Genomic DNA, 72,089 nt, shown 5'->3' with positions numbered 1-72,089 from the left:
ATGAAATATTGGCAAGAATTAGGACTCATACACCTTATTAATCATGTTACCAACTATTCATCCACACAAACTTGGGTACGTAAACTAATTACTTATAAGAACATCAAATTACCTTTTAACATAAACCCTAAAACCTACTTACCAATTAGTTTACGGAATATTTTGACTACATGAAACAATAATCTTTATAATATGACTAGGGATAGCATTCTCCTTAAATCTAAAACTCAATAAGCAGCAGAATACACATACTTGGATGCTTCTGCACCTATAATCATAAAACAACATTGATTAAAAATGTTAAATGGAATCCACCAAATACACACTTCTATAAACTTAATACAGATGGAGCATATTCAAACAACACTGCAGGGGGACTAATTAGAAATTCCAAAGTGGAATGGATATTGGGTTTCGCATAATCTGCACCACATGAATCATCCACCTTTGCAGAGCTATATGCATTGATGCAGGGTTTGAAATTGGCATATGAAAATAACATAAGACCACTGGAAGTGGAGGTGGATGCAAAGGAAATTACCATACTATTACATACTGACAATATTGCATTCTATAATATGATTAATGATTGCAGGTACTGTTGATACCCAATTTTTCCCTATGTATTTCTTTTACATGCAAATACTTTCAAATATCATATACATACATATATAAGTATGCCCAAGTGTTTTAGTATTTTTTCAATTTTTTAAAAGATTTTTAAATTGATTTATTGCTCAATAATTATTCCCAAAATTATCACTTTGGTGAATAACTTATTTTATTCTCATATTTATACCAAAATATAGGTAGGTTACTTTTCATATATTTTTACAAATTAATTTGGTATTTTAAAAGCTAAATTGCATATAATTGCAATTTTAGCCTGCTTTAAGATTTAATAGCATTTTATAATTATGAAACTGGTTCCAATATTTTTAAATTAATATTTATATACTATTAACGGATCCAGTGCTTTTAATTTGCTTTCAAAATCATTTTTTACTATTTTTATAAAATAAAAAGGGAAAACTGGCTATTTAAATTTTGGCCTCAGTTCGTTTCAATTGTAGCCCCATTACATTTCGATTTTAGCCTAAAATTAACCCAATTTCAAACTCAAATTCGGACCAACTCAATTCCTTTTGACCCAACCCCTAACCCAACTCAAACGACCCAACCCGGTTCCACATCTACCTTCTTAAATCTAGGTCGTTGATCATTCGGATCAACGGCCACTATTCGCCCTACCATAATTAAACACAGGTGACTACCCTAATCCTTCATTCTCACCTGGCCCGCAACCATTGAATCCCAAACCCTCTCAAATCCTCTCAAAAACTCTCTGAAACCCTAGCCTCCTCCTACCCCCTTTTCAACCACCGGTCACCGGAATCCATGGTTTCTCAGGCCATGGATAGTTGGTACTCACCTATCTTCACCAGTAAGCCAGGGTTGTTCGAAGCTTCGAGGCCTGACCTCGACGATTCCCTCTCCGATCTTCTCAGACCATTGATTTCATGTTTCCTCCGGTCATGCTCCGGCATATTCAAGACTCAAGAGCCTGATTCTTGACCTCTCCGACTCAAGATCGGACCTATTTCCAAGCCTTTCTCATTTCTAGGGTTTCTCCGAAACCCTAAGCTATTCAAGGTCCTTTCACCGTTATTTGCTTAGATCTATACTGTATCTATGCTTTTCTTGCCATCTAAAGTGTTTTCCCCAAAAGTTTCTTTTCAAAATCGTTTCTCTTCGATTTTAGGGTTTCTGAAAGGATTTTTTGGGAAAGGTCTTTCTAATTTTTCTTCTTCTTTACTTTATGTGTGTTTGTCCATACCCTACTGGTGTGATTACTCTTTATTATGCATGTACTGTCTTCTACCTTTTATTTTCTGCTATGCATGTTAATCCCTGCTTAGTTTTCTTTACTTTTTTACTATGTGTGTTTACCGTTAAGTTATTTGATCTTGTTTACTGGACTATGTTCATGTTCTTACATGCTTCATCTACTTGTGTTCACATTTGTATTATCTCCTTCTTCTGAACTTGTTTATCTTCCGAGTTTTCTCAAATATGTTCTTCATGATTTGTCTTCCTTTGTCATTCAAACATGCTATCATATATGTTTTGTTGAGACTCTAAAACAAATGACTTGCTTTCTCACTTCCATGTATGATTCAATTTTGAAACCATAGGATTTGGGGGGTTTCGTTTGACCATTTTGATTTTTGTGTTCAAGTTAAGGCTCCACTTTGGGACCCTGAACTCTCAGACTCACTATGAGTCTGCAAATTGAAACTGTATCTTTTTGCTAATTGATTCTGAACTTCTCTTCGATTAAACTTTCTTCTAAATAATTTGACAGTCTCTTCTTGATTCACATATTTGTGTGCTTTATATATGAGAACTCTTCATTCAAAAGGTTTTGCCAACTACTAATTGATTCTGAATTCCTTTAATAGTGTTTACTTGATTGTTACTGATTTTCCCTAATTGAACCTTTCTTTTCCCTTTTTCTGACTTGGTTCATTCGAACAAAGCTTGCATCTTTGATTTTACTAGCTGTTTGATTGATTCACTTTCCTTATTTTTCACAAACCATGTACCATTGGACTTTTGCCTTAAATAAACCCTGTGTATTTACCCTTATTATGTTACCTTGGAAAAGGTTTTAATCAAATTCTTTCCTTAATTGTCTTATGCCCGTTCGAAATCAGAATCCCTTAAACAAAGGGAGACTTTATGTGATTGACTGCAAACTATTTTCTTACCTTTTCTTACTTGTTTTCTGCACTATAAAAGGGGACTACCCTTCTGCACTTGAACACACTTTGAATTGCATACTCTTACACACACACTCTCAATTACAATGCTCTTTCAATTCTCTACTCTCTTCTGAGATCTTTTGTACTGCTTGCTTGCAACTTGGCTTACAAGACTTTTGTTTTCACTTATTTGTTTCTCTGAAACTGGTATGTCCTAATTTTGATTCCAGCATCATCACTATGTGTTTACTTTACAGTTGCTACACTCTTGGCTACTTTCCTGTTCATGTTCTGTATTGAATATGCTTCTCTCTCTTTTCATCTGCTGTTTGTTGTGAATTCCCCATACCCCTACTCCCTTCTATGTGTTTGAGTTAAGGTTTATGGCCTGGCAGTATCCAAATTGCTGCTCAGCTCTAAACCTGATCCTCAATGAATCTTAACTCCCAAAATGTGGCCTAGTAGACTGGTTAGGGTGTGCCAACACTCCTTATTGTTGGGTATGACCACCAGTTTACGCTGGACTTCCCCTAATTCCCCTCTATTTCACTTGCACTTACTCCTAGCCTCTAAGTTCTGCACCCCTCCTATGAGCCTTGCCTTGGGACTTTGAGTTCCCTCTGAGCTTGGACATTTGAGGGCTGGCCCTTCCACACTACACTATAATCTGATTCTGCAATGATATTTGGGGGTGTAAGCATTGCCTGGAGTTCTTGAAGCTCCTTGGAACTTTGACACATCCCAAATAAGAGAAAGGCTTTGGAAATCTGATCTTTGGAAGTTGGTTTATTTCATATTTTAGACCTGGGGTCTGAATTAGGCTCTCCTTGGTTGGTATCTTTAATTTCTGATATATTTTTTTATCTTTTTCTTATTCATTCTGGTCTGTAATAATCTTGTAATAAACTTCTGGGTGTTAGTGAAAAAAGCAGGGTCAGTCCTGCATGCAAAGGGGTAGATACCATGTTCCTAGGGAATTACTATACTTCTGAATTTCTGCATCTCATGTAGATACCATGTTCATAGGGAATTCCTATACTTCTGAAATTCTGCATTTCATGTAGATACCATATTCATAGGGAATTACTATACTTCTGAAATTCTGCATCTCATGTAGATACCATGTTCATAGGGAATTCCTATACTTTTGAAATTCTGCATTTCATGTAGATACCATGTTCATAGGTTTTTCTGCACTTCATATAGATACCATGTCTATAATTCGTTTTTGAAATTCTGCATATCATATAGATAATATGCCTATAGGACTTCCTGCATTTTGCATATGCATCTGTCACTAGGCAAACATGTTCATAAGATTTAAATAACTAACTGCATATAGATGACCTGCCTATAGGATTTCTGCATGACAATAACAGCGCTTAAAATTAGTAACGCCTAGAAAGCATGCCTATAGGAGCTGTCAACCAAACCTTAATCGTCAACTCGCTTATAAGCCTAAAATCAGTAGCAACAATGTTTAACGCCTGTAGATCTTATGTCCTTGTAATTGACAATTCTTTTTTCTGCAATCAGTTTACTTCTTTATTTCTGAAACTAATAGATATCAATCCTATAGGTTCCGTTTAACACCTAGGCAAGCTTTAGGGTAAAAACTATAATTGCATCAGTCTTTGATAATTACTACCAGCAGGCAGGCCTAATTCGGACTTCTTATCTGAAAATATGTGATAAATCAGCCTGCCTTAATGTTTAAGTTTAATTCAGACCTAATCAGTACGTGTAAGACATGCTAAACTAAATGATTTTCTCTGATTTAAGGAGGTTTATTTGAGCCATATCTGCTTACTTGCTTTCCCAATACTTGCTGTATATGTTTTGAATGTCACCTTAGAATTTTATCTTTTTAAAAAAATTGCAAAATCCCCAGCTCCCTCCCCTTTAGGATTAGTAGTCCCATATGCCTCCAGGACTGATATGATTGGGACGGGTAATAGCATGCAATAAGTAATGATACTATTCCATGCTTTAATACCTTAACGGGGTGGGAAGGGTAGCTATGGAGATGATGACCGATGCTCTAATATCACGTGCGACCCCTCTTTTTTGAGGAGTGATTGCTGGGTATTGCATTGAAGTGATCCATATTAATCGTAAACCTAGGACCCCCTCCCCTTATTTGCTTTCATCTCTTCTCGTGAAACCATTCAAATCTTTTTTTCATAAATTTCTGTCCTCTCTACTTACCTTCAAAAGTTTTCAACCTAATTGCAATGTTGTATGCAAGTCCTTATTTGAGCCTTGATTGTTTACTTGTAAAGTCACAATTGTAACATAGTCAGGACCACACTAGTGGATCTTGAGGGGTGCCTAACACCTTCCCCTCGAGATAATTTCTATCCCTTACCCGAACTCTGGTTTTTTCAAACTCAAACCTTTCTTAAAGTTTCCTAATGCACTATAATCATTAGGTGGCGACTCTTCAAAATTCCAAAACCCAATTCTCGAAAGGGAATAGAGTTGTCCTCCCAATGTCGTATACCCGATTTCGACCGGTAGAAAAAGGGGGCATCAATAGCATGACGACTCTGCTGGGGAACTTCTTTAGGCTTTTACCATTGAATGTTGCTTGTGACTTTACTATCTCATTAATTGCTTTATTTAATGTCTTTTATTCTTTCACTACGAAACTGACTTGGCTCTTCATGTCTTTTCTTTCCTTTAACTGCTTTCCTTTACTGCTTTATTTCAATACTGTTATGATTACTGCAATTATTCTAATCATTTATGAACGTGGAAATACATGTCAATTTGTTTCATTCTTGTAAACTGCATCTTCAACATCATATTCCACTCGTGCCAAATAAATACTATAGCAACGCTTATAATGAGCGGTTACGCTCTTCCAATATTATCACCCTTTAAATTCGACAAAGGCGTATTTGCGGTAAAACCAGTCGATTAGCGGTGCAGTCAACGGTTCTGTGCCTTTCCCTCTTGAGTTGTCCGCTCAAGGGTACCTGTCTAATACCCCAATAGAAACCTTACTCTATTTAATTATACATGAATCATGGTCAAACCTAGCCGAGTCAGTTATGTTGTCCGCATAATGACTCATTAAGATAACCTTGTCCAAAGTCCATCGGGTTTCCCTGAAACCCAAATGGCCACCTACATATTCTGTGCATTTATTTGGAGAACTAAATGCTTGCTATGCTAATTATTGGTTTAAATAGTCGAGTCTGGTGGGGTAAGGGTCTAACACTCTGTTTTGCAGAAAATGAGGCACAAAGTCCCCAGATTTGGCATGGTAACCAACATTCATCCAACGCTGCTAAATTGGTGGAAAGACCTCCACTCCAGTAATCAGACGCTCGTCCGCAAATACTTAGGGAATCTGCCTTCTCTTCTAGAAATCCAGCCTGACAACAAAATCATAGAGGCTGCAACTCTGTTCTGGGATAGTGACAGGTCCGTGTTCTACTTCGGGGACCTTGAAATGACTCATTTGCTCGAAGAAATAGAAGGTTTAGCTGGTATTCCTTGGGAGACTCCGGGTTTGCTTATGCCAGAGAATCGCAAGGGTAGGGGTTTCCTTAAGATGATGGGACTGAAGAAGAATCCAGACTTGACCTGTTTAAAAGACTCCTACATCCCATTAGACTATCTGTACGAGAGGTATGACCATAGCAAGTCATACCGCACCTACTCAGATGAATTTGCCCTCACCTCACTAGGGCATATTCACATAAGGTTCTTCGTATTCATGTTTCGTTTCCTGGGGATGATAGTGTTCCCTATGAAGAAGGCTAGGATCCACACCAGACTGCCCATGGTAACCAAGACTCTGATGGAAGGAATTGGCGGATAGCCTTTCAGTATAGTGCCCATAATCGTTGCTGAGATATACCGAGCCCTGGACAACTGTCAGTGAAAGGCCAATCATTTTGAGGGATGCAACTTATTACTTCAGCTCTGTCTCATGGAGCACCTCCAGAAAGGAAAATACCGGCAAGAGATCCTACGCAGAGACTGGGATGATCACATTGCCTTCCACCAGCCAAGGCGTATGAATTACATGCCTAACATGTTCGCTCAGCCAGAGGACGCTGGAGGATGTGTGGAGCTATTTGAGAATCTGAAGGAAGACCAGGTACAGTGGATGGTCGAATGGTTCCCTACGGAAGAATTCATTGTTCAATCCCGAGACGCACCATTTCTCATACTCATTGGTCTAAGAGGAACTTATCCCTACGTTCCCCTCTGGGCCATGAGGCAGGCTGGAAGAAAGCAAATCATACCAAGGGTCGAGAAAATGAGTCACTCTAGGGCTGATTTCCAGGACGATGATAGCCCTCACAAATGCCAAGCTCAACACATGTGGCATTGCAAGCTCGTTTTGGTGAAAGAATCTACTAAGCCAGATAGGTATCATGCCGGTTGTGTGCCGCACTATTCGGGTTGGTTGGAAGATAATCAAAATGGTATGGGTCAGCCCGGGTTCATTTGAGGACACAGAATTATCGATGAGAAAGCTGAAGCGCGGGTTAAGTACAATCAACTACGCAAGAGAATTCGAGAGTGTGAAAGTGAGCATCGGGAAATACAAGAAGCCCATCAGAAGTTGATCGAGGAATGGAAGGATATGGCTGTCAGCGCCAACAAGCGACTAGGGTATTTGGAGCGGGGTCTAGTGGAGCTAGAAGGAGAGTTCATCAAGAGGATTGAAGACTGTCAAAATGCTGAAGGGAATGCAGGGGAATATTTGGCCCAAGCTTATCTGCTGTTAGGACTGTGCGAGCTGGTGAAGCTGTTCGAGGGAGACAAAGATGTTGAATCTGGGGAAGGTCCTTCTAGGACCAAGTAGTTAGGAGTCTTTTATTTTGCTTTAACGATGTAATAAGGGCGATGGCCACTAGTGACATTTTACTTTCTGTTATTTAGCGTCGTTTTGGATTCGTCTTATTTTTATCAATAAAATGAGGCATTTAGCATTATAAGTTCTCCAAATTAATTTGTCACTAGGCCTACCTCGGGCACAACGAGGCACCCAAATTAGGACACGATTTACATCCTTACACAATATGTTTAAATACTGTGACATTTTTCTTCATAATCCGCACTAACTTGTTACCTTTTTTGTTTTTCTTTTCTTTTATTATTCCCCTCCCCAAAGGTTAGTTCGTGCATTTTGGCACCATCATCATACAGTACAAGATCCAAGGTCCCTCCACCTCCTCCTCCTCCAAGTCCTATCCGGAACAAGAACAAAGGTAGAATGGGAGATTCAAGCGCCAGAAAGGAAATTGAAAGAATTGAGATTCCTCAGGGTACCCCGATTTCTAAGGAAACTACTGCCCAACTTGAGCAGAAATTATTGAAGTTTCGAGAAGAACTGGACCAAGTTCGGAACTTGGCAAATTTATCATTCTCTCTCACCGCTCCTGATGTCAACTTTCCAAATGCTCAAAATCCCGCACCTCCACAGAACACCCCACAACCACAGATGCAACCCACTCATGCTCAACACTGCAACACATGCCACACTCCAAACAACACTCCACTACTTATTCATGAACCACTGAACACCACAAACGACCATTTCCACAACACTCTCATCTACGCAGATACCGTACCCCACTACACTCAACCAATCTCAAGTGCACCTGAGTCTGATGACAAGGACTCTATTATCAGAAACTTGGCAGCAGAACTCAAGAAGTTGACCAGCCGAGTCCAGGGCATGGAATGAAACAAAGGTATAGAGGGGATGAATTTTGAGAACCTCCGCATTCAGCCAGATGTTGAACTTCCGGAGGGGTACAAACCTCCCAAGTTCGAAATGTTCAATGGAACGGGAGATCCCAGAGTCCATTTGAAGACATATTGTGATAAGCTGGCCGGAGTCGGAAGGAATGAGAAAATCTGTATGAAACTCTTCATGAGAAGTCTGAAGGGGGATGCTTTATCCTAGTACATCAGTCAGGACCCCAAGAAATGGACAAGCTGGGTAGGTATGGCATCGGATTTCATGGATAGGTTTCGATTCAATACAGAGAATGCACCGGATGTATTCTACATCCAGAATTTGAAGAAGAAGCCTACCGAGACATTCCGCGAGTATGCTACTCGTTGGAGATCAGAGGCTGCTAAGGTCAGGCCGGCCTTAGAAGAGGAACAGATGAACAGATTCTTCGTCCGGGATCAGGATCCACAATATTATGAGAGGTTGATGTTGATCGAGGGCCAGAAATTCTCCGATATCATCAAGCTGGGAGAAAGAATTGAGGAAGGCATTAAGAATTGTATGGTTACTAATCTTGAAGCATTGCAGGCCACCAACAAGGCTTTACAGTCTGGTGGCACGTCCAAGAAGAAGGATGTGAGTGTCGTGATGGTCGCACAGGGAGCCAAATCACCACTAAAATACCACACTTAGTCGTCACCTCCACTTACATATCAGCCTATCCCGAACTACCAAGCACCCGCACCCTCTTACCAAAATCCACCACCCATTTACCAATCATCTCCACCTCCCACATATCAACCCACTTCACCCAGATACTCTCAACTTGCACCTGTTTACCAAGATTATAATGCCCAACCCTCTCACTACCAATCACCTTCCACTCGCCAAAATTTCCCTAGACCCAGACCAAATTTTGACCGCAGACCTCCCAGATAATATACAGCCATCACTGATCCAATTGACCAGCTGTATGAGAAACTTAAAGCTGCTGGTTACGTCTCCCCTATCCCTGCCATAACATTAGAAAATCCTTCTCAGTGGGTCAACCCTAATAAGACCTGTACGTACCACTCCGGAATGAAGGGACATACCATTGACGAGTGCCGCTCGTTGAAGGACAAGATTCAAACTCTGATCGACAATAAGGTTATCGTAGCAAAGGAGCCTGATCCTAATGTCCACAACAACCCTCTGCCTGATCACAAAGGTGGAGACATTCACATGATCAAGATCAAAGATGACTGGGACCTCAAGGGGTCGATAGGATTGATTGCTGAGGGCGATGAGCCAAAGAAACCGGCGGTCACGCTTAACCCAATTGTTGTGCAAAATCATCCCTCCAAGGGCGATGAAGTAAATATGTCTATACCTCCCAAATTTGAAGCACCTTCTTCTGCAAAGGTGCCCAGACCAATTAAGGTTGAGTTTGGAGTCCTGAAGGCACCTGCACCTTTCGAAGTTGCTGTGTTACCACCAAGGGTACCTATTCCTGTAGCAATGTCAGACATAACACCATTCCACTCAAATGCCATACCATGGGATTACACAACTGAAGCAAGGAGGAAAGGGAAGACCAAAATGGGAGAAGCAATTGTTGCGCAGGGTATGACCAGAACAAGCAGGGTTTACACTCCAGAGCACCTAGCTGAGTCCAGTAAGCAAGCCTCTGGACGGACTACTGAAACTGGGCCCGATGATCTTTGGAGGAAAATACAAGCTAAGGAGTATTCAATCGTTGAGCTGTTGAACAAAACACCAGCGCAGATCTCCATCCTAGCTCTTCTGCAGAGCTCTAACGCACACAAAAATTCCTTGATAAAGATATTGAGCGAAGCTTATGTGCCCAGCAACATAACTGGAGGCAAAATGGCAAATATGGTAGGGCAAATACTAGAAAGCCGCAAAATCACCTTCCACGAAGATGAGCTGCCACCGGAAGGACTGAGTCACAACAAGGCCCTGCACATTACCGTGTAATGCGAGGATTACTTCATCACTAGAGTCCTGATCGACAGAGGATCCAGCCTTAACATCTGTCCACTGATCACTCTCAAAACATTTGGAAAGAGCCTGCACGAGATCAAAGATGGAGCCATCAATGTCAAAGCCTTCGATGGGTCCCAAAGGTCTACTATTGGAGAGATTAGCCTATGCCTGCAAATGGGACCAACTTGGTTCGACGTTGACTTTCAAGTGATAAATGTCCCAGCATCCTACAACTTGTTGTTGGGACGACCATGGATCCACGCCGCTGGAGCTGTAGCATCGACCCTGCATCAGGAAGTGAAGTTCGAATGGAATCGCCAAGAGGTGATTATTCATGGCGATGGTAGCAACCTCATATATAGTCGTCAGACCATCCCGATGATTGGAGGTAGAAGGAGAATATGCGGAAAAACATACCACCACATTGAAAGGGTCAACGCTGTAGACAAGGATAAATGGTGGGATAACAAGATTGAAAGTATCTTGAATTGGTGTGGGTACGAACCTGGAAAGGGACTCGACAAAAACCTCCAGGGAATCACCAAACCCATCAAGTTGAAGAAATATGGTACTACATTTGGTTTGGGGTATAAATACACTTGGAAGGAGTTCAATGACTGGTCGCCACCATGGCGTGGTCCCTACTATCCACTGGAGCATCCGATACCTCATCTGGAGCAGACTTTCCAGCCGGCAGACATCATATATGGATCAGAGGAAGATGAAGCATTGGCAGCCATGAAGAATCGGTTTCTAGAAGATGATGATATGGACTGCTGTGTTATTTTCGAGGAGGAAGGGGAGGAAGACCCTTCTATACAAGCTGTGAACCGAGGAGAATGCCTCAGCTATTGGACAATCAGAACCACCAGGGCCCGCAAAGCTTTGGGGTTGCAAGGCTAAATAAAAGCACCATGCATCACATCTTTACTTTTTACTAGCTGATTTTATTTCTGCATTGTCTTTAATTTTGAAAAGAGCTCCGATATTCAAAACAATTATGAATTCAATCGAAGCATTTCAGTTTATTATATATCTCGCTCTTATTATTTTTTCTATCATTCACTTTATTTTACACATCATTACTATTACTTGCCTTGACAATGAACCAACGATTGTGACTTGCAACGAGACAACGTAACAAACGGATATGGATTCAGAAGAGGATGATATACCAGAAGAGGTTGTCAGAGAGGTTGAGAATTTTGAGAATAAGCCTAAGTCTAACTTGGACGAAACTGAGGTCGTTAATCTGGGAGATACAAAGAATATCACAGAAACGCGCATCAGTGTTCACCTATCACCATCAGAAAAGAAAGAGTACACGGAATTCCTAAAGGAATATGAAGACATATTCGCCTGGTCGTATGATGATATGACTGGTCTCAGTACATTCATTGTAGCTCACAAACTGCCAACAGATCCAACATGTCCGCCGGTAAAGCAGAAGCTCAGGAAATTCAAACCCGACATGAGTTTGAAAATCAAAGAAGAGGTTACCAAGCAAGTCAAAGCCAAGGTTCTCAGGGTAGTAGAGTATCCGACATGGTTAGCCAACATCGTGCCAGTGCCAAAAAAGGATGGGAAAGTTAGAGTTTGTGTTGACTACCGGGATCTTAACCGGGCCAGTCCTAAAGACGACTTCCCCTTGCCGAACATACACATTCTAATTGACAATTGCGCCACGCGTGAGTTACAGTCTATCATTGATTGTTTCGCTGGGTATCATCAGATATTGATAGACGAGGAAGATGCAGAGAAAATGGCTTTCATCACGCCATGGGGAATGTACTATTACAAAATGATGCCATTCGGTTTGAAGAATGTTGGTTCCACCTACATGAGAGCCATGGCTACCATCTTTCATGACACTATACACAAGGAGATTGAGGTATATGTGGATGACGTCATCATCAAATCCAAGAAAGCCAGGGATCACATGGAAGACCTAAGAAAGTTCTTCAACAAACTGAGGAGGTACAATCTGAAACTGAATCCCACCAAGTGTGCATTCGGGGTTTCTGCTGGTAAATTATTAGGTTTCATCGTGAGTCGTCGAGGAATAGAATTGGATCCGTCAAAGATCAAAGCTATCCAAGAATTGCCACCGCCAAAGAACAAGAAGGACGTGATGCATTTCCTGGGGAGACTCAACTATATCAACCAGTTCATAGCTCAGTCCACGGTCATTTGTGAACCTATCTTTAAAATGTTGAAAAAGGACGTTGCCACCAAGTGGACTGATGATTGTCAGAAATCTTTTGATAGAATTAAGGAATACCTGTCAACGCCGCCGGTCTTGGTTCCGCCTGAGCCAGGAAGACCCCTATTGCTTTACCTTCCGGTATTGGATGGAGAATTCGATTGTGTTCTAGGACAACATGATAAAACAGGGAGAAAGGAGCAAGCCATCTACTATCTCAGTAAGAAGTTCACATTGTACGAGGCCCGGTATTCTCTTTTAGAACGCACTTGTTGTGCTCTGACTTGGGTCGCGCAGAAATTGAGGCATTACTTTTGTGCTTAAACTACTTATCTCATATCCAGGATGGACCCTTTGAAGTATATCTTCCAAAACCCATGCCCACGGCCAAGCTCGCCAAGTGGCAAATCCTGCTAAGTGAATTCGACATTATTTATGTGATCCAGAAAGCAATCAAAGGGCAAGCCTTGGCGGATCATCTCGTCGAGAATCCCGTGGACGGAGAATACGAGCCCCTAAAAACGTATTTTCCCGATGAAGAGGTATCTTTCATAGGAGAAGATATTGCAGAATCCTATGATGGTTGGAGGTTGTTTTTCGACGGAGCTGCAAATTTCAAAGGAGTTGGCATAGGAGCAGTCCTAGTATCAGAAATCGGCCAGCACTACCCGGTATCCGCCAAGCTCAGGTTCCCTTGCACCAATAATATGGCCGAGTATGAAGCCTGCATCTTGGGGCTCAAAATGGCCATTGACATGAACGTTCAGAAGTTGCTAGTGATCGGGGATTCAGACTTGCTCATACATCAGGTTCGAGAAGAGTTGGAAACCAAGACTCTATGATACTTCCCTACTTGCATCACATACAGGAGTTGAGGAAAAGGTTCATAAAGACAGAATTTCAGCACGACCCTAGAGTCCAGAACGAGTTTGTTGATGCATTAGCTACTTTATCGTCCATGATCCAACATCCAGATACAAATTTCATTGATCCCATACCAGTAAAGATTCATGATCATCCAGCTTATTGCGCCCATGTTGAGGAAGAAGCGGATGGAAAACCATGGTTCCATGACATCAAGGAGTACCTGACAACAGGGGAATATCCAGAACTTGCCAACACTACTCAGAAGAGCACACTTCGTAGGTTATCCAACAACTTGTTTCACAGTGGAGGAATCTTGTACAGGAGGACTCCCGATTTGGGTTTACTAAGGTGTGTCGAAGCAAAATAAGCATCCAGGCTATTGGACGAAGTGCATGCAGAGACCTGCGGGCCGCACATGAATGGTTTTGTCTTAGCAAAGAAGATACTCCGAGCAGGGTATTTTTGGATGACTATGGAAATAGACTGTATCCGGTATGTTTGCAAATTCCATCGCTGTCAGATACATGCAGATATGATAAAGGTGCCTCCAAACGAGCTTACTACAACAAGCTCACTATGGCTATTCGCCGCTTGGGGAATGGATGTTATCGGACCTATCGAGCCTACCGCATCAAATGGGCACAGGTTCATCTTAGTGGCAATCGATTATTTTACCAAATGGGTCAAAGCAGCATCATACAAGGCGGTCACTAAGAAGGTTGTGGTAGATTTCGTCCGCGACCGCATTGTTTGTCGGTTCGGAATTCCAGAATAAATCATCACTGATAATGGTTCCAATCTCAATAGTGACTTGATGAAAGCAATATGTGAAACATTCAAGATCAAACACAATAACTCTACAGCCTACAGGCCTCAGATGAATGGAGCTGTGGAGGCAGCCAACAAGAATATCAAGAAGATACTAAGGAAGATGGTCGAAAGGCACAAACAATGGCATGAGAAATTATCATTCGCCTTATTGGGATACCGCACCACAGTCCGCACATCGACCGGAGCAACTCCCTACATGCTGGTTTATGGTACAGAGGCGGTCATCCCCGCCGAGGTAGAAATTCCCTCCTTAAGGATCATACAAGAAGCATAGTTGGATGATGCAGAACGGGTAAAAGGTCGCTACGAGTAGTTAGCCCTTATAGATGGGAAAAAGATGAATGCAGTTTGCCACGGTCAGTTGTATCATAACAGAATGTCCAGAGCCTTCAACAAAAGAGTTAAGCCAAGGAAGTTTACACCGGGGCAGCTGGTGTTGAAGAAAATATTCCCACATCAAGATCAAGCCAAGGGGAAGTTCTTTCCCAATTGGCAGGGTCCGTACATGGTTCACCGGGTTCTAACTGGAGGAGCCCTTATTCTTGTAGAAATGGACGGAGAAGTCTGGCCAAAGCCGATCAATTCAGATGCAGTAAAACGATATTATGTGTAACCACTTATGATTCCCTCTTTGATGTAATTTGAACTGCGCCTGACCTGATTCCCGTTTAAGAGGGGATACGTAGGCAGCCTTATGGGTTCGGTCACAATTTAATAAAAATTCCATTTATCCCCGCTATTGGAACTGGGGCAGAATTTTGAGGAGGACCCTCAAAATTCCGAAGTTGATTTTAGTCCATGCATCGCCAGAAGCACCAGCCCAGTAAACTGGGGCAGAATTTTGAGGAGGATCCTCAAAATTCCAAAGACGATTTTTTTTAGTCATTCAGCACAGCCGTCAGAAATGTCCGCTCAACAAACTGGGGTAGAATTTGGAGGAGGACCCTCAAAATTCCGGAGCGAAAGAGGTTGCAATGTCTTGAACCACGTCGCAGTCGTTGGTTCATCTAAAGAAAACTATTTTTGATTATATACTTACGTTATATTTACTAAATCATGCATAACTATTATCCAAATTATTGTTGTTTAGCGACGCTACCCCAATGACACACAGTGTCAAGAGCCCGGGGAAGACGAACTAACCTTTTCCCCTTACAGAACTCACGATTTTTCTTTGGATGCAGGCACTCGACTTGCAGTATCGTTAAGTATATTTATGTACACATACTTTCCCAAGAATACAACTTCTCAAAATCATCACTTGCCCGCAATTGCTATCCGTACACAATCTCCCCAGCAGTCATATTGTCATAATCGGCTATCAGCTAAGAGATCTTACTACTAATCGTACTTTTACATTCTTGCACTGCATAAGACTACTTATCTGCCTTTCGAGACTAAGCTCTGTCTCCATCTGCATTTTGCATAAGGCTACTTTTCTGCCTTCCGAGGTTAAGCTCTACCTCCCTCATCATCTGCATAAGGCTACTTATCTGCCTTTCGAGACTAAGCCCTGTCTCCATCTGCATTTTGCATAAGGCTACTTTTCTGCCTTCCGAGGTTAAGCTCTACCTACATCATCATCTGCATAAGGTTACTCTTTTGCCTTTCGAGACTAAGCCCTGTCTCCATCTACATTTTGCATAAGGCTACTTTTCTGCCTTTCGAGGTTTAGCTCTACCTCCATCATCATCTGCATAAGGCTACTTATCTGCCTTACGAGACAAAGCCATGTCTCCATCTGCATAAGGCTACTCTATATGCCATTCGATACTAAGGATTGTCTCCATCCTGCATGGCTGAAATATCTCCTCTTTACTTTTATCACACAGCTGCAACATCGCCACTTTCATTTAAATTCTGTACCGGCTGAAAGATCGCCACCTTTTGCATTTCATGGGCTGAAAGATCGCCAACCTATTCAGAGGCATCATAGTTTAGAGGCACCATCTACATGGCCTGAGAACATCATTTCATGGCCTGCGAATTTTTATTTACGCTCTTCATAGCCCGGGATGTCATGGTCCAAGGACGTCATCCTAACCGTCCAAAGACAGCATTCATGGTCCAATGGGAACTTGCATCACGTTTAAATTTATGTACAATCTATGTTGTATTGCCCACTTGCAGGTACACCGGCTAGCAAACGGTCATCTCAGTAGTAGCGATCCCGCTCCGGTTCTCGCAGCCTATCAGACTTCAACTATCCTTCTCAACTTAGGCATCACGTCCGTTCCTTTCAATAACTCTATCAGCATATTTCGTCGATGGATCCTGAACTACATATGGCCTGATTCCTATAAGACCAGGGATATGTAGGCAGCTCAAGAGCCAGAGCTCGGTCAGAATTCTTTGCAAATCGTCTCGTTCGGTCAAAATTGGCCATCATATCTTTACCCGACAACTCTTTCATCCTTCCCGGATAAAGAGGGGCAGCTGTTGATACCCAATTTTTCCCTATGTATTTCTTTTACATGAAAATACTTTCAAATATCATATACATACATATATAAGTATGCCCAAATGTTTTAGTATTTTTTAAAATTGATTTATTGCTCAATAATTATTCCCAAAATTATCACTTTGGTGAATAACTTATTTTATTCTCATATTTATACCAAAATATAGGTAGGTTATTTTTCATATATTTTTACAAATTAATTTCGTATTTTAAAAGATAAATTGCATATAATTGCAATTTTAGCCTGCTTTAAGATTTAATAGCATTTTATAATTATGAAACTGGTTCCAATATTTTTAAATTAATATTTATATACTATTAACAGATACAGTGCTTTTAATTTGCTTTCAACATCATTCTTTACTATTTTTATAAAATAAAAAGGGAAAACTGGCTATTTAAATTTTGGCCTCAGTTCGTTTCAATTGTAGCCCCATTACATTTCAATTTTAGCCTAAAGTTGACCCAATTTCAAACTCAAATTCAGACCAGCCCAATTCCTTTTGGCCCAACCCCTAACCCAACTCAAACGACCCAACCCGGTTCCCCATCTACCTTCTTAAATCTAGGTCGTTGATCATTCGGATCAACGACCACTATTCTCTCTACCATAATTAAACACAGGTGACTACCCTAATCCCTCATTCTCACCTGGCCCGCCGCCTTGGCATCCCAAACCCTCTAAAATCCTCTCAAAAACTCTCCAAAACCCTAGCCTCCTCCTACCCCCTTTTCAACCACCGGTCACCGGAATCCATGGCTTCTTAGGCCATGGATAGTTGGTACTCACCTATCTTCACTAGTAAGCCAGGGTTGTTCGAAGCTTCGAGGCCTGACCTCGATGATTCCCTCTCCGATCTTCTCATACCTTTGATTTCATGGTTCCTCCGGCCATGCTCCGGCATATTCAAGACTCAGGAGCCTGATTCTTGACCTCTCCGACTCAAGATCGGACTTGATTCCAAGCCTTTCTCATTTCTAGGGTTTCTCCGAAACCCTAAGCTATTCAAGGTCCTTTCACCGTTATTTGCTTAGATCTATACTGTATCTATGCTTTTCTTGCCATCTAAAGTGTTTTCCCCAAAAGTTTCTTTTCAAAATCGTTTCTCTTTGATTTTAGGGTTTCTGAAAGGATTTTTTGGGAAAAATCTTTCTGATTTTTCTTCTTCTTTACTTTATGTGTGTTTGTCCATACCCTGCTGGTGTGATTACTCTTTATTACGCATGTACTGTCTTCTACCTTTTCTTTTCTGCTATGCATGTTAATCCCTGCTTAGTTTTCTTTACTCTTTTACTATGTGTGTTTACCGTTAAGTTATTTGATCTTGTTTACTGGACTCTGTTCATGTTCTTACATGCTTCATCTACTTGTGTTCACGTTTGTATTATCTCTTTCTTCTGAACTTGTTTAGCTTCCGAGTTTTCTCAAATATGTTCTTCATGATTTTTCTTCCTTTGTCATTCAAACATGCTATCATATCTGTTTTGTTGAGACTCTAAAACAAATGACTTGCTTTCTCACTTCCATGTCTGATTCAATTTTGAAACCCTAGGATTTGGGGGGTTTCCTTTGACGATTTTGATTTTTGTGTTCGAGTTAAGGCTCCACTTTGGGACCCTGAACTCTCAGACTCACTATGAGTCTGCAAATTGAACCTGTATCTTTTTGCTTATGATTCTGAACTTCTCTTCGATTAAACTCTCTTCTAAATAATTTGACAGCCTCTTCTTGATTCACATATTTGTGTTCTTTATATATGAGAACTCTTCTTTCAAAAGGTTTTGCCAACTACTAATTGATTCTGAATTCCTTTAATGGTGTTTACTTTATTGTTACTGATTTTCCCTAATTGAACTTTTCTTAACCCTTTTTCTGACTTGGTTCATTTGAACAAATCTTGCAACTTTGATTTTACTGCCTGTTTGATTAATTCCCTTTCCTTATTTTTCACAAATCATGTACCATTGGACTTTTGCCTTAAATAAACCCTGTGTATTTACCCTTATTATGTTACTTTGGAAAAGGTTTTAATCAAATTCTTTCCTTAATTGTCTTATGCCCGTTCGAAATCAGAATCCCTTAACCAAAGGGAGACTTTATGTGATTGATTGCAAACTATTTCCTTACCTTTTCTTACTTGTTTTCTGCACTATAAAAGGGGACAACCCTTCTGCACTTGAACACACTTTGAATTGCATACTCTTACACACACACTCTCAATTACAATGCTCTTTCAATTCTCTACTCTCTTCTTAGATCTTTTGTACTGCTTGCTTGCAATTTAGCTTACAAGACTTCTGCTTTCACTTATTTGTTTCCCTAAAACTGGTATGTCCTAATTTTGATTCCAGCATCATCCCTATGTGTTTACTTTATAGTTGCTACACTCTTGGCTACTTTCATGTTTATGTTCTGTATTGAATATGCTACTCTCTCTTTGCATCTGCTGTTTGTTGTGAATTCCCCATACCCCTACTCCCTTCTATGTGTTTGAGTTAAGGTTTATGGCCTGACAGTATCCAAATTGCTGCTCAGCTCTGAACCTGATCCTCAATGGATCTTAACTCCCAAAATGTGGCCTAGTAGACTGGTTAGGGTGTGCCAGCACTCCTTATTGTTGGGTATGACCACCAGTTTACGCTGGACTTCCCCTAATTCCCCTCTATTACACTTGCACTTACTCCTAGCCTCTAAGTTCTGCCCCCTCCTATGAGCCTTGCCTTGGGACTTTGAGTTCCCTCTGAGCTTGGACATTTGAGGGCTGGCCCTTTAACACTACACTATAATTTGATTCTGCAATGATATTTGGGGGTGTAAGCATTGCCTGGAGTTCTTGAAGCTCCTTTGAACTTTGACACATCCCAAATAAGAGAAAGGCTTTGGAAATCTGATCTTTAGAAGTTGGTTTATTTCATATTTCAGACCTGGGGTCTGAATTAGGCTCTCCTTGGTTGGAATCTTTAATTTCTGATATATTTTTTATCTTTTTCTTATTCATTTTGGTCTATAATAATCTTGTAATAAACTGCTGGGGTGTTAGTGAAAAAGGGAGGGTCAGTCCTGCATGCAAAGGGGTAGATACCATGTTCATAGGGAATTTCTATACTTCTGAAATTCTGCATCTCATGTAGATACCATGTTCATAGGGAATTCCTATACTTCTGAAATTCTGCATCTCATGTAGATACCATGTTCATAGGGAAATACTATACTTCTGAAATTCTGCATCTCATGTAGATACCATGTTCATAGGGAATTACTATACTTCTGAAATTCTGCATTTCATGTAGATACCATGTTCATAGGTTTTTCTGCACTTCATATAGATATCATGTCTATAAGTCGTTTTTGAAATTCTACATATCATATAGATAATATGCCTATAGGACTTCCTGCATTTTGCATATGCATCTGTCACTAGGCAAACCTGATCATAAGATTTAAATAACTAATTGCATATAGATGACCTGCCTATAGGATTTCTGCATGACAATAACAGCGCTTAAAATCAGTAACGCCTAGAAAGCATGCCTATAAGAGCTGTCAACCAAACCTGAATCGTCAACTCGCTTATAAGCCTAAAATCAGTAGCAATAATGTTTAACGCCTGCAGATCTTATGTCCTTGTAAATGACAATTCTTTTTTCTGCAATCAGTTTACTTTTTTATTTCTGAAACTAATAGATATCATGCTTATAGGTTCCGTTTAACACCTAGGCAAGCTTTAGGGTAAAAACTATAACTGTATCAGTCTTTGATAATTACAACCAGCAGGCAGGCCTAATTCGGACTTCTTATTTGAAAATATGTGATAAATCAGCCTGCCTTAATGTTTATGTTTAATTCAGACCTAATCAGTACGTGTAAGACATGCTAAACTATATGATTTTCTCTAATTTAAGGAGGTTTATTTGAGTCATATCTGCTTACTTGCTTTCCCAATACTTGATGTATATGTTTTGAATGTCGCCTTAGAATTTTATCCTTTTTAAAAAAACTGCAAAAGCCCCAGCTCCCTCCCCTTTAGGATTAGTAGTCCCATATGCCTCCGGGACTGATAGGATTGGGATGGGTAATAGCATGAAATAAGTAACGATACTATTCTGCGCTTTAATACCTTAACGGGGTGGGAAGGGTAGATATGGAGATGATGACCGATGTGCTAATATCACGTGCGGCCCCTATTTTTTGAGGAGTGATTGCTGGGTATTGCATTGAAGTGATCCATATTAATCGTAAACCTAGGACCACCCCTCCCCTTATTTGCTTTCATCTGTTCCCGTGAAACCATTTAAATCTTTTTTTTCATAAATTTCTATCCTCTCTACTTACCTTCAAAAGTTTTCAACCTAATTGCAATGTTGTATGCAAGTCCTTATTTGAGTCTTGATTATTTACTTGTAAAGTCACAATTGTAACATGGCCGGGACCACACTAGTGGAACTTGAGGGGTGCCTAACACCTTCCCCTCGAGATAATTTATAGCCCTTACCCAAACTCTGGTTTTTTCCAACTCAAACCTTTCTTAAAGTGTCCTAATGCACTATAATCATTAGGTGGCAACTCTTCAAAATTCCAAAACCCAATTCTCGAAAGGGAATAGAGTTGTCCTCCCAATGTCGTATACCCGATTTTGACCCATAGAAAAAAGGGGCATCGACAGGTACTATCTGGTCCAGCTATGTACTCATGTAGTTCGACATGCGTACAGAGAGCAAAACATGGTAGCAGATCAACTAGCAAAGGCAGACCACAATTTTGGAACTGAATATTCGCCAAGCGTTTTTGAAGTTGTTCCCACTTTTGTTGCGCAAATTTTTGGAAAAAACAAGGTATGTTTGGGAGGACCTCAATCAGGCCAGGACATTGCTTGGCAAAATCAAAGTGGCAATATGGATCAACTATCCCCGTGTGTAATTAGTTGTCATGATGATAATTCCAATAGGATGATCATGATAACTGTAAATATTAGTAGCAACTTACGACTTTGTAATAGAACAATGGTTTGTAATAGGGAACCAGTTAGGCCCCAACCCTATGTACGCATCACATAGTTATTAATATATGTTATCTTTTTGACAAAAAAAAGTATAGATGCAAAAGCCCCTAAGTTATATCACACTTCGATATGACTAGCATTTTTACTAATGGCCACACGAAGTACTAATACTAGTATAAAAATGGAAAAAGGACTCAGTTCCCAGTGGTTGTGAACTCTGTGATCTTCCTTTTCCTAGCTAGCCAGTGGCTATGAAGGCCACAAACTAGAGCTAAATATACCCAAAAACAGGGAAGTAAATTCAATTCAATTTTCGTTGTCTTCGCCTTAATAATGAAAGCTAATTTGAATGCTTTCATCTAATTCGGTTTCCTATTCTCCAATTCTAAAACCCTTTTTTCCTTAAATCCAGTCAGATTCCTCTCCGTAGCTGCCTTGTCTTATCTTGAAACCCTAGAAGACCAAAGAGAAAGCCTCAGTACTCCTTCAACAGACCCAATCAAATTTGTTAAGGCAATGGGGCTGCACCGCTGATGACATTTCCAATATTTTTCAGCGCCGCCCATCTTTGCGCAGAATGGAACACAAAAACCTTCAATCGAAGCTCAAAATACTCAGCGATTCTTAACTATCGTCCTCGTTTCCTTAATTGTCGTATCAATCGTTGCTTAGAAGAGAGCCTTGAATTTTTCCAGACTTTGTTTGGTACCAAACAAGTTCTTCTCAAGGCCATTGTGAGAAATCCATCGTTGCTTACTTATGACTTCCACAAACAGATTAAACCAACCGTTGCATTTTATGAGCAATTGGGTCTTAGCAGAAGTGATTTAATTTCCATGCTTTTAGCTTGACCAACTCTCATACCAAGATGTTCTTTGGATGATGAAAAGATGGATTATATTCGAAGTACCGGTGTGGAAAAGGGTACTAGGATGCTTAAACATGTGATTACCCTGTTTGCTATTTCACGGTCGGAGATTATCTGACAGAAGGTGGCTAATTTGGAGAAACATGGGTTTACTGATGATGAGGTTTTTAGGATCTTTGGACGGTCTCCTTTTCTGTTAACATTATCTGTTGATAAGGTTCAGAGGAACATGACATTTATATTGGGTACAATGAAGCTTTCTGCCAGTTTGGTTCTTGACAACTCATGGTGTATACCCAATTTTTTTCTATATATTTTCAATATGCAAAATACCTTTAATTATTTTTTCATAATTTTTAAAGATTTTCAAATCAATTTATTTTCCTCTTTTATCCATAAAAATCCCAATAATTATTTCCAAAATTATTATTTTTGTAATTCATTTATAGGACTTTTATATTTATACTAAAATATAGCTAAGATAATTTTTGCATATATTTACAAATTATTTATTATTTTTAAGCTGAATTGCATATAATTGCAATATTAGCCCCTTTAAGATTCAGTAGTATTTTATATTCATAAAATTAAGTCCAGTATTTATTAATTGTTAATTATATGTTACAAATCATTTTAGTGCTTTCAAATTATTTTCCGAAATTAATTTACTATTTTTATAATTTTAAAAGGGAAAATTGGCTATTTAAATAATAGCCCAATTACATTTCAATTTTAGCCTAAATTCGACCCTAAATTAAACCCAATTTCCCTGGCCCAATTCATTTAAACCCGACCCTAACCCAATTGGACGACCCAACTCGGATTCCCCTACCTACCCTTTTGAATCTAGGCCGTTGATCATTCAGATCAACGGCCACTATTCGCCCTTCCATAATTAAACCCAAAAGACCCCTAAACCTACCTCATTCTTCACCAAACGCCGCCCTTGAATCCCTCTTCTCTCAACTCTCTCTGAAATCCCTCAGGAACCCTAGCGGCCGCCATTTAATTTCACCCTAATCTACCTCAACCCCTGCCTAATCCATGGTCTCTCGTGGCCATTGGAGATGTGTATCAGCCTCCCATGGCTCCTGGGTATTTGTTTCTATGGTTTTATGGCTAGACCTCGAAGGGATCTGGTCCAATCCTTGCTCGACTTCTGTTCATAGCCTTTCTCCGGCCATCCATGACCTTTATCCGGCCATTCATGGCCTTTCAAGGTAGACCCTTGACTCTCCTGGTTAGATCAGTGACTTTCAAGATCTTTCTCACCTTTTCTGGGTTTTCCGAAACCCTAATCTTTAAGATTTTCATTTTTTTAGATCTACCATAGATCTGTGCTTGCTATGAATTTCTAAAGTGTTTTCTTGAAGGTTCTTCAACTTTTCTTTCAAAACGACTCTTCATTTTCCGACGATTAAGGTTTTCCTTTAAGTTTTTCAAAAGATCTCTTCTTTGATTTTAATGTTGTTTGTGATTTTGCTATGTTTAAAACGACTTGCACATGTTGTTCTTCTATCTATTTCAGCATGCTAAAAACCCTAGTTCCCTCTGTGTCCTATCCGAGTTCTGAAATTGTTTGCCTAAACGTATGCTTATTTTAAGTTCTTTGATTCTGACTCTCTTATCCTTGTTTGACTTATCTGATTTGAGTTCTTTTCATTTCTCAAACTCGACTACTGTCAAAGCCCTAATTTCTTAAAAGGGGTTTTTCTCACCTATTACTACTATGAGACCTTTACTTTTTTCTGACTCTTTTTACCTGTTACTATGTTCTTCTTTACCGTTAATTCTATGTGACTACTTGACCTACTTGACTACTGTGTTTCGAATATTTTCCTTACTACTGAATCCTAGCTTATTTCTGCCACTACTATTTGTTTGTGTTATCTCTTTTGCCAATGTGTTTGGTCTCGCATGTCTGATGCTTCCATTCACTTTATTTATATACTAAAGTTTCTTCCTTGTTTGATCTTGATATTGTGACTGATTACAAAAGTTTTTCTTTTATGAACCCTAATATCACTCGTCTGTTTAAAATTAATTGATTTCTTTCTCTTTACTGTGATGTTTTACCTTGCTGAATCTTTTTCCAAAATAAGCATATTTTGTACTTAGACTTGATAGTTTATTTCATGCTTTTACTGCCCCTTATATGGAAATAATCAATCTATATCAAGCTGATTTCTTTCCTTAATTAATCACTATTAGTATCTGTTAAGAAGTGATTCCTTAATTAAAGGGAATCACTTGTGTTAATTGATTCTGACTTATGATTGTTTCCATGTTTGTGTTAAGACTTTACTTATTACTAACTTACTTTTCACTTGTTTTCAGAAGCTATAAATACCCACCCCCTCTTCTTTCAAGGACACGAACAATTGAGTTCAAGAACACACACTTACACTCAAAACTTTCTCTCTTTTCTCTACTACTACTTGTGTTACTGCTTTGTCTAGCCGGCTGAAAGCCAAAGCTAGACTGTGGAATCTTTCTTATTTCTTTTTTTCTGCACTTTGCTTCTCTACTGGTATGTCATAGTTAATCTTCAAGCATCAACAACAACATGTTTCTTTAGTTGTTGCTGTTTCCTTCGCTCTTGCCTGATTCTGCATATGTTTATGCAATCAAATTACATTACTAAGCATGCTGTATTCAGCTCCCTCCCTTTCTAAATTAATGTTTTCCCTTATGTATGTACTATGTCAGTCACTTGTTATGTGATTTGCTAACTTGTGAATCCCAAACCCCCATATCCCCCTATCTGTTTGTGTTCTCTGGCTAGTTTGTAGGCATGCCAGCATAATCTATTGATGTACATGACCAAACCTGACCTTTTTTAGGGTCATATGCTTCATGCAATGTAATCCCAAAACCCCTGACCCCTTCGTGTAACTGCTGATTCTATGTAGTTTGAGTTTTATTACTAATGTTTTCAAATCACCCTTATCACTTACTATTTTCAACCCAGTTTTTTGAATAAATCTCTGTATTCTGCACTTTCACTATATTCTTAGAACCTAGGTTCTGCACCTCTTGTGTGAGCCTTGCCTTGAGACCCTTGAGCTCCCTCTGAACTTGGACACATAAGGGTTGGCCCTTCCAGACTGCACTCATCTCTATCTGGTTATGCAAACTTGGGTGTAAGCACTGCCCGGGGTCCCCGCAGACCCTTAGGGAACTTTGACACACCTAGGTCTGAGAAAGGCTGTGAGAATAAGTGGCATTTGAGGTGGTTAATTCCATAACTCAGAGAGGAAGTCAGAATCAGGCTTCCTATGGTTGTAACTTCTTATTTTACACTTTTCTGATGTAATTCAGTATTTGGTCTGTAATAATTTGTAACAAATATTGGGGGTTGGCTAGTGATAAAGGATGGGGTGATTATGCATGCTTTAGCTATTAGAAGGGTAGATAACAAGCCTATAGGATCTATTTAATAAATTCTGTATGTTTTAATTTCACTCTTAGACACCATGCCTATAAGATGTGTTTAAATCCTGCATGTTTTAATTCCACACATAAACAAATTCCACACATAGACACCATACCTATAGGATTTAAATGGCTATAATCAGACATCCTGCTTATTTCACTACATGTTCCATGCTTATGGGATCAAAATCAGTCGTTAACACTTAGATACCATGCCTATAGGATCTAAAACCAGTATAGTTAAAATCAGTTTGACTTGTACTGTTAAGAATCAGTTTAAACAACCTACACCTTTTATTAATATGGTCTAGAAAGCATGCCTATAGGATCCAAATCACCTGTTTAAATTAACCACTGCTCTACTGCATTCTTAATCAGTGATAGATATCATGCTTATAGGACATCACCAATACACACTTAGGCAAGCCTTAGGTAGTAATGATAAAACTGAATCCGCCTTTGTTTAATTAGCAACTGCTACAACCAGCAAGAAGGCCTGATTTGGACTTCTTATCTGAATTATGTAATAAATATGGTTTGCTTTAACAATTAACACACTACCTTAGTACTTTAAAATTCTGACCCTAACTGTGTTTAAGTCATGCCATTTATGTGCATTGTTTGCGGATATATGAGCCTCTTATTTGTTTATATGTTTCCCCTAATATGCAGTCCTACGTGTTTTGTATGTCGACTTAGCCTTTTTACCTTTAAAATCCAAGAGTCAACCTAAAATCTTCCCTCTTATAGGAATAATAGTCCTAAATTCCTCCGGGACTGATAGGAATGGGACGGGTAATAGCATGCAATAGAGGTCGAGATCAATCTGCGCTTTAATACCTTAACGGGGTGGGAAGGGTAGATATGGATATGATGACCGGTGCGCTAATACCACGTGTATCCCCTCTTCTGAGAAGTGTCATACCGGGTATCGCATTGATATGATCCATATTATAAATAAACCTAGGACCCCCCTCCTTTTATATTCTCAAGTATTTGTAGAACTTTAACTCATTTTCAAAATTCGCCTTTTAATTTTTTTCAAACTCTTATGTGTTCAAACTTAAATCCCCTACTATTTGAACCTATATTTGTCTATCTGCTAATTGTACAAAATTCACAAAAACTGTTTGGCCGAGAATCACACTAGTGGATCCTGAGGGGTGCCTAACACCTTCCCCTTAGGATGATTTCAAGCTCTTACCCTATCTCTGATTATCAAACAAATTTAGAAATGAACCCTATAGGTGTCCTAATGCACCTTAAATCATTAGGTGGCGACTCTTCAAATGCAAACCCAGTTCCCAAAAGGAATGATTTGTCCCACACCCGAAATGTCATAAATTCGATTTTTCGATGCAAAGAGGGAAAAAGGGGGCGCGACAGCATGGCGACTCTGCTGGGGATTTTTAGGCTTTTACCATTTCAGATCGTTTTTGTGAATTTGTACCCCTACCTATGTGCAATTATTTGTTTAATTCCTTTAATCATTTAATTTCTTCTTCAAAAGCAAAACTGACATATCGTGTTTCTTTCCATCATTATTGCTTTAAATTATAAAACTATTGTATTTATCGCTTTCTTAACGTGCAAATACACATCAACATGCTTTCAATTATTGCATAATCATTCTCAACATCATACTCCACCCGTGCCAAACAAATACTATAACAACGCTTATAATGAGTGGTTGCACTCTTCCTATATTATTACCCCCTAAATTCGGAAACCCATATTTGCGATAAAACTAGTCGATCAGCGGTGCAGTTGACAGTTTCGTGTCTTCCCCCTTGAGTTGTTCGCTTAAGGATACCAGTAAAAAATCCTATAGAAACCTTAATCTGTTCAAATTGCGCATCCATCAAGGTCAAACCTAGTGTGGTCAATTATGTTGTCCATATAATGATCCTTTAAGATAGTCTTGTCAAAAGTCCACCGGATTTACCTGAACCCAAACGGACATCACCACGTTCTGTGCATTTATTTGGAGAACTAAATGCTTCATGCTAATTGTTCATATTAAATAGTCGAGTCGGTGGGGGTATGGTCTTAACCCTTTTATTTTTCAGAAAATGAAGAACGAGGTCCCTAGCTTCGATATGGTTAGCACACCCTCACTCTTGTTAGACTGGTGGAGGAGTCTTCCATCGAATGACCAAAACAATGAGTGGAAGGATAGGGCCGCTAAAGCTAGCAAAAAGTTGGAATATCTGGATTACAGTCTGCTGGAATTGAAAGGAAAAGTGAGGAAGAGAGTCAACGACTGCCAAAACACTAAGGGAAACAAAGGAGAAGACCTAGAAAAGGCATTTTTACTGGTGAACCTACGCGAACTGGAGGATTTGATTAACGAGAGAATTCAACCTGAGGAAGGTCCTTCTGGGACCAAGTAAATAAGAGTTTATCTTTTCGCTTTATAAATTGTAATAAGGCCAATGTCCATTAGTTACTTTTTATTTCCTGTTTATTTAGTGTCAATTTGGGATTCGTCTAATTTTTTTTATCAATAAAATGAGGCATTTGGCATTCTAAGTTCTCCAAAATCAATTTGTCACTAGGCCTACCTCGGGCACAAAGAGGTCCCCAAATTAGGACGCGCTTTACATTTATGTGTTTAAATATTGCAATACTTTTTACAATCCTCACTAACTTGATTACCTTTGTTTTTATTTTTTGTTTTTATTATTCCCCTCCCCAAAGGTTAGTCGTGCACTCTGACAACATCGTCCTATTCCACGAGATCCAGGGGCCCTCCACCCACTCCTCCTCTTAGTCCTGTCAAAAACAAGAACAAAGGCAAGATGGAAGATTTGAACAACGTCATAAAGGAGAATCCAACTGAACGGGTAGAAGCCACTAATGGCTATGGTACTGAGGTTCATCGGGAGAATGTATCCCAGCTTGAACAAAAGCTATCGAAATTCCAAGAAGAGCTCGAGCAGGTTCGGAATCTGGCAAGCCTGTCATTTTTCCTCAGCACCCCAGATATCAATTTCCCAATTACTCAAAACCCTACACCGTCTCAAAACATCCCAAAGCAATAGAATCATCCCGCTCCTCAACATCACACTATTCCACCAAAGACCCAATGCAACACCTGCCATACCCCAAATAATACTCTACTACTCATCCTAGAACCCCAAAACTCCACAAATGACCACTTTCACACCCACCATAACACCCCTATCTACGTGGAGACCATGCCACACTCCACCCAGCCTATCTCAAGCACACCCGAGTCTGATGAAAAAAGACCTGCTCATCAGAAACCTGGCTGAGGAACTTAAGAAATTGACTAGCCAAATTCAGGGCGTTGAAGGAAGTAAAGGAATCGAGGGGCTGAACTATGAAGATCTTTGCATATAGCCCGATGTTGAACTGCCCGAGGGGTACAAACCTCCAAAGTTCAAAATATTTGATGGTACAGGGGATCCAAGGGTCCACTTGAGGACATATTGCGACAAGCTGGTTGGAGTAGGGAAAGATAAGAGAATCCGCATGAAGCTATTCATGAGGAGTTTAAAGGGAGATGCATTGTCTTGGTACATCAGCCAAGATCCAAAGAAGTGGTCAATCTGGGTAGGCATGGCGCCCGACTTTATTGACAAGTTCAGGTTTAACACAGAGAATACGCTAGATGTGTTCTATATTCAGAAACTAAAGAAGAAGCCTACAAACATTTTGCGAGTATGCTACTCGCTGGAGGTCCGAAGCTGCTAAAGTCAGACCTGCCTTAGAAGAGGAACAGATGAACAAATTCTTTGTCCGGGCCCAAGACCCACAATACTATGAGCGATTAATGATGATTGAAAACCACAAAGTTTCCGACATTATCAAACTGGGTGAAAGAATTGAAGATGGTATCAAAAGCGGTATGGTTATAAACTTCGAGGCCTTGCAAGCTACCAATAAGGATTTAGAGTCCGGTGGTGTGTCTAAGAAAAGGGACGTGGGAGCCGTAATGGTTGCACAGAGGACCAAATCTCCCATCAAATACCAAACTTATCCAACATCTCCACTCACATATCAGCCAACTCCAAACTACCAAGCACCCTCACCTTCATACCAAGCTCCGCCACCAACTTATCAGTCATCTCCACCTCCTACATATCAACCGACCTCACCCAGATACTCCCAACCCGCTCATGTCTACCAAACCAATAATGCTCAACCATCCCACTATCAATCACCTCCTGCATGCCAAAACTTCCCTAGACCCCGACCTAATTTTGACCGCAGACCTCCAAAACAATATACAACCATTGCTGAACCCATTGACCAGTTGTACGAGAGACTCAAAGCTCATGGTTATGTCACCCCCATCCCTACTGCAACCCCTAAGAACCCTTCTCAGTGGGTTAACCCAAACAAATCCTGTGCATACCACTCCGGCATGAAAGGGCACACCATCCATGAATGTTGTTCCTTGAAAGATAAGATCTAGTCTTTAATTGATAACAAGGTTATTGTTGCAAAGGAACCCACTCCAAATGTCCGCAACAACCCCCTGCCAGACCATAAGGGTGGAGGTATACACATGATTGAATTAGATGATGATTGGGATCCCGAGGGATCAATTAGGTTGATCGCAGAAGGTGATGACCCAAAGAAGCCGATAGTTACTCTCAATCCAATCATAGTCCAGATACAACCGTCCGAGGATGCTGAGATGAACTTGTCTGTACCACTTGAATTTGAAGCAACATCATCCGCAAGGAAACCAACACCAATTGAGGTTGAATTCGTGTCTCCGGCAGATGCACCCGCACCATTTGAGGTTGCAGTTTTACCACCCAAGGCACATGCTCCATTCGGAGTGAGGTTAGCCACGCCAATCCCAGTGGCAATGTCAACCATGACTCCATTCCATACAAAGGCTATACCTTGGGATTATACAGCCAAGGCGAGGAGAAAAGGCAAGGTCAGGTTCGAAGAGACCGTTGCAGCACAGGGTATGACAAGAACTGGTAGAGTCTTTACCCCCGAACATCTAGCTAAGTCTAGCAAGCAGGCCTCCAACCGGCCGCCCATCATTGAGAAAGTACCAGATGACCTTTGGAGGAAAATACAAGCCAAGGAATACTCGGTCATCAACCAGTTGAACAAAACACCAGCGTAAATCTCCATCCTTACTTTGCAACAAAATTCTGAGGCACACAAGAATGCTCTGCTAAAGGTGCTGAATGAAGCATACGTACCAAGAAACATCACTGGCGGGGAAATGTCTAACATGGTGGGACAAGTGTTGGAGAGCCATAAAATCATCTTTCATAAGGACGAGCTACCACCTGAAGGGTTGGGGCACAACAAGGCGTTGCACATCACTATGCAATGCGAAGACTATTTTATCACCAAGATCCTGATCGATGGAGGTTCCAGTCTCAACATTTGTCCACTGGTAACACTCAAGAAGTTGGGTAAGGGACTACACGAGATAAAAGATGGAGCAATCAATGTGAAAGCTTTCGATGGTTCTCAAAGATCCACCATTGGTGAGATTAGTCTATGCTTGCAGATGGGGCCAACATGGTTTGATTTCGATTTCCAGGTGATAGACGTGCCAGCATCTTACAACCTGTTGTTGGGACGGCCATAGATTCATGCTGTTAGGGTCGTAGCATCAACACTACATCAGGCAGTAAAATTCGAATGGAATCACCAGGAAGTGATCATTCACGGCGATGGTAGCAACCCTATATACAGTCGTCAGACCATTCCGGCGATCGAAGGAAGAAGGAAGCTGGGTGGAGAGACTTACCACCACATTGAATGGGTAAATGCTATTGACAAATACAAATGGTGGGATAACAAAATCGAGAGTATACTGAATTGGAGTGGGTACAAAACTGGCAAGGGGCTCGGCAAGAACCTCCAAGAAATCGTTAAGCCTATAAAACTCAAGAAGCATGGCACTACCTTCGATTTGGGATACGACTATACCTGGGAAGAATTCAACAACTAGTCGCCACCATGGCACGGTCCTTACCTAGAGCAGCTAATACCGCGTCTGGAGCAGACTTTCCAATAGGCCGACATTGTTTATGGGTCAGACGAAGAAGAAGCACTTGTAGCGGTAAAGAATTTGTTCCTAGAAGACAATAACATGGACTGTTGTGTTATTCTCGAGGAGGAGGGGGAGGAAGGCCCTTCCATACAGGCTGTGAGCAGAGGGGCACGCCTCAATAACTGAACCATCAGGACAACCAGAGCCCGACGAACCTCGGGGTAGCAAGGCTGAAATAAGCATTATTCACTGTTTTATTTACTAAATGATTTTTTTCGCATTTTTCAATTCCCGCAATAAGATCTCCAATGTTCAAAACAGTTATCCAATTTATTAGAGCATATTTACTTTTCTTATAAATCAACACTCATTATTATTTTTCTCTCATTACTTTACATATACAACATTACTATTACTTATCTTGATGAACTAATGACTATGACATGCAATTAGACAATGCAACAAACGGACATTGATTCAGAGGAGGATGACATACCTGACGAGATTGTCAAAGAAGTTGAGAATTTTGAGAATATACCTAAGTCCAACCTGCACGAGACCAAAATTGTTAACCTAGGAGATGCAGAAAACATCAAGGAAACACAAATCAACGTTCACCTATCGCCGTCAGAAAAGAGAGAATACACAGAATTTCTATAGGAGTATGAGGACATATTCTCCTGGTCGTATGATGACATGACTGGTCTAAGTACGTCCATTGTGGCATATAAACTGCCAACCAATCCGACGTGTCCGCCAGTAAAGCAAAAGCTCAGAAAGTTCAAGCCTGATATGAGTTTGAAAATAAAGGAAGAAGTCACTAAGCAAGTCAAAGCTAAGATTCTCGTGGTAGTAGAATACCCGACATGGTTAGCCAACATCATACCAGTGCCGAAGAAGGACGGGAAGGTCAGAGTCTGTGTCGACTATCGGGATCTCAACCGGGCCAGTCTAAAAGACAAGTTCCCTTTGTCGAACGCACACATTCTGATTGACAATTGCGCCAAGCATGAGCTGCAGTCCTTTGTGATTGCTCAACTGGTTATCATCAGATCTGGATGGATGAAGAAGATGCTGAGAAAACGGCTTCCATTATACCGTGGAGAATGTACTGTTACAAGAAGATGTCATTTGGCCTAAAGAATGCAGGGGCCACCTACATGAGGGTCATGACTACCATTTTCCATGATATGATGCACAAGGAGATAGAGGTATATGTAGATGACGTTATCATCAAGTCCAAGAAGGCCACTGACCACATGGAAGATTTGAGGAAGTTCTTCAATAGATTGCGGAGGTACAACCTGAAACTGAACCCCGCAAAGTGCGCATCTGGGATTGCTTGGGTTTATTGTGAGCCGCCGAGGAATTGAGCTGGATCCGTCGAAAGTCAAAGCTATTCAAGAACTACCACCGCCAAAGAACAATAATGATGTGATGAGTTTTTTAGGGAGACTCAACTACATTAGTCGGTTCATAGCACAATCTACAATTATTTGTGAGCTAATCTTTAAGATGTTGAAGAAGGACGCCGCTACCAAATGGACCGATGACTGCCAGAAGGCCTTCGACAGAAATAAGGAGTACCTGTTAACACTGCTAGTTTTAGTACCGCCCGAGCAAGGAAGACCTTTATTACTCTACCTTGCAGTATTGGATGGAGCTTCTGGTTGCGTTCTGGGACAACATGATGAAACAGGAAGGAAGGAGCAGGCCATTTATTACCTCATTAAGAAGTTCACCCCGTACGAGACCCGGTATTCTCTATTAAAGCGCACCTGTTGTGCTTTGACTTGGGTATCACAAAAGCTGAGACATTACTTCCGCGCCTATACTACATATCTCATATCAAGTACGGACCCCTTGAAGTACATCTTTCAGAAGCCCATGCCCACTGGCAATCTAGCCCAATGGCAAATTTTGTTAAGTGAGTTCGACATTGTTTACGTAACTCAGAAAGGGGTCAAGGGACAAGCACTGGCAGACCACCTTGCTGAGAATCCCGTGGATGGAGAGTACGAACCCCTGAAAACATATTTTCCTGACGAAGAGGTATCATTCATAGGAGAAGATATTGCAGAATCCTATGACGGTTGGAGAATGTTCTCCGATGGAGTAGCAAATTTCAAAGGAGTTGGCATAGGAGCAGTCCTAGCATTAGAAACCGATCAGCATTATCCAGTGTCTGCCAAACTCAGGTTCCCATGCACCAACAATATGGCCGAGTATGAAGCCTGCATCTTAGGGCTCAAGATGGCCATTGACATGGACATTCATGAATTGCTAGTTATTGGAGATTTAGACCTACTCATGCATCAGATGTGTGAAGAATGGGCAACCAAGAACTCCAAGATACTCCCATATCTGCATCTTGTACAGGAACTAAGGAAAAAGTTCACGAAGACGGAGTTCTAACATGTTCCCAGAGTCCAGAATGAGTTCGCCGATGCATTGGCTACCCTGTCATATCTGATATAGCATCCTGACAAAAATTTCATTGATCCCATTCCAGTAAAGGTCCATGATCAGCCAGCTTACTGTGCCCATGTTGAAGAAGAAGCAGACGAAAAGCCTTGGTTTCATGATATAAAGGAATATTTGGCAAAAGGGGAGTACCCAGAGCTTGCAAATCCTACTCAGAAATGCACACTTCGGAGATTATCCAACAATTTATTGCGTAGCAGAGGAATCCTGTATAGGAGGACTCCTGATTTGGGACTATTAAGGTGTGTCGATGCAAAGGAAGCATCCAGGATACTAGAGGAAATTCATGTCGGGACTTGTGGTCCACATATGAACGGTTTAGTCTTAGCAAAGAAGATAGATGACTATGGAAACGGATTGCATCCAGTATGTCCGGAAATGCCACCATTGTCAGATACATGTAGACATGATAAAGGTACCTCCAAATGAGCTTAATAAAACAAGATCACCATGGCATTTTGCCGCCTGGGGAATGGATGTTATTGGACCAATCGAGCCTGCCACTTCCAACGGGCACAGGTTTATCCTAGTAGCAATTGATTATTTCATCAAATGGATCGAAGCAGCATCTTACAGAGCAGTACCTAAGAAAGTCATTGCAGACTTTGTCCGCGACCGCATTGTTTGTCGATTCGGGATTCTAGAGTCGATCATTACTGATAATGGCTCCAACCTCAACATATGAATTGATGAAAGCTATGTGTGAAACCTTCAAGATCAAACACAAGAATTCCACAGCATATAGACCTCAAATGAATGGAGCTGTAGAAGCCGCCAACAAGAATATCAAGAAGATATTGAGGAACATGATATAAAAGTATAAATAGTGGCACGAAAAGTTATCATTTACTCTATTGGGGTATCGCACCACATCCGCACGTCAACCGAGGCAACCCCCTATATGCTGGTTTATGGTATGGAGGTTGTTATTCCCATTGAGGTAGAAAATCCTTCCCTAAGGATCATACAGGAAGCTGAGCTCGATAACATAGAGTGGGTAAAAAGTCGTTATGAACAACTAGCCCTTATATACGGAAAAAGAATGAATGCAGTTGCCATGGTCAACTTTATCAGCACAGAATGTCCAGTTCCTTCAACAAAAGAGTCAAGCCGAGACAGTTCACACCAGGGCAGCTGGTGTTAAAGAAATTTTTTTGGCATCAAGATAAAGCCAAGTGGAAATTCTCTCCCAACTAGCAAGGTCCATACATGGTCCACTAGGTTCTGACAGGAGGAGACCTCATACTTGCAGAAATAGTCGGAGAAGTCTGGCCGAAGCCGATTAACTCAGATGCAGTCAAGCGTTACTATGTGTAATCTTTATGTTTTCCTTATATGACGAAAGTGAACTACGCCTTACCTGATTCCCGTTTAAGAGGGGATATGTAGACAGCTTTATGGGTTCGGTCACAATTCAATAAAATTTTCATTTCCCTCCGCAATTGGAAACTGGGGCAGAATTTTGAGGAGGACCCCCAAAATTCCGAAGAAACTTCAGCCGATCGTTGCACAAGTAACAGTTAGAAGCATCAACCCATTAAACTGGGGCAAAATTTTGAAGGGGACCCTCAAAATTCCATAGCAAGAGAGGTTACAATATCCTGAACCACGTCACAGTCGTCGGTTCATCTAAAAAACTATTATGTCATATTTTTACGAAGTCATGCATGTTTATTATTGAAACTGCTTTGTTTAGCAATGCTACCCCAATGATACAGACAGTATCACCAGATCAAAGTCGAACGAGTCAAGCAAAGCCAGTGGGGATACAAACTAACCTTCCCCTCTACAAAACTCACAATTTTTCTTTGGATGCAGGCACTTAGATTGCGAAATCATCAAACATACTATACACTTATGGGACAAACACTGTTCAAAGAATATGACTCTCCAAACCGTTGCACTCTCCAGCATTTGTTATCCACTAGTGATGTCCCGTATGTCACAATAATCCCAGTAATCACAACACCGCAATTTGCTATCAGCTAAGAAAGCTCTACTACCATTTGTCATTTCATTTCTTGCATAAGGCTACTATTCTGCCTTCCGAGACTAAAGCTGTCTCCATCTGCACTCATGCATAAGGCTACCATTTTGCCTTTCGAGCTTAAGCTCTACCTCCATCTGCATTTGCATTGTATAAGGCTACTATTCTGCCTTCCAACTTGCATAAGGCTACCATTCTACCTTCCGAGACTAAACGCTGTCTCCATCTGCACTCCTGGATAAGGCTACCATTCTGCCTTCCGAGGTTAAGCTCTACCTACATCTGCATTTGCATTGCATAAGGCTGTTGTTCAGCCTTCCAACTTGCATAAGGCTACCATTCTGCCTTCCGAGACTAAACTATGTCTCCATCTGCACTTCTGCATAAGGCTAGCATTCTGCCTTCCGAGGTTAAGCTCTACCTCTATATGCATTTGCATTGCATAAGGTTGTTGTTCTGCCTTCCAACTTGAATAAGGCTACTATTCTGCCTTTCGAGACTAAACGTTGTCTCCATCTACATTCTTGCATAAGGCTACCATTCTGCCTTCCGAGGTTAAGCTATACCTCTCTCCACATTTGCATTATTGCATAAGGCTTCTCTGCCTCCAATTTTCTTCGAAGCTAAGCACTATCTCAAGCATCGTTTATTTCATTTCTCTTACGGGCTAAGCTCTGCCCCTCAATTCGCAAGACTAAGCTCTGTCGTGTCCACATCATGCTACTGCATCTCATGGGCTGAAAGATCGCCTCATACTGCATCTCATGGGCTGAAAGATCGCCAAATTATCCAAAGGCATCATCGTTCGGAGGTATCATCTTCATACCCTAAGAACACCATGTCATGGCCTGAGGATCCTTTTTAATCTTTTGCATATCATTATTCAAAGGCATCATGGTTCGGAGGCACCATCCTCATAGCCTCGGAGGCACCTCCTGCGAATCCTTTATTGTACGCTTCATGGCCCAGGACGTCATGGTCGCAGGACGTCATCCTAACTTTCCGAAGACAACATTCATGGTTCGATGGGAATTTGTATCATGTTTAAATTTAAGCGCGATATACGCTTGTATTATTCTAATTGCAGGTAAACCGGCAAGCAACGGCCATCCCGGCAGGAGCGGCTCCGCTCCAGTTCCCGCAGCCATATCAAATCTTAACCATTCCACAAGCCATCCACTCACCCCGTCCTGGATATTGCGTCCGTTCTTGAAAAGTCTCCATCGGCATACTCCGTCGATGGATCCCGAATTACATATGGCCTGATTCCTGTAAAACCAAGGATATGTAGGCAACTCAGAAGCTAGGGTGCGGCCTATCTACTTCGAACCATTTCGCTAGGTCAAAATTGGCCATCATATCTTTACCCGACAACTCTTTCATCCTTCCCGGGTAAAGAGGGGCAGTTGTTGATACCCAATTTTTTCCTATATATTTTCAATATAGAAAATACCTTCAAAATAGCATATAAAAGCATATGTAAGCATATCCAAGTGTTTTATTATTTTTCCATAATTTTTAAAAGTTTTCAAATCAATTTATTTCCCTCTTTTATCCATAAAAACCCAATAATTATTTCCAAAATTATTATTTTGGTAATTCATTTTTTGGACTTTTATATTTATGCTAATATATAGCTAAGGTAATTTTTGTATATTTTTACAAATTTATTTAGTATTTTTAAGCTGAATTGCATATAATTGCAATATTAGCCCTTTTAAGATTCAATTATATTTTATATTCATAAAATTAAGTCCATTATTTTTAAATTATTAATTATATTTTATAAATCATTTTAGTGTTTTCAATTTATTTTCAGAAATTAATTTACTATTTTTATAATATTAATAGGGGAAAATTGGCTATTTAAATAATAGCCCAATTACATTTCAATTTTAGCCTAAATTCGACCCCAAATTAAACCCAATTTCCCCGGCCCAATTAATTTAATCCCGAACCCTAACCCAATTAAACAACCCAACCCAGATTCCCTTAGCTACCCTTTTGAATCCAGGTCGTTGATCATTCAAATCAACGGCCACCATTCGCCCTTCCATAATTAATCCCAAAAGACCCCTAAACCTACCTCATTCTTCACCAAACGCCTCCCTTGAATCCCTCTTCTCTCAACTCTCTCTAAAACCCCTCAGGAACCCTAGCCGCCGCCATCTAATTTCACCCTAATCTACCTTAACCCCTGCCTAATCCATGGCCTCTCGTGACCATTGGAGATGTGTATCAGCCTCCTATGGCTCTTGGGTATTTGTTTCTATGGTTTTATGGCCAGACCTCGAAGGGATCTGGTCCAATCCTTGCTCAACTTCTGTTCATAGCCTTTCTCCGGCCATCCATGACTTTTCTCCGGCCATTCATGGCCTTTCAAGGCAGATCCTTGACTCTCTTGGTTTGATCGGTGACTTTCAAGATCTTTCTCACCTTTTTTGGGTTTTCCGAAACCCTAATCTTTAAGATCTTTCATTTTTTTTAGATCTACCATAGACCAGTGCTTGCTACGAATTTTTTAAATGTTTTCTCGAAGGTTCTTCAACTTTTCTTTCAAAATGACTCTTCATTTTCCAACGATTAAGGTTTTCCTTTAAGTTTTTCAAAAGATCTCTTCTCTGATTTTAATGTTGTTTGTGATTTTGCTATGTTTAAAATGACTTGTTCATGTTGTTCTTCTATCTATTTCAGCATGCTGAAAACCCTTGTTCCCTCTTTGTCCTATCCGAGTTCTGAAATTGTTTGCCTAAACGTATGCTTATTTTAAGTTATTTGTTTCTGACTCTCTTCTCCTTGTTTGACATATCTGATTTGAGTTCTTTTCATCTCTCAAACTCGACTACTGTCGAAGCCCTAATTTCTTAAAAGGGGTTTTTCTCACCTATTACTACTGTGAGACCTTTACCTTTCTCTGACTCTCTTTACCTGTTATTATGTTCTTCTTCACTGTTGATTCTATGTGACTACTTGGCCTACTTGACTACTGTACTTCGAATATTTTCCTTACTACTGAATCCTAGCTTATTTCTGCCACTACTGTTTGTTTGTGTTATCTCTTTTGCCAATGTGTTTGGTCTCGCATGTCTGATGCTTATGTTCACTCTATTTATATACTAAAGTTTCTTCCTTGTTTGATCTTGATCTTGTGACTAATTACAAAAGTGTTTCTTTTATGAACTCTAATTTCACTCGCCTGTTTAAAATTAATTGATTTCTTTCCCTTTACTGTGATGTTTTACCTTGCTGAATCTTTTCCCAAAATAAGCATATTTTGTACTTAGACTTGATTGTTTACTTCATGCTTTTACTTCCCCTTATGTGGTAATAATCAATCTGTATCAAGCTGATTTCTTTCCTTAATCAATCACTATTAGTATTCGTTAAGCAGTGATTCCTTAATTAAAGCGAATCACTTGTGTTAATTGATTCTGACTTGTGATTGTTTCCACGTTTGTGTTAAGACTTTACTTACTACCTTACTTTTCACTCGTTTTCAGAAGCTCTAAATACCCACCCCCTCTTCTTTCAAGGACACGAACAATTGAGTTCAAGAACACACACTTACACTCAAAACTTTCTCTCTTTTCTCTACTACTACTTGTGCTGCTGCTTTGTCTCGCCGGCTGAAAGCCAAAGCTAGACTATGGAATCTTGCTTATTTCTTTCTTTCTGCACTTTGCTTCTCTACTGGTATGTCCTAGTGAATCTTCAAGCATCAACAACAACATGTTTCTTTAGTTGTTTCAGTTTCCTTCGCTCTTGCCTACTTCTGCTTATGTTTATGCAATCAAGTTACATTACTAAACATGTTGTAATCTGCTCCTTCCCCTTCTAAATTAATGTTTTCCCTTATGTATGTACTCTGTCAGTCACTTGTTATGTGATTTACTGACTTGTGAATCCCAAACCCCCATATCCCCCTATGTGTTTGTGTTCTCTGGCTAGTTTGTGGGCATGCCAGCATCATCTATTGCGGTACATGACCAAACCTGACCCTTTCTGGGGTCATATGCTTCATGCAATGTAATCCCAAAACCCCTAACCCCTTTATGTAACTGCTGATTCTGTGTAATTTGAGTTTTATTACTACTGTTTTCAAATCACCTTTACCACTTATTATTTCAACCTAGTTTTTAAATAAATCTTTTTATTCTGCATTCCACTATATTCTTAGAACCTAGGTTCTGCCCCTCTTGTGTGAGCCTTGCCTTGGGACCCTTGAGCTCCCACTGAACTTGGACACATAAGGGCTGGCCCTTCCACACTGCACTCATCTCTATCTGGTGATGCAAACCTAGGTGTAAGCACTGCACGGGATCCCTGGAGACCCTTAGGGAACTTTGACACACCTAGGTCTGAGAAAGGCTGTGAGAAAAAGTGGCATTTGAGGTGGTTTATTCCATAACTCAGAGAGGAAGTCAGAATCAAGATTCCTATGGTTGTAACTTCTTATTTTACACTTTTCTGATGTAATTTAGTATTTGGTCTGTAATAATTGTAACAAATATTGGGGGCTGGCTAGTGAAAAAAGATGGGGTGATTATGTATGCTTTAGCTATTAGAAGAGTAGATAACATGCCTATAGGATCTGTTTAATAAATTTTATATGTTTTAATTCCACACTTAGACCCCATGCCTATAGGATCTGTTTAAATTCTGCATGTTTTAATTCCACACTTAGACACCATAACTATAGGATTTAAATGGCTATAGTCAGACATCCTGCCTACTTCACTGCATGTTCCATGCTTGTAGGATCAAAATTAGTCGTTAACACTTAGATACCATACCTATAGGATCTAAAACCAGTATAGTTAAAATCAGTTTGACTCATAATGTTCTGAATAAGTTTAAACAACCTACTCCTTTTATTAATACGGTCTAGAAAGCATGCCTGTAGGATCCAAAGCGTCTGTTTAAATTAACCACTACTGTGTTGCATTCTTAATCAGTGATAGATATCATGCTTATATGACATCACCAATACACACTTACGCAAGCCTTAGGTAGTAATGATAAAACTGAATCCGCCTTTGTTTAATTAGCAATTGCTACAACCAGCAGGCAGGCCTGATTCGGACTTTTTATCTGAGTTATGTAATAAATATGGTCTGCTTCAACAATTAACACACTGCCTTAGTACTTTAAAATTCTGACCCGAACTGTGTTTAGGTCATGCCATTTATGTGCAATGTCTGCGGAGGTATATATGAGCCTCTTATTTGTTTATATGTTTCCCCTAATATGCAGTCCTACGTGTTTTGTATGTCGCCTTAGCTTTTTTACCTTTAAAATCCAAGAGTCAGCCTAAAATTCTCCCTCTTATAAGAATAGTAGTCCTAAATTCCTCCGGGACTGATAGGAATGAGACGGGTAATAGCATGCAATAGAGGTCGAGATCAATCCACGCTTTAATACCTTAACGGGGTGGGAAGGGTATATATGGATATGATGACCGGTGCGCTAATACCTCGTGTATCCCCTCTTCTGATGAGTGTCATACCGGGTATCGCATTGATTGGATCCATATTATAAATAAACCTAGGACCCCCCTCCTTTTATATTCTCAAGTATTTCTAGAACTATAACTCATTTTCAAAATTCGCATTTTAATTGTTTTCAAACTCTTATGTGTTCAAACTTAAATCCCCTACTATTTGAGCCTATATTTGTCTATCTGCTAGTTGTATAAAATTCACAAGAACTGTTTGGCCGGGAACCACACTAATGGATCCCGAGGGGTGCCTAACACCTTCCCCTTAGGATAATTTCAAGCTCTTACCCTATCTTTGGTTATGAAACAAACTTAGAAATGAACCCTATAGGTGTCCTAATGCACCTTAAATCATTAGGTGGCGACTCTTCAAATGCAAACCCAGTTCCCAAAAGGAATGAGTTGTCCCATACCCAAAATGTCATAAACCCGATTTTCCGATGCAAAGAGGGAAAAAGGGGGAGCGACACATGTTTGCTTTTCTTGAATTTGGAGACCGCCATTAAGCCAAGGTATTTTTTTAGGGGGAAAGATAAATGATATGGGTCTGCTTCCTCTTGTGAAGCGTCCTTCTTTGTTGAGAGCAATGAGGATGACTGAAAAGAGCTTCATCAAGGCCTTTATAAGTTTCCATCCGGAGGACGTGGCTCGTGAACTGATGGAGTACTACAGAAGCGTTAAATGTGTTAGAAGGTTGTCCGAATCCTCCAAAAAACATTTGTGCAAAGGATTCCCTTTTTGAGCATATTTTTGTAACAAAAGCTTCTCCAACTATTATTTGACTTTGTTTCTTATTGAATTCCTGTTCATTTTTCATTGACAAAAAGTAGATTATACCTGTATCATTGACTAGCTGTGGATGCTTGATTGTTATTTTGAAGTATAGTCAATAAGAATGATATTCTGTCGGGGAAGTGGATGGAGGCTAATGATGTAAAATTACCTTCTGATATAATGTATTTCATATCCATATTTATTTCTAGCCAAATGCAGAAGTATTGAAGTGCCTGACTTGTTAAATTATGTTTGTGTATGAGTTCACTGACGTTATGACGCCAATTATAGTGATTAACAGGGGGATAATGTCTTTTCTCTGTTGTTAAGTAGCATCCGAGTTTGTATTTATGTTTGTTACTGCTTTGTTGAATCAACTGGTAGATATGTGATCCTTAGAGCACAAGATAGAAGCAATTGTTTATTGGTTTTGGACCCCTAGTGTGATGTTCTTACCTAGATTTTGTTGATTCTTAAAGTAAATCATGCCTCAACTCTCCCCTATAGACCTCCTGAGTGTTCGCTCGAATTGGCAGTCTCAACAAATCAGTGAAGAGGGTAAGATGTTTCTACTGAATTTGCTTTCTATATTCTGGTACTAGCAAGTCTTATCAACTTACTGACAGAATTTTTTTATTCTAACTTCACTAAGAGGTCAAGATTTTGTTTTGGTGCTGCGTGAGTATTCTTGAAGTTCCTGGCTTTCAGTTGCTTATACTTTGAACTTCCAAAGGTATTAACGTTTACTTTATATACAAAATAGAATGAGCTCTACGGCTTTCAGTAAGTAGTAGGTGTTTAGTAATAATTATATTCAATACACTTGGTATGAAGCGTGAATAGAATGTGGATAATGCTTTTGCCTTGGTATATAACCAGTAGCCATAATGATGCCCTAAACTGGTGATTTTCATATTGTATCATCTCTCTTCTTCCCTTTGTTGTATTACTTATGTGCTTTGATCTGGTGATAGCGATCTGATGGGATATGACGCTTACTTGCTTCTTGGTAATGATTGGCTTTCCCAAAGATTCTTTTTGCTCCTGCTCAGGAAACTGCCATGTGGCGTTTCACTTATTCTACATATAACCGACGAAGTGAACAAACTTGTTTGGACATGTTTCTAAGCAGGTTCTAGGTTCTACAGTACTTCCGATAACTCTCTGATGACTAGTTTACTTTCATGTATTGTTTAAAGTTAAGTTGGTTCTCTAGATGCACGAGTCATGTGGAGTAATCATATTGAAATATTTGTAGGGATTGGTTTTTGAATTTGATTCATGAGCAAAGGCTGCAACAGAGAAGCAAGGAAAATTCTTGCACATTTGTGAATCAGATTTCATCTTTCCATAGATCCTAGGCATCTGTTAGTTCCTTTTTTTCTTGTGATCTATAGCTCCTTTTAGTGCTGATTTATAAATGCAGGTTTTGGCTCGCTTTCGCGTGAATCTTATGATGGCTCGAAAAAAAGTGATCATCACTATTGTATCAATAGTAAAAGGTAGTATTATTTTTTATTGCAAGATTTAATTAAAACCTGATTCATAGTACTGAACAGAGTTCCGATATTTACCATGGCATACTGGGGAAGCAATTTTTACTTTTGCATGTTATTGAATATATCAATTTTTTGGCAGAGTTATTCCTAAAGCCCATTATCCAGCGATTTGTTTGGTTGCTTCTCTAATAGAATTTTAAACATCTTCTGATATAAATTTGAAGTATTCATCCATATCTCTGTCATCTAACGTAATAACAGAAATTTTGGAAGTCATTGGATTCAGTTGTCAAGCAGAGCTATCAGTGACGCTTTTGTGCAGTCTTTGCTTTGTTGTCGGATGAAAGTGTGTGTTTGACAATTGGTAACTATCTTTATAACTAATCATAGTACATAAAACACTGTATTTTAGTATAGTATTGTACCTTCGCTATCATTTCTAGATTCTATACCAGCTTAGATGAGCCTATTCCTGAGATACTATGAATGTGTTGTTTGGAATTTGACCACAAATTTTTATTTTTATGGACATAATTAGAAAATGATGGAAAATTATATGTATTCTAGTGTTTTATGGTCCTATTTTATTGTCAGGGATGAGGTACGTAAACTTGAAGCAAAGATTACAAAATTTACAAGTGGACTTTATATTCCATCATAGGTTTTGATAACAAAAATTCCATAGGGCGCCCTATTTGGCACGTTCTATTTAACGTGTACCCACTTTGTTTTATTTTTTGCAGATATACCTACGCTTGGCTAAAATGGTTTTAAAAGGACGTTTTTGCCTTCGCCCTTAAAAGAAGCATTTCCTTCAAACTAAACTGTACATTCTCTTTCTTTGCCTGTTCCACTCTTCTTTGTGTTATTTCTCAGCGGTTTTGTTGTTGAATTTTTTGTTTCTTCCATCTTTTTACTTGGGGAATCTTTAGTACATTGGTTCTTCTTCAAGAAGAGTTAGTATCAAGTACAGGTACGATTTTAGTTTTCACATTTTTCCCCTGTTATGTGATGTGTAATCATGGTTTATTCATCGAGTAGCAATTTTTTGAGTTATTTTTTTTTACTACTATGCGGTACATTTTTTGGTTAATTTGTTGATATTATCGTATATAGGTTTAGTTGAATCGTGTTACATTGCTTAGTCGTGAAATTGTTTTTAGGGTTTAATCGTTTTTTAGATTCTGATGCATGTTGCAAATATAAGCTTCTACTCCTTTGGTACTTGTTTCTATGATTTTTTTGGAACTGTAATGAAGTTGATGAAGTATTGTGAAGTTAAGCTCTTTTAGAGGCTAACTTCAGATACTTATTTTTGTGAAGTGTTTAATAGGGGTGTTCTGTGATTTATAAAGTTAAGCTCTTTCAGCGGCTAACTTCAGATACTTGTTTCCTGAAGTTTTATAGGCTGTTCTGTGATTTGTGAAGTATTTTGAAGTTAAGCTCTTTTAGAGGCTAACTTTTTCTAAAGTTTAACAGTGTGTTATTTTGAAGTTAAGCTCTTTCAGAGGCCAACTTCAGATACTTATTTCCTGAAGTTTTATAGGTTGTTCTGTGCTTTTTGTGAAGTTCTGTATGTGTTGAACATTATATTGTGTTAAAAGTTTAGCTACTGAAGCTTTTTCTTAAAACAGATGGTACTGCGGCCAAACGCACATACAAGTATACGCGGTCGTCAAGTAATAAAGTGACTAAAAGTTCGATGTCGAACCCACGAGAACTTGTGATTAACTATTAACTAAATTAGACTATCCTAATTATCTAAACATGAATTAAACCTAGAAGTATTTGATTCTAATATAATTAAAATAAAAAGAAAACAAATAATGAACTCTGAACAAAAAAAAAGTAGATTTTTATGTTATCAATATGATGAAAACGATCTAGGGTTATGGGCTATCTAACAATCATATTGTATTCTCCAATTAAATTGACTCATAAGAATCATTCGATCCCTTACTCGCTTATTCAAGCTAACTCAACACCTATATGTCTATAAAGTTAGAATCAACAAGAATGTATTTATAATTTCCGTATAATAACCAAGCAAGCAATTAGTATATGTCAATCCTAACCGCGAATCCATTCCCCCATGCCCGGGCTCAAGAACTTGATCTACTCAATCCTATGTGCAATTTAGAATTCCCACTTTCGAGTTCAACTCTAGATTCGCAGATAGTATTTAATTGATGATCAAACAATCAAATAATTAAGCGCGGGATTAAATAAATAAACTAATATGATAAATCAAGAAATCAAAATCAATATTCGAATTATGATAGTCATGAAACAACCACAACCCTAGAACGTTAAGTTTAGTTCCACATATACATGGTAACGAAATAACAATTCACAAAAAGAAACATAAAAATTACTAAGTTTGGTGGAAGAAAAGATGAATTCCGGCCTCCACGGTGGCTCTATGCTCTTTCTTGGTCAAAAGTTCCTCTAAAAAACATCGTCTCTCCAAAATAGGTTTAGGACTCCTTTTATACGAGTTGGGGCCGTTCTTGGGTCGAAATAGGACAAGTTCACGTCACCGGCGGCCAGGGTAGCGTGAGGCACTAGCCCTGGCGCTAGAAATTCTGCACTTTTAGAAATTGTGCCATAGGTAGCGCTATTCTCGTTTCTTCCCCTTTTCTCTTCATGTTTCCCAAATTACTCTAGATGATTCCTACACATAAAAATATCACTAATTAGCACAAATCATTACATTATACATCCAAATTAAACAAAATACTAGTACAATGCGAGGCAACATGCATATAAATATACATACTTTAAGCCGAATATCAACACCCCACACTTAAACGTTGCTCGCCCTCGAGTCAACCAACAAATTACTGTATCTTCGAGCACTCTACACCAATGATCATGGTTGATAGCAACAATTAAATTATAGTAATGCAATCACATACACTTCTCTTTACTTATGCCGTTATTCAAAAATATTCAAACAAAGACAACATGCTAACAACAATACTAGCCTCACAAACCGACTCAATGTCACAATGTACTCGTGGCTTGAACACCCAACATCATAGAGAAGCCTAATAATGTTACCTATCCCTCGTAAAACCATGTGCCATCACAGCACGAACAAGAGAGTAAGTTGAATCTACACATTCGAATCTCACGATCAAATTTAGTTCAAGAACTCACATTTAATCAAAAAAGTCTCTCACTCTCACAAATAAATCACATGCATGCAATTGATACCATAGGCTTGCCCATAATGTAAATCTCTACTAATGTAAGCTCACTTGATCAAAAATCAAGTAGGACTTTTTTTATGGTTGTAATGTGGGCTGATGGATAGGTGTGATATATTTAGGTATAGTGGTTCACTCTCCTAAAAACTTTAACATATCACATATTCAACTTTAAACACATGTTTCCACAATCCAACTTCAACTTCACAAACAATATCACCCCCAAAAATATTTCATTTTCCTTTAAAGCAATATCGTACTTTACACTCCACTAGCAAAAATAAGATATTTATTTATCTATAATTTTTTTTCTTTTTTTTATTCAACTATTTTTTCCACTTTTGCAGTTTCTACTAGTGGCATATTCTTTTACAAAATATATGCACATGTCTTCCTTTCATTGGCTCCACTTTCACCCCACACTTAGTCCCTTTTTACTTCTTTTAGCGCTCGTTTTACTATTAAAGTTCTTTGAGCGGTAAAAGAATTAAAATAATATCAATTAAGAATAAAAAAGGTATATGCTTGTAATGTGAGTGCCAAATAAAAGTCTATAGGCTCAAAAAGGGTTAACTAGAGATAAATTTTATTTGTGACAAGTATTTGAGCTCAAAAAATCAAAGAAAGCCTAAAATCATTTTTCAAACCGAGCATTTCCTAAAATTTCGCTTCAACTTACATACCGGTCAAGTTCTAGACACAAGTACAATGACATAGACTATACAAAAACCTCACCACATATGGCACATGACTCACTAAGGACGGTCCCATTCTGACTCTCAACTAATGCAAGTCTTCACGGAGGCACGGGATATTAATCATTAAGCGCCAAGTGAACATAAGTCAAGTAAATGAGACATAGGCATCAATAACATGCTATCCAGTCTGTACAAGCATCATAGACAATTTCAAGACATAGGGAAGATACTACACATGCCAAAGCCTAAATATGCTACTATCAAACAAGTTAAAGGCGCATAGGTTTATCATTTTTCCTCCTTTTATTCCCTAAATTCCTAAAAAAAGAAGAAGTTATTACTCGGTTTAAACTACATCCAATGAAAAAGAACCGAGACACAAAGAGAAACCACACCTAAAGAAAAATAAAAGATATATTTTTGTGTTTTTATATTTTTTATTTATTTTTTGTTTAGACTTTAATCCATCAAGAAAACTGTCGTGGAGATCCATCGTCGGGAAAAGTCCAAATTTTTTCTTTATTTTTCTGATTTTTTAATCACTACTACTGTACTACACCATTAATTCTACTAATTATGCAATTAAAAATAAAAAGCTATCTAACTATAAAAGATAATTAACTAACAATATACTATTATAATAATATACAAAGAACAGAGAATCCTTCACCCCACACTTAAAAGAGTGCAGTGTCTCCAATGCACAAATAAAGTAAAAATAACAAGGGTGGACAAGAAACTCCCTTAAAGGCCAAAGGGCGAAGCAATAACAGCTCATGTGGTACTCGACTTCTCCGAAGGATGGTCCTTTATGTAGGTACCTCACACTAGTTCCAACCATCTGGCTCGCTTTTGCACACTTCCAGTAGCTTTTCCACTAGCTTTTCTTGTATGCTTGTAATCCTACAAAATAAAAATAATACTAAAAATAATAATAAAAAAACAAAAATAAAAGAAAGTAGTAAAGTGGGGTTGCCTCCCAATAAGTGCCTAATTTAACGATGCGGCACGACGTGAACCACTTTTTGCCTCTACCTCGAACTTATGAATTGAACCCCTCATTTGGCTTTAAGTTTTCTGTTATGCTCTTTTGGTGGGCTACAAAGATAATCGGGCCAAGTAATAAATTTTTCACTCCACACTTTTTGGCCTTTAGATGAGGAATGTAATTATCTCTCTAGCACGACAAATTTAAGAATATAAGCACATTGTCCCTCATTCATTGACTCCTCCAATGGCTTAGATGACTCTATTTCCATGTCATCATCCAAACACAATGTTTAAAAATGTATGGAATGAGGACCAATATGCCCCAATTTCATAAATTGAGCTTTTCCGGGTGCCCATGCCAGAGGACCGACGATGTCCATTTCCCATTTCATAAATGGCCACGGAGATAGGACCGAGTGGAGCATTTCTCCCGGTTGATGGATCATCGAGGCATGTCTTTGGAACTCATCGTACTTTTGTATCAAGGCTTTCACATCCTTCTCCATTTCTGTCCGGTAGTAGTCGGTTCTGATTAGCTTCTAAATCAAATATTCCACCCCCGAATGGTTCCCGTAAGTGCCCTCGTGAACTTCACTCATGGAGTATTTTGTCTCCCCTGGTCCCAAGCATCTGGCTAGTGGGCCCAAGAAAGACCTCCTTAACAATGTCACTTCGACCAAGCTAAATCTGGCAGCTTTGGTGTGCAAGGTTCTCGATTCCTTGAGATTGGAAGGCAATTTTCCCGTCTTCAAGTTGTCTATATATTTGTTTCACCAGTCCCAAGTTAAATTCATTGAGTTCACTTCGGCGCGGCCTTCTTCTATCAGTGAATAGCTCCCAAGCTGAATTTATTAGAATCGACCAACGACCCCATGTTAGCCAGTGCATCGGCCTCACTATTTTGATCTCAGGGTACATTCTGCAGAGTCCATTCCCTGATTGGTGTAGGGTTACTTGAAATTTGTCCAAGTACCTCTACATCCGTTCTTCTTTTACTTCGAACATTCCGTTAACTTAATTTACCACGAGGAAGGAGTCGTACTTGGCTTCAATCACTTCGGCTCCAAGGCTCATAGCCAATTCTAGACTTTCAATCATGGCCTCATACTCGGCCTCATTGTTAGTTAATTTTACAATTCTAATAGACTGCCTAATTATATTTCTCGTAGGTGGTTTTAATACGATACCGAGCACGGACCCCTTCATGTTAGAGGGACCGTCCATGAAGAGAGTCCATATTCTCAAAGTAGTCCCCGAGGTTAGCAGTAGTTCCCTTTGAACTTCAGGTATTAAGGCCAGCGTAAAGTCGGCCACGAAGTGTGCAAAAATCTGAGATTTTATGGCGGTTCGGGGTTGATACTCAATATCGTACCCGCTAATTTCTACGGCCCATTTGGCTAACCGGCTTGAGAGATCGGGCTTATGCATGATATTCCTTAGTGGGTAAGAGGTTACGACACATATAGGGTGGCATTGAAAGTATGGCTTTAGCTTCCTGGAAGCACTTAGCAAAGCGAGCGCTAATTTTTTCAGTTGAGGATACCTTAATTCGGCCTCGCCTAGAGTTCTACTAACATAGTAAATAGGAAATTGCGTACATTCTTCCTCCTGGACTAAGACACCATTTACCGCCACCTCAGAAATCGCCAAGTAGAGGTATAGCTATTCGTCTGCTTTCAAAGTGTGCAGAAGGGAGGAGGGGACTCGATAGGTACCATTTGAGTTCTTCCAAATCTTGTTGGCATTTCGGGGTCTAAGAAACGTTATTCATCTTCTTTAATAGTGAGAAGAATTGATGGCTCTTGTATGAGGACCTCAAGATTAACCGGCCCAGGGATGATATATGCCCGATCAGTCTTTGAACGGCCTTGACGTTCTCCACCATGGTGATGTCCTCTATGACCTTTATTTTGTCATGGTTGATCTCGATCCCCCAATTAGATACCATGAACCTGAGGAATTTTCCCGCTCCGACCCCAAATGCGCACTTTTTCGTGTTTAGCTTCATGTTGTATTTCTTTAGTATGTCGAAGGTCTCCTGCAAATATTTCAAATGGTCCTCTGCTCGCAAGGAGTGGACCAACATATAGTCAATATAAACTTCCATTGATTTCCCTATTTGTGATTCGAACATCCGGTTTACTAGGCGTTGGTAGGTGGCACCGGCATACTTTAATGCAAGCGGCATTATGTTATAACAGTAGGTGCCTAATTTAGTGATGAAAGAAGTTTTTTTCTTGATCTTTCAGTTCCATCTGAATTTGGTTATACCCATAGTAGGCGTAGAGAAAGCTGAATATCTCATGCCCGGCCATCGCATCAATCATTCGATCGATGCTAGGAAAAGGGAAATATTCCTTAGGGCATGATTTGTTTAGGTATTTTTAATCTACACACATCCTTAGTTTATTTCCTTTTTTAGCCAGTACCACTATCTTAGCTATCCAGTCTGGGTTTTTAACTTCCTGGATGGATCATATTTTAAGAAGTTTGGATACCTCATCGTTGATGAACGCATGTTTGTTCTCGGACTGTGGCATCCTCTTCTACATAACCGGATGGAACTTCGGGTCTAAACTCAGCATATGAGTGGTTACCTCCAGTGGGATCCCTGTCATGTCAAGATGGGACCAAGCGAAACAATTTACGTTAGCTTTAAGAAAATCAATAAGTTTTTCCCTAAGCTCGGGGTTAACCCCACGCCTAGGTATACCTTTCGATATGGTAGGTGTTCAATAATATGACTTGTTCCAACTTTTCAACCGTTGATTTGGTGGCATCGGTATCACTAGGAGCTCAGGACACCGTAATTGTCCTCCTTGTCTTCTCCTCATTCCTCCGATTTTGTTGAGGCCGACATTAGCGATTGCTATTTAATTTCTTCCTTTATGGTCAGCTCCGTGTTCCTTGATGTTGAAACCGCAGGCATTGGGATTACCTCGTTAACAACGAACATCTCTTTTGTTGTCGGCTATTCTCCGTAAATCATTTTCACTCCCCTCGATGTGGAAAATTTCAACGCCTGGTGCAAGGTCGAGGGCATCGCCTTCATGTTATGAACCCATAGCCTTCTGAATAGAGCGTTATACCTCATTTCCCCCTCGATCATGTAGAACTTTGTTTCTTTGATCGTCCGATGGTGTTTATTGGAAAGGTTATGTAATGACCCGGCCGGTTGTTTTGAGTGTTGTAGCCCTGTTCCCTTATTCACTACTTATTATATGCTTAATTGTTGTTATGTGACTTGCCGAGGTAGTTGGTTTGTTCTGCAGATGTTTCGGAATGAGTTGGGATACTTAGTCCTAAGGTTAGAAGCTTAAGTTGAAAAGGTTGATCGAGTATTAACTTATCTGTAAATGACACCAGAATGGATATTTGATGTTCCGATAGATCCTTCGGGTGATTTTGGACATAAGATTGTGTCCGGATAGTGATTTGGAGGTCCGTAGTTGATTTTGGCTTGAAATGGCGAAATTTTGAAATTTGAAGTTTGGAAAGTTTGATCGAGAGTTGACTCTATGCTTGCAAGGCTCGGATTTTAACTCCGAAAGTTGGAATAGGTCAGTTGTGTCAATTATGATTTGTGTACAAAATTTGAGGTCAATCAGAGTTGATTTGATCGGTTTCGACACCGATTGTAGAAGTTGGAATTTCTTAGTTTTCATTAGGCTTGAATTGGGGTGCAATTCATATTTTGGATGTTGTTTGATGTGATTTGAGGCTTCGACTAAGTTCGTATTGTGTTTTAGGACTTTTTGTTATATTTTATTGAGGTCCTGAGGTCCTCGGGTGGATTTTGGATGGTTAAAGGATCAAATTTTGAACTTAAGGAATAGCTGAGGAGTTTTGGACTGGTGCGATTGCACCTACGAAGGATTTGGTCGCAGGTGCGCGACCGCAGAAGCGGGGGGGGCTTTACATAAGTGATATTTGGGGATTTGAGTGACGATTTGGTGAAAAAATTTGGTAAATTTGGTAAAGTTGCACTCGTGGTTGAATGTGTGTTCGGATTTTGTAACTTTTATTAGTTTCTTAGACTTGGGCCCGGGGTTGACTTTTGAATAAGAACTTAACTTTTTCATATAGAATTGATTCTTATAGCTTTTGGAAACCATATCGAGTTTTTTTTGGCTAGATTTGGGGCGTTCGGAAGTTGATTCGTGAGGCAAGGGCCTATTGGAGTAGAGATTTGCACGGTTAGAGGTAAGTAACACTTCTACACTTGGTTTTGAGGGTACGAATCCCTTAGTTACATGTTATGTGATTAGTGCTGAGGTTACGCACATGCTGGATAATGGACGTGTGGGCGTGCACCGTCGAAATTATGATCGGGTTGATTCTATGGTAATGTGTAGTCATCAAACCTTGCAGCCATTCTGTGATCGATATGTGTTAGAGTAATTGAGCTACTAATTCATGTTAGGCTACATGTTTAACCTGTTGAGACCCATCATGGTCATTTCTGTTGTTGAATTATTTGCTTAGATGGCAATTTTGTACTCAGTCACATCCATTATTTGCATATCATATCTCAGTCTCTGTTATTATTATTGTTGTGTTATATATCATTATTTGGGCTAATTGGCATGAGATTTGTGAGCCCGAGAGACTGGAGAGATTGATGACTGATCGGGTTGCACGTTGTAACAAGTCTTATGGCAATATGTGGATCGGGTTGCGCGTCGCAACATACCTTATGGCGATATATGGATCGGGTTGCTCGTCGCAGCAGGTACCGTCCAATGTTGAGTGTCATAGTTTGATGAGCGAGGATTGAGACAGTCAGATTGAGTTCTCTGAGAGTTTGAGTACCTGAGGTTTTCGTTGTGTTGGATCACATACGGTATTGATATTGACATATAGATAAAGAGATGTCATATTACTCATATCAATCCCACTTTGTATATTTTATCTGTGTTAAACTTAATTGTTAAACCTGGAAGCATGTCTACATTTTCTATATTGTTAAACCCTGTATTTTTACTGTATTAGTTAAGCTCATCACTGCTTTTAGTCCGAAGGTTAGATTTGTTACTTATTGAGTTGGTTGTACTCACGCTACATCTAGAGCCAGGTGTTTTCGGGCACGGCGGTTGTTGATCTTGGAGTTTACCCGTTCGCAGTTCATTGAGGTAGTTGCTTTAGCATCCGCAGGCCTTGACTCTCCTCTTGTATATTTCAGTTTTACTTATACTTTTGTACCTTATTAGACAGTGTTTCAGACTATGTTATTGTATAGATGCTCATGTACTCAGTGACATCCGTATTTCGGAAAAATTGTATTCGAGTCGCAGTTGTTTATATCAGCTATTTATAAGAGTTATTACTGTTAAACTTGCTTCATATTATTTTTAATACAAAATGCCTAGTTTTATTGTAAATGCCAGCTTGCAAAGTTCTGTAATAGGCGCCATCCCGACATGTTGATTTTTGGGTCGTGACAAGTTAGTATCAGAGCCTAGGTTACATAGGTCTCACGAGTCATGAGCAAGTTTAGTAGAGTTGCAAATCGGTACGGAGACATCTGTACTTATCTTCGGGAGGCTGCCAAACCCTCAGGAAGACTTCACATACTTGTATACTTATTGTGTGAATTTATTGATTCTAGAAACTAAACTTCTGTTATTCTATTCTCTCACAGATGGTAAGGACACGTGCTACCGGATCGGGTGGACGACCACCAGTACCACCATCTAAGGCCACGAGAGGCTGGGCCCACGGTAGAAGCTGAGGTGCAGCTCGTACAACAGCTAGAGCAACACCTATAGAACCACCAGTTGCTCCTGCTCAAGAGTAGGTTCTAGATGTGGTTGAGCCGGTGGGACTAGCTCAGGAACCAGCTGTGCCCATTGTGATTCAAGGCCTTCAGGAGGCTCTGGACCAGATATTGATTGTTTTCACTAGCCTTGCACAGGTGGTTTCGGTTCTGACCATGCCAGCTGTCACTGGGGAGTTTTTGGTCGGTCCAAAGTCATACCCACGCGGTAGTCAAGTTGCGCACTTGACTCAACCTTTCCCAACACTTAGCCAAATTTTCAACAAGTTTGGCCTTAAACGAATTTTGGCAGCAAATTAAAAAGAACACAATCAAATATGAGAAAATCCCAACCCTTGTATTAATTGCGAAAATATGCAAAGGAACCCTCACTTTGCTATGAACACAAGTCGTTCACATCCCACTTTGTCTGGCCAAGATCACAAGTCGATCTTGCACACTAAGCCCTACCCAATGCCCAGCCTTAGCCCCTTTTTGAAACACTTAGAAAGACTCACGTTTTTTCACTTGTTTCTCTTACTTAATTTCACAGAAATTCCCACTAAAAATCTTACTAAGTCCAAAGGCACCTATTTATAGCACATAGGCAGCCTTTAGGACTTGACAACACATGGACACTTGTTGTCTACAGCTTTTTCCACTTGTCGGGCTAAGACTAAATCTATTCCTATCTCGTAGTTGACATCCCCAACTACCTAGGCCATGTTCTACATGAAATGATAGTGGATACAAGCATAAATCCGACATGGGTAAAGGTGGTTACGAAAAGGAAACTACCAACTGCTTTTGCATGTGCACTGCATGTACCATTTGACTTGGTCAGCTGCTACACGCCAAAGGCTGGCATTGCGCCTAGCCTTGGCTCATTTTGACATTACTCTACACCAATGCCTTGCTCGCAATCTGCCGCCCATGATTTTGCCGTACACGCCCGACGTCACTGCCACCCGCACATGCCTTGGTCGAGTTTTTGCCTTGCCCATGTCAACCCTTGTTTTACCCGTGCCAATGCTTGTATTTTCCTTCACATAGCCTTGTTTTAGCTATTGAAAGCCTTTGTTATCATCCCGCACTGCCGCATTTTAGCTTAGCCCATACTTGTTGTTGCCACAACCCGAAGTGCCCGTGCTACTAACTTTGGCGCGCATGTCGTGCCATGCCGCACCAACTTTGCCCACACTGCCTTGTCAAGCCTTTGCCAAATGTGTCTTGCCTGTCCCAAGACCTTGGCCAATACTTGCCCGCAACAGCTCTCATGACAATGTCTTTTCCGGTGCCCGCATGATCGTTTTGCTCGCACATAGGCCAGGCAAGGCCATCACGCCCAATCCTTGCCACATCCGCGCCACACCCGATTTCAAAGTGTTAGGCTCTAACAAACCACCCGCACCCGTTGAAATGGACGTCCTCTTCAAGCCAACTCAATTAATCAGCCCAAGGGGTTGTTGACATACAACGCCCCTGTTGCTCCATTCACTTTTGCCACAATGGCATTTGCCTCTGCCACTTTTTCCTGTTTTTCTACAACCAGTATAGCATTCACCCTAACTTGCACCGGATAGTCCTTCTTCAAGTGCAGTCCACCACAAATAAAGTAGCCTTTGAACTTGACTCTTCTTTCCTTGCCATTGTAAGTCTCCTGTCTCACATTCTTGGCAAATCCTTCATCTTCGGCAGCTTGGCCTTTTCCACTTTTCTTCCATTCCTTTACTTTGTCTTTCCTTCTGTCTAACTTTGAGTGCGAAGATTCAGCAGGGTCATCACCTATGTTTAAGTCAGCCAACGCATTTTCCACTGCAATAGCAGTATATAGGCTTTGAACATTCTGCCTTCTCAACTCCAAATGCGCCCATCCCTTGAATCCGTTCATGAAGTAATGCAACTTGTCTTCCTCTACCATATTACTTACATTCAGCTTCAGGGACGATAATTCCTTGACATACTCCCTCACCGTGCCACTTTATTTCAAGCGACGCAGTCCATCTCTGGCAACCCATGACAAGTTAGTTAGAAGAAATTGAGATTTTAATTCCTTCTTCAGCATCTCCCAAGTTTCAATCTTGGGCAGTCCAGCACTTTCCACTTCTACCACTCGTGTACGCCACCACACTTTTGCATCATCAGTCAAATACATAGGTGTGATTGTCACCTTTTCATCATCTGGCACAAGATCAGCCTGGAAATACTGCTCCATATCCCACAAAAGATTTTCCAGTTCTTTGGCACTTCTTTCACCACCATAAGCCTTCGGCTCCGAAATCCTCAACTTTGTGCGATCATCACTTCTAGGGGTAGTAGTTTGTAATGCCCGTCTAAGTTAAACAACCTCGTCGCGTAGTTCTTCCTTTTCCTTGCGTACCAAGTCTATTTCTGCCAGCGTAGTTTTATGCCTCGCCGCATAATCTGCCTCCAAACATGCCATTCTCCTAAGAACAAAAGAATCAGCACCTATTTCAGGAGCCTACCCAACGAGTGCCTCCAACTGTTCTACACTTTGGCGTAGTTTGGCATTTGTGCCACCAGCCATGCTCTCAAATAGCACCACAAAATCTTCCACTGGTTTTCTTGCCACCGCCATGAACCTTGCTCTGCTCTAATACCAGTTGTCACAGGGGCATTTTTGGTCAGTCCAAAGTAACACTCGCGCAGCAGTCAAGTTGCACACTTGACTTAGCCTTTACCAAACTTAGCCAAATTTTCAGCAAGTTTGGCCTTAAATGAATTTTGGCAGCAAATTGAAAAGAACACAATCAACAGCAACAACAAACCTAGTTTGATCCCAACAGGTGGGGTCTGGGGAGGGTAGTTTGTACGCAGACCTTACCCTACGTAATGCAGGTAGAGAGATTGTTTCCACTAAATTGAAAAGAACACAATCAAATACAGAAAAATCCCAACCCTTGTATTAATTTCGAATATATACAAAGGAACCCTCACTTTTCTATGAACACAAGTCGTTCACGGCCCACTTCATCTAGCCAAGATCACAAGTTGATCTTGCACACTAAGAGGTTCCCAATGCCTAGCCTTAGCCCATTTTTGAAAGACTTAGAAAGACTCACGTTTCTATCTTGTTTCCCTTACTGAATTTCACACGAAATTCCCACATAAAATCTGACTAAGTCCAAAGGCACCTATTTACAGAACATAGGCAGCCTTTAGGACTTGACAACACATGGACACTTGTTGTCTACAGCTTTTTCCACTTGTGGGGCTAAGACTAAATATGTTCCTATCTTGTAGTTGACATCCCCAACTACATAGGCCATGTTCTATACGAAATGATAGTGGATACAAGCATAAATCAAACATGGGTAAATGTGGTAACGAAAAGGAAACCGCCAAATGCTTTAGCATGTGCACTACATGTGCCATTTGACTTGGTCAGCTGCTACACGCCAAAGGCTGGCATTGCACCCAGCCTTGGCTCATTTTGACATTACTCTGCACCGATGCCTTGCCCGCAATCTGCCACCCATGATTTTGCCGTACACACCCGACGTCACTGCCACCCGCACATGCCTTGGCCGAGTTTCTGCCTTGCCCATGTCAACCCTTGTTTCACCCATGCCATTTCTTGTATTTTCCTTTACATAGCCTTGTCTTAGCTATTGAAAGACTTTGTCATCATCCCGCACTACCACATTTTAGCTTAGCCCATACTTGTTGCTGCCACAACCCGAAGTGCCCGTGCCACTGACTTTGGAGCGCATGCCATGCTGACCCAACTTTACCCACTACCTTGTCAAGCTTTTGCCAAGCGTGTCTTGCCTGACCCAAGACCTTGGCCAATACTTGCCCGCAACAGCCCTCTTGACAATGTCTTGTCAGTTGCCCGCATGATCGTTTTGCCTGCACATAGGCCAATGAAAAGGCTATCACGCCCAATCCTTGCCACAGCCGTGCCATGCCAGGTGTCAAATAGTCAGGCCCTAACACCAGCCACTTCTCATGTCGGGGAGGTGCTCAGACTCCTGCCGCCCGTACTCCAGAGTAGGTGGTACAAGGACTTCAGACACTAGGGGTACTACATTCCCAGAGTTGCAATTGCTCAGGCCCAAGTGGGTCCCATTATAAGTGATGAGGATCAGAAGAGACTAGAGAGCTTTGGGGGGCTCAAGCCTACAACATTCGGTGGGGCTGAGTGGGAGGATGCTCAAGACTTCTTGGATAGGTGCCAGTAGATTCTTCACATGGCGGGTATTTTGGAGACGAGGCGCAGTCTCATTTACTACTTTTCAATTGATGAGGGCAGCTCTTACATGGTGGGAAACATATGAGCGGAGCAGGCCAGCTGATACTGCACCACTTTCATGGCATGAGAGCTCGGTTCTATTTATGGAGAAGTTTGTGACATCGAACCGCTGTGAAAAGTTGCACAAGCAGTTCGAGCATCTAAGCTAGAAGGTTCTGTCAATGACCTAGTATGAGATGAGATTTTCAGTGTTGGCTCATCATGTGATCTATTTAGTTCCCACTAAGAGGGAGAGGATTATGAGGTTCATTGATGTCCTCAGTTATCAGTTGCGTTTTGTTATGACTCGGGAGAATGCATCGGGTGCTAGGTTCGACGAGGTGGTTGATATTGCTCGGCAACTAGAGTTAGTCTTTAGTCAAGAATGTAAGGAGAGGGAGGCCAAAAGTCCTTGTGGTTCGGGTGATTTCAGTGATGTTCCTTCTAGGGGGTCGTCCTTATAGGCTCACTCTGATGGCTCGCCTAGTTCATCGTGGTGCATCAACTAGCCATGGTGCATACAATGCTCGTCAGGGTCAGTCATCTCTATGTGCTCTCCTAGCTCAGAGTTCATCTCGTGCTCCTTCAGTTTATGGTTCATCTTTACTAGGTTATTTGAGCGGTTATTCTGGTTCAAGGGGTCTGCTTTAGTCGGCACTACCATTGACGGATCGAGTCTGCTACTAGTGTGGGGAGCTTGGGCATATCAGGAGGTAGTGTCCCTATCTCTTGGGAGGTCCAGTTGAGCAGAGGGGTCAGGATACGACTTCTGCACCAGTCATTTCACCACCCGCGTAGCTAGCTCGAGGTGGGGCTCAGGTAGTTAGATGTTGCCCTAGAGGGGGAGACTGATCATGCTTGATTATATACTATTCCTTCCAGGTCAAAGGCCGTTGCTTCAGACACAGTGATCACATGTATTGTCTCAGTATGTCATATGGATGTTTCTATATTATTTGACCCTGGTTCCACTTATTCATATGTATCATGATATTTTGCTCATTATTTAGATATGCCTCGTGAGTCCTTAGTCTCTCTTGCTTATGTCTCTACGCCGGTGGGTGATACTATTATTGTGGACCGTGTGTATCAGTCGTGTGTGGTGACTATTGGGGGAGTGGAGACTAGAGTTGATCTCTTATTGCTTAGTATGGTTGATTTTGATGTGATTTTGGGTATATATTGGTTATCTCTTACATGAAGGCCCAACGGATGGTTGAAGGGGTGTTTGTCATATTCGAACTTTGTGAGGGATGTTGGTGAAGATATTCCTACTATTGATTCTGTTTCGGTAGTGCGATACTTTCCGGATGTGTTTCCTGCAGACTTGTCGGGCATGCCATCTGACAGGGATATTGATTTTTGTATTGACTTGGGTCCAGGCACTAACCCCATTTATAATCCTCCGTGTTGTATAACACCAACAGAGTTGAAGGAATTGAAAGAGCAGCTTTTGAAGCTCCTTGATAAGGGGTTTATTCAGCATAGTGTGCCGTCTTGGGGTGCACCGGTTCTATCTGTGAAGAAGAAGGATGGTACTATGCGGATGTACATCAACTATAGGTAGTTGAACAAAGTTACAATCAAGAACAAGTATTCTTTTATGCACATTGATGAACTATTTGACCAGCTTTAGGGAGTGAGGGTGTTCTCTAAGATCGATTTAAGCTGTGGGTATCACCAGTTGAAGATTTGGAGCTCAGATATTCTGAAGACGACATTCAAGGCCCTCTACAGTCACTATGAGTTCCTTGTGATGTATTTTGGGCTGACCAACGCCCTAGCAACATTCATGCATCTGATGAACTATGTATTTCAGCCATATCTTAATTCGTTTGTCATAGTATTCATTGATGATATTCTGGTGTACTCACATAGCTAGGAGGAGCATGCACATCATTGAGGATTGTACTTCAGATGTTGAAGGAGGAGAAGCTTTATGCCAAGTTCTCCAAGTATGGGTTTTGGCTCAGTTCAGTGGCGTTCTTAGGGCACATGGTGTCTAGTGAAGGGATTAAGGTGGATCTAAAGAAGATAGAGGCGATTTAGAGTTGGCCCAGACCATCTTCAACTACTGAGATTCGGAGTTTTGTCGGTTTGCCCGGATATTATCTTCGCTTCGTGGAGGGTTTCTCGTCCATTGCAGTGTCTTTAACCAGGTCGACCTAGAAGGGTGTACCATATAGGTGGTCAGATGAGTGTGAGGAGAGCTTCCAGAAGCTCAAGAATTCCCTAACCACAGCTCCAATTGTAGTTTTGCCTTCAGCGTCAGGCTCTTATACAATGTATTATGATGCTTCTCGGATTAGTATTAGGTTTGTCTTGATACAGGAGGGTAGAGTGGTTGTTTATGCTTTGCACCAGTTGAGGCCCCAAGAGAAGAACTACCTTGTTCATGATTTGGAGTTAACATCCATTGTCCATGCATTGAAGATTTTGAGGTATTATCTCTACGATGTGTCTTGTGAGGTATTTACAGATCATCGGAGTCTCCAGCATTTGTTCAAACAAAAGGATCTAAATTTGAGGCAGTCGAGATGGTTGGAGCTACTAAAGGACTATGATATCACCATTCTATATCATCTCAAGAAGACCAATGTAGTAGCCGATGCCTTGAGTAGGAAGGCAGTGAGTATGCAGACCCTTGTACTTATTCATGTTGGTGAGAGACCGCTTGCATCAGATGTTCAAGCCTTGGCCAATCAGTTCATGATATTAGATGTAGCCCAATCGGGTTCTAGCTTGTGTAGTTTCTCAGTCTTCCTTATATGATCGCATCAGAGAGCGTTAATATGATGATCCTCATTTGCTTGTCCTTAAGGAAATGGTTCAGCACAATGATGCCAAGGAGGTTACTATTGGGGATGATGGGGTGTTGAGGATGCAGGATCATATTTGTGTACCCAATATTGATGGGTTGTGTGAGTTGATTCTTGAGGAGGCTCATAGTTCACGGTATTCCATTCATCCGGGTGCCGCAAAGATGTATCAGGACACGAGGCAGCACTATTGGTGGAGGAGGATGAAGAAGGATATAGTGGGATTTGTGGCTTGGTGCCTAAATTGTTAGCAAGTGAAGTATGAGCATTAGAGATCGTGTGGATTGCTTCAGAGGATTGAGATTCCAGAGTGGAAATGGGAGCGTATCACCATGGATTTTGTAGTTGGGCTCACACGGACTTCAAGAAAGTTTGATGCTATTTGGGTGATTGTGGATCAGTTGACCAAGTCCACGCATTCTACTCCTGTACTTATTCTTCGAAGCGCTGGCGGAGATTTACATTAGCGAGATTGTTCGCCTTCACGGTGTGCCAGTGTCCATCATTTTATATCGGGGCACGCAATTTACATTGCAATTTTGGAGAGCATTACAATGAGAGTTAGGCATACATGTTGAGTTTAGTAACACATTCCACCCTCAGACGGACAGACAGTACGAGTACGCTATTCAGATATTGGATGATATGCTACGCGCTTGTGTCATAGATTTCGGGGGTTCTTGGGACCAGTTTCTGGCTCTTGCAGAGGTTGCTTACAACAATAGCTACCAATCGAGCATTCAGATGGATCTGTATAAGGCTTTGTATGGGAGACAGTGTCGGTCTCCGGTGGGATGGTTTGGGCCAGGTGAGGCTAGGCTATTGGGTACTGACTTGGTTCAGGATGCTTTGGACAAAGTTAAGTTGATTCAGAATCGGCTTCGCACGCCGCAGTCTAGACAGAAGAGCTACACCAACTAGAAGGTTCATGATGTTGCTTACATGGTGGGAGAGAAGGTACTTCTCAGAATTTCACCCATGAAGGGTGTTATGGGGTTCGGGAAGAAGGGCAAGTTGATTCCTCGGTATATTGGCCCGTTTGAGGTGCTTGAGAGGATTGGGGAGGTGGCTTACACGCTTGCATTTCCGCCTAGTATATGGAGTGTTCATCCAGTGTTTCTTGTGTCCATGCTCCGGAAGTATGTCGGCGATACGTCTCATGTTTTGGACTTCAGCGTGGTGCAGTTGGATGGTGATTTGACTTATGATGCGGAGCCGGTGGCCATTTTGGATCAGCAGGTTCGACAGTTGAGGTCAAAAGATATAACTTCAGTGAAGGTGCAATGGAGAGGCTAGTCAGTCGAGGAGGCTACTTTGGAGAACGAGCGAGAGATGCGAAGCAGATATCCACACCTATTTGAGACTCCATGCATGATTCTAGACCCATTAGAGGATGGACATTTATTTAAGAGGGGGAGGATGTAACGATCCGGCATGTGTTTTTGAGTTTGTATCCTTGTTCCCCCATTTACTACTTATTCTATGCTCAATTGTTGTTATGTGACTTTTCGGGGTAGTTGGCTTGGTCCGGGGATGTTTCGGAATGAGCTGGGACACTTAGGTCCAAGGTTGAAGCTTAAGTTGAAAAGGTTGACGGGGCTTTGACTTATGTATAAATGACCCCATAATGGAGTTTTGATGGTTCTAATAGCTACATAGGGTGATTTTGGACTTAGAAGTGTGTCTGGATAGTGATTTGGAGGTCCGCAACTAAATTTGGTTTGAAACGACGAAAGTTGGAAATTAGAAGTTTAGAAAGTTGAGAAGTTTGACCGAGAGTTGACTTTATGGTTACCGGGCTCGGATTTTTATTTCGGAAGATGGAATAGGTTTGTTATGTCAATTATTACTTATTTCCAAAATTTGAGGTCTATCGGACTTGATTTGATAGGTTTCGGCATAGACTGTAGAAGTTGGAATTTCTTAGTTTTCATTAGGCTTGAATTGGGGTGCGATTCGTGATTCTGATGTTGTTTAATGTGATTTCAGGCCTCGACTAAGTTTGTATCGTATTTTAGGACATGTTGGTCTATTTGGTTGAGGTCCTGAGGGCCTCAGGTGGATTTCAGATGGTTAACGTATCGAATTTTGAACTTAAGGAATGGTAGAGGAATTTAGGACTGGTGCAATCGCACCTGCGAAGGATTTGGTCGGCGGTGCACGATCGCAAAAGTGAAGGTGGCATTGCAGAAGCGAGTTTGGCTGGGTTGCTGACGGGTCGTAGGTGCGAGGGAAATGCCATATCTGCGAGCCCGCAGATGCGAAAGAATGGTTGCAGAAGCGAAAAAGGGACTAGTGAGGCAGGTCCGCAGAAGCGGGGGATTTTGTGCAAAAGTTCACCCACAGGTGCAGGCATGGGACCGCAACAATGAGGGGACAGTAGTCTAGTGTAACTCCGTAGATGCGGAGCTTTGACCGCAAACGTCGGACTGCAGATGCGGTTAAGTGGAGTGTAGGTGCGAAAGTCCTTGGGCAGAATTATGTTCGAAGGGTTTTCGGGATTTTCATCATTTTGGACTTTGGAAGCTTGGGTTAAGGCAATTTTTGAGAGGGGTTTTGAGCGATTTCTTGAGGTAAGCCACTTTCGATCATTTTTATGCAATAATATTGTTTACCCATTGAATTTCCCACCTGGTTTATGTGTTTTTGATGTTGAAATTTTGGAGTTTCGGGCTAGGGATTGGAGACTTAAATTTGGGGATTTGAGTAACGATTTAGTGACGGAATTTGGTAAATTTGGTATGGTTGGAATCGTGATTGAATGGGTGTTCAGATTTTGTAACTTTTATTGGATTCCGAGATGTAGGCCCGGGGTTGACTTTTGAGTTGACTTTTTGAGTTTTGACTAAGAACTTAGCTTTTTCATATGGAATTGATTCCTATAGCTTGTGTTGACCGCATCGAGTTGTTTGTGGCTAGATGCGAGGTGTTCGGAGGCCGATTTAAGAGGCACGGGCTTATTGGAGTAGAGATTTGCACGGTTTGAAGTAAGTAACACTTCTAAACTTGGTTCTGAAGGTATGAATCTCTGAATTTCTTGTTATGTGATTGGTGTTGAGGTGATGCATATGCTGGGTGATAGGTGTGTGGGCATGCACTGTAGAAATTGTGATTTGGTTGATTCCGTGGTACTGTGTAGTCATCAGACCATATAGCCATTCATGTGATCTATATGTATTAGAGTAATTGAGCTACTAATTCATGTTAGAAGTCATGTTAGGCTATATTTTTAAATTGTTGAGACCCATCGTGGTCATTTCTGCTGTTGAATTATTTGCTTAGATGACAATTTTGTACTTAGTCACATCCATTATTTGCATATCATATCTGAGTCTCTATTACTATTTTTGTTATGTTATATATCATTGTTTGGGCTAATTGGCATGAAATTTGTGAGCCCGAGAGACTGGAGAGATTAATGACTGAGTTGGGGCTTGAAAGTCGTGTTGTGAGTGAGATTTGTGGATTGGGTTGCACGCCCCAATAAGCCTTATAGCTATATGTGGATCATGTTGCATGCCACAACAATCCCTATGGCTCTATGTGGATCGGGTTGCACGCTACAACAAGCCTTATGGCTATATGTTGATCGGATTGAGCACTGCAACATGACTTATGGCCATATGTGGATCGGTCTGCTTGCCGTAGTAGGTACCGTATAGTGCTAAATGACTGAGTGTGATGAGCGAGAATTGAGACAGTTAGATTGAGTACTCTGAGAGTGTGAGTACTTGAGCTTTTCATTGTGTTGCATCACATATGGTATTCATATTGGCGTATAGATATAGAGATGTCATATTCCTCATATCAGTCCCACTTGGGATAATTTATTTGTGTTGAGCTTAACTGTTAAACCTGGAAGCATGTCTACATTTTTTGTATCGTTAAACCCTGTATTTTTACTATATTGGTTGAGCTCCTCACTGCTTTCAGCCCAAAGGTTAGACTTGTTACTTATAAGTTGGTTGTACTGATACTATACCCTGCACTTCATGTGCAAATTCAGGTATTTCCGAGCATGGTGGTTGCTGATCTTGGAGTTTACCCGTTCTGAGATCATTGAGGTAGCTACTTTGGCGTCTGCAGACCTTGACTCTCCTCCTCTATCTTTCAGTTTTACTTATACTGTTCTACCTTTTTAGACAATGTTTCAGACTATGTTATTGTATAGATGCTCATGTACTCAGTGACACCCGGATTTTGGAAAAATTTTATTCGAGTCGCAGTTGTTTATATCGGCTATTTATGAGAGTTAATACTGTTAAACTTTCTTCATCTTATTTTTAATACAAAATGCCTAGTTTTATTGTGAATGTCGGCTTTCTTAGTTCTTTGATAGGCACCATCATGACATGTTAAGTTTTGGGTCATGATAGGTTATCTCCCCTTTAGTGGTCTCACATGCCATGTTAAATCCGTTCAACACTCGGACTGCTGGCACGATTTGGTCTTGTAACCCCAATTGCTATACGACCCTTGATCTGATGATATTGGCCGAGTTACTTGGATCAATCAACACAGTTTTAAATCGATATTTATTGATACGTACGGATATTAGCAGTGCATTGTTGTGAGGATGTACTATGCCCTCAGCATCTTCGTCGCTGAACTAATTGCTTCCCTCCAAAACATAATCCCGGGTGCATTTTTCCCTCGTGATGGATATTTTAGTGCATTTAATTATTGGTCCTTGAGGGGACATCGACTCCTCCAATGATCATGTTGATCATGTCCCAAGGCTCCTCTTGTTCGACCCGTTTGTTGGCATCCCTGTTGCTGAAGTGGTATTTGGCTTGATCACTCAGGAATTCTCGGAGGTGCCCGTTGTTGAATAACCGGGCAACTTCTTCTCTTAACTGTCGGCAATCTTTGGTCTTGTGACCATGAGTGTCATGATATTTGCACATCAAATTGGGATCTCTCTTGGTAGGATCGGACTACAAAGGTCAGGGTCACTTGGTCTCTTTAATGCGTCCTATGGATTACACGATGCTATCGGCATCCACATTGAAGTTGTATTCCGAAAATTTTAGTGCTTCATTGCTCTTGAGCGGCCTATTGAACCCATTTTTGCTCATCAGACCTCAGGTACCGGGCCCTCGATCACTTCTCTTCTCGTTCTTTAAGGGATGACGCCCGAATCAATTTCCTCTTTGGTCTGCACAATATGTATTACACCCCACGTTTTCGTGCGTGAAAGTATGCCAAAAGTAAATTGATGAAAGCTCGATAATGAGATGTTACATCCAGCATTTTCGTATGTTAAAGTTTCGTCATAAGTTAATCAACGTAAGTTCGGGGATGAGATTATTTTGGGATTATAAGTATTACGCTATTTCAAACAAGTGATAAATAAATTCATTCAGGTGAGAGGGTAAGCGAATTGAAGGAAATGAGTTTCATCGAAGTTTGACATTTTGGGATAAAATACGATTCGAGCTATAATACACAGTATTTATGTACTAATGTCATACAAGGTACCACATGACCATGATAGTGAGGTATATAATTGTGTTAAAAGTGAGTAATATTTTAAGTAATTTCAGATAATTCTTAATTATGTGGATAATGGATAATTATGGATTTTAGTAAGAGATTAACTAAGTGATTAAATTAATTGGATAAGGCCCAACGTGGCAGCAAGGAACTATATGTCCATGACTCTTGATTTAGCAATATTAGGTGGAACATTTAAGGGGTCTTTGGGAAAGACTAAGCCATATGTGGGGCCCACACGCACTAATACAAAAAGGCATCTCAAAAAAGAACATTATGGAGATGCTTATACGGATGGAGCTCTCAATTTTAAAAGACATATCTTTACTTCATTAGAATTTGAGGCAAAGCTTGCTAAGTAATGGATCTCCATCAACAATTTCATATGAAGTTGTACTGTGTAATAGCAACGTAATTTGGAATTCGCGGTAGAATCTTTCACAAGAACATCATACGAATTTTTTCCTACTTCGATCCGCCGTTTTGTGTTTGTCGCAATTGATGTATGTTAGAGGGATTGCCAAGAGAATCGGCTCAGTTATGTTAAGTCTATCCCTTCTTTCTTTTGGCATGATCTATACGACCCAAACGAAACGAGCAAATGCACAATTTCCTTAAATGACTCAATTCATATAAATACTAGAGATGCTTATGTTCTTGATTCCCCATGTGTCCTATTATTCTATCATTTTTTCATGGGCCTCGGAAAATACATAAGTTGATAAAGTTTATTTAATGATATTAATCAAAGGCATAGACACTTCGAAAGATTTTATTGACGTACTTCTCATGCATTGCATTCATTTATACATGTACACTGACTCATGACCAGATGCCATTATATACGCGTATATATATATATATATATATATATATATATATGTGTGTGTATGTGTATGAAATATGGGAAAATGTTACAACGTTATATACGCAACACCACTTGATCAGCTGGTATATGTTGATGATTTTACCCACGGTGATCGAGATGATATGATGGAATGCCCTCAAAGGTTTGATAATGTTATGATCCTATATACGTATGCACGACATTACATTCATACGCATATGCATGATACTACGACTATTTCATGATTTACAGAGTCATTCGGACTTACATGTCGGGGCCCTGTCTCGGCTGTATGACTTTTATGTACTCTTAGAGGCTTGTAGACATATGTCGTGTACGTGAAAGATTGTATGGCATTGTCGGACTATGTTCTGTGTATGAGTGATCATTTTGGTCTTATAGGCCAGTATATCATATGTATATGTTTGTATTTTCCCATGCTTTACTTCGGTTCATTTACCTATGATAGAATGATACGAAAGATATGTTACGTTGGTACTCGGTTGAGTAAGGTACCAGGTGCCCGTCGTGGCCCATCGGTTTGGGTCATGACAAATGCGGTATCAGAGCAGTTCTGTCTTATGGAGTCTACAAGCCGTGTCTAATAGAGTCTTATTTATGGGTGTGTTATGCACCACACTTATAAACAGGAGGCTACATGGCATTTAGGATCGTCACTCTTTCTTCTTACTCTAGATCGTGTGGTAGAGCTCATTTGTAAGAATTCAAATTCCTGAATTCTATATTATTCGTAATAAGATGATACCTACATCTAGAAATACGGTTGGTAATAGATATAGCGACGGAAGAGTTGAGTCAGATGAACTCGATTTTTGCATCATGCTTATGATGGATAAATATGAGGTCTTCATTGTAACATGTATGTACTAAGACATGTAAGCTTCTTATTAAGGAGACCTAAGGCATGAATATCTTTCCACCCATATGGTGAAAAGCAATGAGATATTCAGAAGGTAGATAGAAGTTTCAACAAGTAAAAGAAGCAATGTGAAGAAGATTATGAGGTACCCAGCTAGTGAAGATTTTTATTATTTACCATTAAGGAAGAGAGATATAAGCATTTTGAGTTACCTTTAATTGTAACGGAGATATGTACAATTGGCCATACCCATCTCAATTATACTCTATGAGAGCTAATGGATATAGTTTAAGAGAAGGACGGGATATCAAGATCAGGCAGGGGTTAGAGTAACCCAAAATGGTGGATGGATTGTTTGTGTTAGTTGACAGTTCCAAAGATATTGCAAATATGCCAATAAGATCTCCTTATGAGACACCTAGATGGTGCACTCTAAAATAGTACAGCCAGATATGAATACTACAAATATAGGCACTGGAAGCCTTGAAGGGATAAATATTATCTTACTATGGCTCTCGTCCCTAGTAGAGAGAGAATGTTATGCAACCCGAAGAGCCAGTGCATGGAGCATAAGGGATCTAAAAGCACAAGAATGTCTTATTGAAGTTTTTAGAATAAGGTAATAGACTGAAATGTTAGCAGGAAAATAAGAAGAGAGTTAATGAAGCATTATGAGTAAGATGTGTTACATGAATGATGACGGTAGATAAAAAATGATAATATTACAGAGTCTATAGTTAAGGGAAGGAAAAAGTGCCTTGAAACAACAAAAGAGTGTAGGACATAAAGTCACATCCTCATTTGAAAAATAAGTTCGTGAATCTAATGTGATTACTAGAAGAGAAAAAGTTCGACCCCAAAAAAATAGAAATTAGTATGGGCTGGTGAACAAGATAAACTAAACATAAATTAGGGGCTGAGTGATTTTAGATTGCATTCTAGTGATAATAGAATGGATAACGGAAGAAGATTCATGAGAAATTCAGAGAATGGTCATTCAGGAAGACGCTTCCTTAAAGTAAGAAATGTGAGCGAAGTTAAGCTTAAGGGACTGTATGTGCCAATTATGCTATGTGTCACCCTCGCGAGTAAGGAATTTTGTTATCCTTGGCACAGAAGAATTAACGCAAGGCGAGTAAGGGTCATCGATAATGTGAGAAGATGCCAAAGATGAAGAGGTAAAATATCTATAGGTAGATCGTCGTAGCGCTAAATCTTAGTACTCCCCTAAAGGGGGCATATGAAGTGATGTGGCATTAAGTCAGAATTAAGTGGTTCTAGTAACTATGGAATGGTAAAGAAAGAATGCGATAAAATGAGGAAGGAATGATTGCACTTATCCAAATCCTACAGATGTGCTATGATTCCAAAACATTATGCAAGCACGATGTCAAGGAAAGGAAGCAAGGATTCCTACACGAGATGTTATTGATACATGAGGAGCCAGTGCGCGATGTAAGTTAAAACAAAGAGAATAACCCAAGAAAGATTACGCAGAATATTGATATGATAGCGGGCCAATGAGTAGTTAGTAGTTGATTCAGGAAGAGCCTAGTTATGGCTAGACAAGAGGTTATAGACAAATCAGCAGATCATGCAAGATAAACACAGTAAAACCCAATATAGTGAATTCAGCCTCGTAGTTATGTTATTGTAATACTTGAGATATATTCAGATAAGAGTTGGAGTAGTTAAAGGTACCGTATGAGTGTTACAGAAATAAAAGATATTCCACTGGGAAATAGTCAAAATATTAGTTCAAAAGCAACCTTACAAGCTCAAGAGCGTGGAGATAAGTAACTATAGATAATTATAGGCGAGGAAGAATATCAAAAATTCTATCGGGTATACGATGTAATAAGCTCGCATTTTTACAAGAGTTAGAGGGTCCTCCCTAAGTATTACAATAAAAGACTAGCTGAGGAAATAAGGAAGAAGGCCTCAACCTAAACAAAGTAACTTGAAGGAGAAATGGTCATGTAAAAACAGTCTCACTACAACATCGTATGCACTCTATAAGAAAGTGGCACTTACCGTGGCTAATGAACGGGAAGTTAAAGAAAAAGTAGGACTTGAGATCATATGAATTGCACGAAAACTTCGGCATGCGTGGGAACTAAGATAAGCTAAGTTTGCACGCAACAAAGGGGCAGAAAGACCAGAAAAAGTAATAGCTTACCTTTAAAGAAACTGAGAAGGAGCGAAAAAAATTATTTGATCAACGATTCAGAAGTTAGTTACGTTATGAACACACTTAAGAGTTCGGAGTATTATCCGTGCAACATATATGATGAAAATCATACAGCCATAGAAGACTCTGGTATAAGTTAAAAGAAAAAATTGAGTCCAGATCATAGACAAAGGATTGAATCATTAGAAGATTGTATCATGGTTTTCCATAGCATCCATGAAAGGCTAAAGTAATAACTAAATGTCATGAGCCACAGATCGGAAGATAACTTAAGCCTACATAAAGGCTGATCATAAGGATGAGGAAACTAAAAAGTTACATCAACGAAGTAAATCAGGAATCAGATTATTGGACCCAGAAAATTATAGACCTCATGATTAAGAACATTGCAGGATTACTCTTAGATATCAGAGGTACAAAAGAGATAGTACAAAAATCATATTCTATAATGGCTCTATGATAAAGCCAGTTAGAAGAGTACCAACCTCATAAGAAGTCAGTATGAAGCTCTCAGCGTATTGTGTAAAGAGGTGCAGGTATCATAATAGAAGTTCAAGATGTGCATGTAAATCATA

General features: G+C 40.2%; 1 protein-coding gene across 1 annotated transcript; it reads left to right on the top strand.

Annotated features, from left to right (window-relative positions):
- Nucleotides 1–32,826: 32,826 nt before the first annotated feature.
- Nucleotides 32,827–33,270, top strand: LOC138875263 (uncharacterized). Its single transcript, XM_070154086.1, has one exon. It carries the CDS (start codon nt 32,827–32,829, stop codon nt 33,268–33,270), a length of 444 nt encoding a protein of 147 aa, XP_070010187.1.
- Nucleotides 33,271–72,089: the final 38,819 nt, after the last annotated feature.

Source organism: Nicotiana sylvestris, chromosome 8 (assembly GCF_000393655.2).
Source record: "Nicotiana sylvestris chromosome 8, ASM39365v2, whole genome shotgun sequence".
Lineage (NCBI taxonomy): Eukaryota > Viridiplantae > Streptophyta > Magnoliopsida > Solanales > Solanaceae > Nicotiana > Nicotiana sylvestris.
This window is presented reverse-complemented; position numbering and strand designations above follow the sequence as displayed.

What these genes read in the sequence shown, in the direction of transcription:
- LOC138875263 (XM_070154086.1), top strand. Translation starts at nt 32,827, where the DNA reads ATGACTGGTCTAAGTACGTCCATTGTGGCATATAAACTGCCAACCAAT.